This window comes from Entelurus aequoreus, linkage group LG23 (assembly GCF_033978785.1).
Source record: "Entelurus aequoreus isolate RoL-2023_Sb linkage group LG23, RoL_Eaeq_v1.1, whole genome shotgun sequence".
NCBI lineage: Eukaryota > Metazoa > Chordata > Actinopteri > Syngnathiformes > Syngnathidae > Entelurus > Entelurus aequoreus.
The window spans coordinates 13,596,482-13,668,570 of NC_084753.1; the positions used below are offsets into that span (position 1 = coordinate 13,596,482).

The 72,089-nt window shown below is 38.4% G+C and overlaps 5 protein-coding genes and 1 long non-coding RNA gene across 6 annotated transcripts in view; 2 read left to right on the top strand and 4 right to left on the bottom strand.

Moving 5' to 3' along the window:
- rbm25b (RNA binding motif protein 25b) overlaps positions 1–2,662 on the bottom strand; it is a 38,975-nt gene extending 36,313 nt beyond the window's left edge. Inside the window, exons 1-2 of the mRNA XM_062034658.1 lie at positions 2,505–2,662; positions 1,951–2,051 (exon numbers count right to left, since the gene is read on the bottom strand). Coding sequence (XP_061890642.1) covers positions 1,951–2,029 — 79 coding nt within the window. The 5' untranslated portion in view covers positions 2,030–2,051; positions 2,505–2,662. The remainder of the gene's footprint in view (positions 1–1,950; positions 2,052–2,504) is intronic.
- Positions 2,663–6,490: 3,828 nt separating this feature from the next.
- On the top strand, positions 6,491–13,334 carry hsp90ab1 (heat shock protein 90, alpha (cytosolic), class B member 1). Its single transcript, XM_062034659.1, has 12 exons — positions 6,491–6,636; positions 8,227–8,370; positions 8,432–8,638; positions 10,284–10,443; positions 10,521–10,654; positions 10,727–11,038; positions 11,103–11,268; positions 11,342–11,532; positions 11,597–11,744; positions 11,817–12,085; positions 12,384–12,717; positions 12,780–13,334. Exons 2-12 carry the CDS (start codon positions 8,227–8,229, stop codon positions 12,896–12,898), a joined length of 2,184 nt encoding a protein of 727 aa, XP_061890643.1. The 5' UTR covers positions 6,491–6,636; the 3' UTR covers positions 12,899–13,334.
- A 5,774-nt stretch (positions 13,335–19,108) lies between these two features.
- On the bottom strand, positions 19,109–27,582 carry slc35b2 (solute carrier family 35 member B2). The gene is given in 5 exon segments (XM_062034880.1): positions 19,109–20,515; positions 20,518–20,917; positions 22,247–22,401; positions 22,473–22,663; positions 27,321–27,582. Coding segments are annotated over 5 exon segments (1,272 nt in total). The 5' UTR covers positions 27,341–27,582; the 3' UTR covers positions 19,109–20,009.
- A 4,228-nt stretch (positions 27,583–31,810) lies between these two features.
- nfkbie (nuclear factor of kappa light polypeptide gene enhancer in B-cells inhibitor, epsilon) lies at positions 31,811–59,492 on the bottom strand. The gene is made up of 6 exons (XM_062034927.1): positions 58,836–59,492; positions 46,632–46,734; positions 41,801–42,011; positions 41,550–41,638; positions 35,898–36,146; positions 31,811–32,369 (listed from the first exon to the last, which is right to left on the bottom strand). Exons 1-6 carry the CDS (start codon positions 59,132–59,134, stop codon positions 32,301–32,303), a joined length of 1,020 nt encoding a protein of 339 aa, XP_061890911.1. The 5' UTR covers positions 59,135–59,492; the 3' UTR covers positions 31,811–32,300.
- An 8,228-nt stretch (positions 59,493–67,720) lies between these two features.
- The window catches only part of LOC133640454 (uncharacterized), a 10,773-nt gene continuing 6,404 nt past the window's right edge, over positions 67,721–72,089 (bottom strand). Inside the window, exons 2-3 of the long non-coding RNA XR_009824154.1 lie at positions 68,831–68,924; positions 67,721–68,725 (exon numbers count right to left, since the gene is read on the bottom strand). This is a non-coding gene — a long non-coding RNA (uncharacterized LOC133640454). The remainder of the gene's footprint in view (positions 68,726–68,830; positions 68,925–72,089) is intronic.
- The window catches only part of LOC133640453 (uncharacterized), a 6,380-nt gene continuing 2,492 nt past the window's right edge, over positions 68,202–72,089 (top strand). Inside the window, exon 1 of the mRNA XM_062033891.1 lies at positions 68,202–68,750. Coding sequence (XP_061889875.1) covers positions 68,227–68,750 — 524 coding nt within the window. The 5' untranslated portion in view covers positions 68,202–68,226. The remainder of the gene's footprint in view (positions 68,751–72,089) is intronic.

The following is a 72,089-nucleotide window of genomic DNA, read 5'->3' on the forward strand; positions in this document are numbered from 1 at the left end:
CTATCCTTTCCAGTATTTTATTGGAAAAAAACAACATACTGGCGCCATGTTCTTTCAAATTGCCAAATAAAACAAGGAAAATGTTACAAAAATGCACACTTTTGACACCCCTGCTATAGATAATAAAAAATTAAATCTGATAAATCTATCTATAAAAAGCAGAGCCTGATGACGCATGCGCGTTTATCACAACTCTCTCGCTCTCTGTCTCTCCCCCTCCCTCACGAATGCTGCTGCGCGCACAACTTGTTTTGTTTTTAACCTTCTTAACCCTGAACGTATATTGAAAATACAAGCAACCCTAACTCAAAATGCCGGACATTTAAGGCGTTTGGGGGGCACCGCCCGGACGGGCCCGCAAGGGAGGACGTGTCCGGTGAAAAGAAGACGTATGGTCAGGACCTAGCCCGGTCACTGCTAGCAGCGAACGGTTTCACCGGACATGTCCTCTTTTGATAGCTAACGGGCTACGGTAGACTGACCATGCGTCCTCTTTTCGCCGGACGTGTCCTCTTTTGCTGGGCTGTCGGGGCGGAGTTTCTTGGATGCCTCAATTGTCCGGCATTTTGAGTATTGTTAACACAACGTGCAGTACGCTACTTAATATGTCCGTGTGGAAACTAGTTCGGTACACCTCCGCACCAAACCCAAACCCCCGTACCGAAACGGTTCGATACAAATACAAAGCGCTTTGAGTACCTTGAAGGTAGAAAAGCGCTATACAAGTATAACCCATTTATCATTTATTTAAATACACGTACCGTTACACCCGTATTATTTTGATTATTGTTTCTCAGCTGTTTGTAGATGTTGCAGTTTATAAATAAAGGTTAAAAAAATAAATAAATAAAGTTGCCTCAGTGCATGCACATAGCATAGATCCAACGAATCGATGACTACATTAATCGCCAACAATTTTTATAATCGATTTTAATCAATTAGTTGTTGCAGCCCTAAGTGAAGTGAAGTGAATTACATTTATATAGCGCTTTTTCTCAAGTGACTCAAAGCGCTTTACATTGTGAAACCCAATATCTAAGTTACATTTAAACCAATGTGGGTGGCACTGGGAACAGGTGGGTAAAGTGTCTTGCCCAAGGACACAACGGCAGTGACTAGGATGGCGGAAGCGGGGATCGAACCTGCAACCCTCAAGTTGCTGGCACGGCCACTCTACCAACCGAGCTATACCGTCCCATTTAGTTGTTGCAGCCCTAATATCGTTTTATCAGCCCAGCCCCTAGTTCAGTGGTTCTTAACCTTGTTGGAGGTACCGAACCCCACCAGTTTCATATGCGCATTCACCGAACCTTTTAGTGAAAAATAATGTTTTCTTCCAAATTCAAGACAATGTTATATGTTTTTGGTAACACTTTAGTATGGGGAACATATTCTAAGTAACAAAGACTTAATTTAGAGTTATTTGGTTAGGGTTAGGGCCAGGCTTAGGGTTATAATAAGGCCATTCCAAATAAGGCATTAATAAGTACTTAATGACTAGTTAAGAGCCAATATGTTACTAATTTGCATGTTAATAAGCAACTAATTAATGGTGAATATGTTCCCCCTACTAAAGTGTTACCATGTTTTTATACTGGTGCACAAAATGAACCGTGCATAAACATCACCTTGTTCAAACAACAAAACCAACACAGTGCATAAACTCACAACAAATTACACACCTGCAAATCAGTGTGACTTCTGCTGTTGCCGTATCCGTAATACGCCGATAGGGAGAAGTTTTTATTTACACGATGAGTCGGGTGTGTCTTGACCTCCGCCGAACCCCTGAGCCCGACTCACCGAACCCCTAGGGTTCGATCGAACCCAGGTTAAGAACCACTGCCCTAGTTTCTTGAATCACATAATGATTGTGAATGATAGACAAAGTTCCAAAAAAGTGAAGTTCCCCTTTAAAAATGAGAGGAAATGAATGAGAGAGGTTCTTACCTGGAGGGAAGCCATGATACTGAGGTGGTAACCCAGGAGGGGGCAACAGTGGCCGGTTTAAGTGAGGGGGGAATGACATCCTGGGTGTGAGTCGAACCAGCCTAATGTGGAAATAAGTTGGGTCATTGACTTTTAATGCATGTTACAACTTCTAAACACAGACGATAACCTTTATGTCAACAATTACAGTGAATACTTATCTATGTAATGTGTAACGTCAGTAAGGTTAGCTAACGTGACGTGCTAATAGTTGTGAATTGTACTAAGGAAATAGACCAGTAGCGGGAGTGTTAAAAGTATATTCATTCAGTGTCATTTCACTTTTTTTTAAAATATAGCAAAAGAGCCTGCGTGTTGCTTTTTAATAGGTTGTTCCTTACTAACTTATTCGTGACAACTAAAAGGCCAAGCTAGCAGCTAACGCTACCATTCATAACCACGCCGTATAGCCGGTAATGCTAAATGCTAAGCTAATACATGCTACAGCTACGAAGTGGCAAACAGTTGAGTCTAATAAACGTAGGTAAAAGTTAAGACCGTGTGAGTATACATACCCCGAAACAAATGTTGTTAGAGCGTATATACAACGTCCAACTGGATAGTTTTCGGTGCGGACTCCTTTCTAATGCACCGGTAGTTGGATGAGCAACAATGGCTACTAGCTAGTCGTCACGGGCCCGCACAGCGCCTCCTTGGAGCGGGAGTGGGGGTGCGCTTGGTGTTAGATTCACGGTGTGCCCGGCGAGCGGAGATGGGCAGACAGCGGACTAAACCAACACACGCTTAAAGGCCATAAAAGTACAGTATATTCATCGGTACTCAGTGGTGTGGAGTCGGTTTACATTATTTAAGAAAAAAACACGTTTTCTAATCTTTCCTGTGATAAAATGGCAACCAAGGTATAAAAGTACAGTATATTCATTGGTACTCAGTGGTGTGGAGTCGGTGTACATTATTTAAGAGAAAACCACGTTTTCTAATCTTTCCTGTGATAAAATGGCAACCAAGGTAATCAGAAAGGCCAACCAACGAATGAGATTTCTCTACAGAATCTCTTTGGTCAACAAAAGCACCTTGAAGATTCTAGCTGGAACTCTCGTTCAACCCTTTTTCGATTACGCTTGCACCTCCTGGTACCCTAGCACCTCCAAAACCCTCAAATCTAGACTCCAAACATCCCAGAACAAGCTAGTCAGGTTACATTTAGACCTCCACCCCTCAGCTGACGAGGTGCTTAAAAAATTGAGCGCGCTCCACCCAAACAAGGCCACCAGCCTTGACAATATCCCCTCCAAATTCCTCAGGGACTCTACCTCCACCATTGCCCCTATCATCACGCACATAATAAACCTCTCAATTTCTCAAGGCGAAGTACCAAAAGATTTTAAGATAGCAAGAGTAACTCCCCTCTTTAAAAAAGGAAGCAAATTTGAACCTGGCAACTACCGACCTGTTCTCAGCTCCATTTAGAAAGTAATGGAAAACATAGTTTATGAACAGGTCGATAGTTACCTTTCCACTAATAAACTCATTTACAAATTCCTATCCGGCTTCAGAACTAACCACTCCACTGACACATGCCTTCTCTATCTGACCGACCACATCAAACATGAGGTGGACGCAGGCAAATACTGCGGCATGGTCATGCTGGACCTTCAGAAGGCCTTTGACACCGTTAACCATGTTATACTGTTGGATAAGCTCAGAGCAATCGGATTTGATAAAACCTCATCGAGCTGGATGCAATCTTACTTGGAGCGGAGGAAACAGGTGGTAGAGGTGAATGGCACCGTGTCCCCCCCCTCTCTCAGTAAGCTGTGGAGTCCCGCAAGGCAGTATATTAGGGCCTTTACTGTTCCTAATATACATAAACGACATGTCATCAGCATGCGACTGTGAATTGTTTTTGTTCGCGGATGACTCGGCCCTGCTGGTATCCGACAAGGACAAGTCACAGGTGGAGAAAACCCTCAGTGCTGAACTCTGTAGAATTTGCACCTGGCTCGCTGACAACAAGCTATCCATACACTTGGGTAAAACGGAATCCATCCTATTTGGGTCCCACATCAACCTTAAGAAAGTCAATGACTTCACTATAAAAGTGGGTGACATTGTTATCACTAGGAAAGATGAGGTCACCTACCTAGGTTCCATTCTAGAGGCTAATCTTTCCTGTGATAAAATGGCAATCAAGGTAATCAAAAAGGTCAACCAACGAACATGATTTCTCTACAGAATCTCCTCTCTGGTCAACAAAAGCACCATGAAGATTCTAGCGGGAACTCTCGTTCAACCCTTTTTCGATTACGCATGCACCTCCTGGTACCGTAGCACCTCCAAAACCCTCAAATCTAGACTCCAAACATCCCAGAACAAGCTAGTCAGGTTACTTTTAGATCTCCACCCCAGATCACACCTCACTCCTACCCACTTCTCCAAAGTGGGCTGGCTCAGGGTGGAGGACAGAGTAAAACAACTTGCACTGAGCCTAGTCTAAAAAATCCGCTACACCTCCCTGGTACCGAAGTACATGTCAAACTACTTCCATAACGTAAATGACCGCCATAACCACAACACCAGGGGGAGCTCAACTAACCATGTTAAAAATCCAGATTCCGATCTAACAAAGGTCTTAACTCATTCTCCTTCCATGCCACATCAATATGGAATGCACTCCCAACAGGTGTAAAAGAAAGGGCATATCTATCCTCCTTCAAAACCCACTAAAAGAACACCTCCAGGCAACTTCAACCCTTGACTAACACCCTTCCCCTCCACATCCCACCTCCCCGGATTGTAAATAACCAAATGTAAATAATCAAATGTACCTACTTGTTATTATGCTTTCTGAACTCACTATGTCCACTACTTGCTGTACATATCCTACCAAGTCAGTCCTACACTGTTTCAATGTCCATGTATCTGATGATGCAATTGTTGATGACTGAAGTGCTGATATCAACCAAACCCTCCTCAACCCACCCCCCAGATTGTAAATAATGTAAATAATTCAATGTATATACTCTGATGATGAACTTGTGTGATGACTGTATTATGATGATAGTATATATTTGTACCATGAATTGATTTACGTGGACCCTGACTTAAACAAGTTGAAAAACTTATTCGGGTGTTACCATTACGGAAAGTTTTTGATTGATTGATTGAGACTTTTATTAGTAGGTTGCACAGTGAAGTACATATTCCGTACAGACTCATCCGCTCATCTCGGCGTCCTGAACTGAGTCTATACTGTGCAATCTACTTATAAAAGTTTCAATCAATCAATCAATCAATCAAACCAATGGATAAAATCGTCAACCATAGTAGGTTGCAATTTCATCAGTTGCTTTCGCAAAAAGCTGCGTTCTCGTTGCCTTGGAAGTCGGCACACTCGAATTGTAAGCGTTGTCAAACCTGCCAAAATGGGTGCCCAAACAAAGGCCTTTGTTGGATGCTTTAACAGTTAACTTAACATTATTGTCTTTAAGAACATAAACGAAAAATAACATGATTTTTTTTAAAAATGTCACATGTACGTACATCTGTAATAATTAAAAAAAATAAACACACATTTTGATTCCACTAGGAAATTCAGATTTTTGTGTATAACCTTTGAACGGAACATTAGAGTTGTTTAATGTTAAGTATTGTCTCTCATTGACCAATCAAAATATGTAAATATATATTAATATATTTACTAAATACACACACACACACGTATATAAATATAAAATCATAACTACACAATATATAAATATATAAATATATATATATATATATATATATATATATATATATATATATATATATATATATATATATATATATATATATATATATATATATATATATATATATATCACTGTCACATATATGTGTGTAATATTGCAACTTATAGCGCATGGTGACACGTCAGCACCTTTGTTCTTAATGTTAAGTTGACCCAACAAAGATAACATCAATCGTTTCGTTTGTAATATTTTTTACGAAAAAAAGGTTGCCATGGTGTTTGTAGACAGCTGTGCAGTCAGGGCTGCAGTTGACAAGCATGTGACGTCACACAAGGCGGGTTTTCTTTTCTTTTTTTTTTTATCCCAGAAAGTGCTAGAACAAACGAAGCACACCCGTTTCAATTTTGCATATCCTTCCACTAGAAAAAAAGTTCCCGGTGTGTTTTGTCAGTTTACTGCACTATAAACGACGTCATTGAAATTTTTAAAAGTGGTTTTATTGTGATGATCAAAATAGTTTTAATTCGACAAAGGGGTGTTGAAAATATGAAGTAATAGCGCGTCACCTTTATATCGGTTCTGAAGTGGCATTCACCCGGATGCCACAAGATGGCAGCAACGCACTCTGGCACTTATAATTAAATTTACTTGTATAACATAAAATCATAATCTTGCAATGTACACATACTCTGTATGTATTTACATATGCTATCCTTGTTTTAGCAAAGTGATTTTAGGGACATTTTGTCGTTTATAAGACGTCCATGCTAATAAACTCGACAGTAGCTACACGGTGCACCGCGGAGGGATATGACTTGCACATCGAAACGCGTGTGTATAAAGATTCCGGTCTAATAAAAGGAAGTCCCTTTCCTTTTTCCTGCGTCAGAGAGCAGAGGGGACACTTATTTGGTTGCATTTTATTCAAGAAAAAGTCAACACAACAATCAAGGTAGGTAAAAAAAAATCATACTGTTGGTATTTATCTAAATATTGAAACATTTTGACCACTGATGTGTGATATCCCTGAGTCACGACAATACGGCCAGCCTAATTTGTCTGCTTGTGCTCGGTCACAAAGTGTCGTATTTTAATACTATGTCGTGTTATGTTCATTAATAAAATGCTACAACGTCGATCCTTGTCGGGCGCATCACTGCAGAGAGAGAGGGCCTTTTAGGTGGAGCCGTAGTTGCATAAAAAGCAGGTGTCATCAAAGGCTTTGGTCGTTGTTATTTGACTAACCCTATCGATTTCACCATTCGCATATACAACGGACATTTCTAGGACTTGCATCAATTTTCATAAATTCTGACAGAACACCCGACTTCACAACATGTCAGGATTACGTATAGCTGTGTACCTCCTCCCACTTACATTAAATAAACGTTTGACTATCCGGGTGAAAATGTGTTTTAATCATGACTTGAATGACCGGTGTGGTGCTATTGTCGCAATATTTGGTGTTTAGATAGTGAGGCCTTTTAAGCGGCTTTGCGAGAGTTTGCTTTACCGTGTCGCTAATGAGAATTCGGTGTATGATAGTACTAATAGCAATAGCTGTATTTTGTCCAAGTGTTTGCGATGTTTATAATATGCCCTTGCGGTTTGTAAACCACGTGTTTGCTGCGGCCATTGTCTGCATGCGGACGCCATATTGGTTAACGGTTACTTCCGCCATCTGGAGGAGCGCGATGACGACGCTCCAAATATCACAAAACGTAGATTTTCTACCCGTCTAGACGCTCCAATCTTGTTTTCCAATTCGATGTGTTCCACGTCAGTAGGTAGTTCGAATCCGTTTCGAATCTAGTTGTGACCGCAGTCTAAACGGCAAGGCGACCTGTTTTCGTCTCTTTACGTCATCTTTGGTCGAGCTACGGCATTCGTGTTCGCAGGAAAAGACGCGGTTGTCTTATTTTGGTTTATCAATATTCAATAGTGCACAAATAATAAGATATATTATATGTAATTTACGAAGATATACTTTGATTCCTCAGAAATTGCGATTGTTGAAGTACCGCAAATTACGTTTATGCTGTGGCGTATTTGCATAAGCTTTAAGTTTTTGATAGGTTATTTGACGTCCGTGTGGACTGCTACTTAAAAGCCATATAAAGATTAGAACCCTCTCAAATATTACTCAATTTATGTATTACACATTCATACATATTTGTTTTCATGTAAAAAAAAACAAAAAACCCTCACTTGTAAGGTGTGGCAGCTTTTATTTTGCGTAGTAGCAGCGCCTTCCTTGTTCTTTTACAGAATCCGCTCAACTGCATGCAAGTGATGTAGAGTGCGCGTTTGTATTTGAGTCTGACAACAATCACTTTTTGCTTGTAATCTAAACGGTCAACTGGGGAAAAAAAACAGATTTGCCACTTTGGCCTGCATTGTAAAGCAGTCTTGGTTAACTTCTGCCACCTGTAGGAGTGTAATGGCGACCTCAAATGTCGCAAAACACAACAATTTTTTATGACTGAGTGGCCGCTCAAAGTTTGTACTTTTATTTTATTAACGTGTCTTGATCATTGTACAGATGCCTGAAGAAATGCACCAAGAGGAGGAGGCTGAGACCTTTGCCTTCCAGGCAGAGATCGCTCAGCTGATGTCCCTGATCATCAACACTTTCTACTCCAACAAAGAGATCTTCCTCAGGGAATTGATCTCCAATGCCTCTGATGTAAGCCTGCAAAACTTTTACTGTGAAGTGAGCAAAAAACAATCCCCTCGCTTTTTTTTAGGCATTGGACAAAATTCGCTACGAAAGCCTGACCGATCCCACCAAGCTCGACAGCGGCAAGGATCTGAAAATTGAAATAATTCCCAACATAGCCGACCGCACACTCACTCTCATCGACACTGGAATTGGCATGACCAAAGCCGACCTGATCAACAACCTGGGAACCATCGCCAAGTCTGGCACCAAGGCCTTCATGGAGGCCTTGCAGGTAAGAGTTGATTGGTTAGATTATACTTAGGTATTGTAGAACTGCAATGATTAACTCTCTTTGATTAATCGTTTTGAGTGTAATTTTAAGAATTTATCAAATCCGGAAAGCATGGAGTGTCTGGAACTTTAAATACACGGATATGGTTTCTGCACGGCCGCTGCAATTGAGCACACAAGTGCTGTTTTCTGTAGCGACAAACAGCTGAGTTAATTTTTTTTTATTAATGCACACCTGTTTAAATGTGTGACTTGAATATTTGAGGAAAAGGGGAAGGAAAGTTATGAAACATTTTTCTTAAAATGCGCATTGAGACTACAGTGTTTTATTCAATGTATTATAGGGACATAATCAGTGTTAATGGTGACTGCAGTAAAACTTGATAGTGTTAACATTTTAAATATCGAAAAATAGTGATAACTGCGCTTCGGTAAACTCACAGACTGACTGGTGCTAGCTTAAATGCTAAAATGAAAATAAGACTCTTAACTTCTTTAAAAAAACAACATAACCCAATATAAACATTTTTGTATGAGCAACTAAGCTATTCAGTTGTTTCACATTGAACCTACCTCTTAAAACGGAGTGATCAAGGATTAGCAGACGGATGTTGTCACGGAGCGTTCAAGGGCCGCTGGACTGAGTAGGACAACAATTATCAGTGAAGCATAAGAAACAGAAAATATGCCATATAGTGAGTTTTGTAACAAGTGTTTCTAATTTACTAACGACTTAGTCATAAGATTTCAGTGTGTGCATGCAAGTACTTTTTGAGCAGATTTAGCAATGCTATAATGACCGCGATAGGAAATGTTCATATAGTTAAAAGTCCTCTTAAATATCTTTGTAGTATAATTTGAGGCCCTCTTAAATAGCATGTGTAAATTCAACCCCTTTATTTTCATTAATTTTGTAAGGGGTTGATGGTTTAAGAAGCAACGTTATCTTTGGTCTAGAGATTTTTACATTTAAACAAATTGGTGTTAGCCAGAGATGCAGAAGGTATTATGCTAATTTTGAATATAATGGTGTCCCATGAAGCAGTCATCCACTTTGTAATATTTTTACAGGCCTGAATACAACGATTGGTGTTTACGGCTGGTACGCGCGGAGAGCGAATGCTCACATACAAAAACTGTCTAAAAGGAGCAATGAACAACATGTTGTTATATAATATATATTGTATAATCGCTAACGCAGACTGTTAAGCTATTAGCGAACACTCAAAGCTAATTAATGCATGTTCATGTGGTACGTACGTGTATGTCATTATGTCCTAGAATCTGCAAGAAAGCGGGATATAATTTGTAAAAATACATCGTAAATGTATTACCTAATGTTAAATCTGTTACTGTTGTAACTCAAGTTTTTGAGTGGTCTTAATTCATTGATGTCATCTTCAGTATCCTGCGTTTAACTGCATGCAGTCATTCGGATCAATACTAGTATCAGTTTATTTGTATAGCCCTTAATCACAAGTGTCTCAAAAGGGCTTTTCAAACTACAATGTCATCTAAGGGGGATTTTCTTCTAGGTTCAGACAGGTCATGATATAAAAAAAAAAAAGGCCCGCATGCTTGTCAATGGACAAACATCAGTGTCCTTTCCTACTTCCTCATGATCATTTTTACTATGTCTGTCACAGGCTGGAGCTGACATCTCCATGATCGGCCAGTTTGGTGTGGGTTTCTACTCCGCTTACCTCGTCGCTGAGAAAGTGGTGGTCATCACCAAACACAACGACGACGAGCAGTACGCCTGGGAGTCCTCTGCCGGCGGCTCCTTCACAGTCAAGGTTGACAGCGGTACGTGTTGCTGGCCTGCGGGTTTTAAGTTTGGAAGTCTGTCGGAACGTGGTGTTAGTCGTTGCATAACTCCGCAGGAGAGCCAATGGGCCGTGGAACCAAGATCGTCCTGCATTTGAAGGAGGACCAGACTGAGTACGTTGAGGAGAAGCGGGTGAAGGAAATCGTCAAGAAGCACTCTCAGTTCATCGGCTACCCCATCACCCTCTTTGTAAGCATCGATCTCTGCTGCTCTTCTTGTCCCCGTCAAGCGAAGCTGTACTTAGTCTGCTCCATGCTTCAGGTGGAGAAGGAGCGCGACAAGGAGATCAGCGACGACGAGGCAGAGGAGGACAAGCCTGAGAAGGAGGAAAAGGAGGAAACCGAGGAAGACGACAAGCCCAAGATCGAAGACGTCGGCTCAGAGGACGAAGAAGACTCCAAAGACAAGGACAAGAAGAAGAAAAAGAAGATCAAGGAGAAGTACATCGACCAGGAGGAGCTGAACAAGACCAAGCCCATCTGGACCAGGAACCCCGACGACATCACAAATGAGGAGTACGGCGAGTTCTACAAGAGTCTCACCAACGACTGGGAGGACCACCTTGCTGTGAAGGTAACAATATTTTGGACCTAAACAGCTTGATGCAATTTCTTGAACCTGTCTTTCCTTCCTGCAGCACTTCTCCGTGGAAGGCCAGCTGGAGTTCCGCGCCTTGCTCTTCATTCCTCGCCGAGCACCCTTTGATCTCTTTGAAAACAAGAAGAAGAAGAACAACATCAAGCTGTACGTCAGGAGAGTCTTCATCATGGACAACTGCGAAGAGCTCATCCCAGAGTACCTGAGTGCGTTTGGGACCGAAGTGCGACTGAACCACTACCCAGCGTATCAGGTCCTAATGAGATGTTTTACTTTCAGACTTTGTTCGCGGGGTGGTGGACTCTGAGGATCTGCCCCTCAACATCTCCAGAGAGATGCTCCAACAAAGCAAGATCCTGAAAGTCATCCGCAAGAACATAGTCAAGAAGTGTCTGGAGCTTTTCGCAGAGCTGGCGGAGGACAAGGAGAATTACAAGAAGTTCTATGAAGGCTTCTCCAAGAACATCAAGGTATCATAAAATCTAGTTAGAATGCATTTGAGGCAACATTTTAATCAACTGTTGTCCCATGCAGCTTGGCATCCATGAGGATTCTCAAAACCGCAAGAAGCTGTCAGAGTTGCTCCGTTACCACAGCTCCCAGTCTGGAGACGAGACCACCTCCCTCACAGAGTACCTCACCCGTATGAAGGACAACCAGAAGTCCATCTATTACATCACTGGTCAGTCCTCATCTTGGATTTGTTGATCTAAAAAGAAATGCTCCTTACCTTGAAACCTGTTACTCCTCCCAGGTGAGAGCAAGGATCAGGTGGCCAACTCGGCCTTCGTGGAGCGTGTCCGCAAGCGCGGCTTTGAGGTCCTGTACATGACGGAGCCCATCGACGAGTACTGTGTGCAGCAGCTGAAGGAGTTTGACGGCAAGAGCCTTGTCTCGGTCACCAAGGAGGGCCTGGAGCTCCCTGAAGACGAGGAGGAGAAGAAAAAGATGGAGGAGGACAAGGCCAAGTTTGAGAACCTGTGCAAGCTCATGAAGGAGATCCTGGACAAGAAAGTGGAGAAGGTTGGTTCTTGACTTTCTGACTTTTAAAGAAGTTTCTCAAACTCTATCTGACTGTCTTGTTGCGAACAGGTGCCTAGTTGAACATATATCTTGGTGAGTCAAGTGTTTTTGTTTGCAAATGGAATGTCAGAGTCCAGAATGCGACCTAACATTGCCTGGTTTTTATGGTGAACATCTTGGCTTTGACAGGAACAAGAAGCATTAATCGTTTAACTTTGCATGATTGTGTTGAACTTACTGATTAGTGCGTCTTCTGCTGTGTGAAACATCGCTTGTCCTAAAAAGTTGTGGTTTTTAGGTGACCGTTTCCAACCGCCTGGTGTCGTCGCCGTGCTGCATCGTAACCAGCACCTACGGCTGGACTGCAAACATGGAGAGGATCATGAAGGCCCAGGCCCTCAGGGACAACTCCACCATGGGCTACATGATGGCCAAGAAGCACCTGGAGATCAACCCGGACCACCCCATCATGGAGACTCTGCGCAAGAAGGCCGATGCAGACAAGAACGACAAGGCCGTGAAGGACCTGGTCATCCTGCTGTTTGAGACCGCCCTGCTGTCCTCCGGCTTCTCCCTGGACGACCCACAGACTCACTCCAACCGCATCTACAGAATGATCAAACTCGGGCTTGGTAAGACCATGAAACTTTTTACCCTCCAAAGGCGCATTGATCCGACTGATGTTGTTCCTAAGGTATCGACGATGATGAGGCGCCCATCGAGGAGACCACAACGACAGCGGTCCCAGATGAGATTCCACCACTAGAAGGCGACGGCGAGGATGATGCTTCACGCATGGAAGAAGTTGATTAAACAAACCCCCAGAATTCCATCACTTGGCCTCATGTTTTCAACCGTTCCTCCTTTAAACTGCAGTAACTTTAAAATAGTCATCCATGTTGTTTGGTGGACCACTGTTGCTCTTGTTGGAGCATTTATCTGCAAGACCCCCCCCCCCCCCCCTTTTTTTTTCTAAAAAAAAAAAAGAAAAACAGTTTTGGTTTTTGCTGTAAAAGTTACCGGTGGCAGCACATTTATCAAGTTACCCCATTGCACTGAGTTTTAAATGTCGGACGTGAACATCAGAGAGATGCTACATTCCATTACCAGGTCCGGTGAAGGTTAGAGTGGGTTCTGCTCATCTGCACGCTGCATGGAGAGTGAGACAGAGTGGACTGACTGTAAGATTCCTTTGCCTGACTCCAGGCTTTCTGTATTGTTTTGCAAAAATAAAAGATGCAATACCTGAGACTTCGTGCCTATGTTCCTCTGCAACATAGTGTCAGTCACAGTGCACATGCAGTTCGTAATTTTACCACTAGGTTGGGCACTTTCACTTTAAAAAAAACCGAAGTTTTACAAAATAATTATTTTCTATACATGTGACCAGACGGTTTTACAAATGCATGTAAGATTATATATTTTCTCGGGAAATTGTGTATTTTTACAGCACTTGAGTGGGTGAAGATGACAATTTAAGCGTGGGAGCATGTCTATCGTGAACACTCATTCTAGTCATTGATTGTACGCCTAAGGAAACTGCGTGTCATCAAGAAACTACACAATGCCCTCTAAATGTCTTCGCAACTATTTACAGAGCATAATACCAATGTTTTTACTCATTTAAATGTCAAGGGCTATTGCAACTTCCAGTGAGACACATTCAGTCACATTGTTGACTGGCCATTAAATGTTTCAATGAGCGTCAAGTCAATTTATAACATTCAAACACATGCAACTAGCTAGGAAAATTGTTTTGCATATTCTATGTATTTAAACTATATTTTAGAATCTGTCAAACCATAGCTTCATACAAATTGTTAAAATAAAGTTGACACTAAAACATCTTAAAAACTTTTACAACTATTTTGAAGGTTAGTTACGAACAAAGGCCTACTGAAATTGATTTTTTTTTTTTATTTAAACGGGGATAGCAGATCCATTCTATGTGTCATACTTGATCATTTCGCGATATTGCCATATTTTTGCTGAAAGGATTTAGTAGAGAACATCGATAAAATAAGCCTTGCCTGTACCGGAAGTAGCGTGACGTCGCAGGTTGAAGGGCTCCTCACATTTCCCCACAGTTTACAATGCAGCGAGAGCGATTCGGACCGAGAAAGCGACGATTACCCCATTAATTTGAGCGAGGATGAAAGATTTGTGGATGAGGAACGTGAGTGAAGGACTAGAGTGCAGTGCAGGACGTATCTTTTTTCACTCTGACCGTAACATAGGTACAAAGGTTCATTGGATTCCACACTTTCTCCTTTTTCTATTGTGGATCACGGATTTGTATTTTAAACCACTATATATATATATATACTATATCCTCTTGAAAATGAGAGTCGAGAACGCGAAATGGACATTTACAGTGACTTTTATCTCCACGACAATACATCGGCGAAACACTTTAGCTATGGAGCTAACGTGATAGCATCGGGCTTAAATGCAGATAGAAACAAAAGAAATAAACCCCCGACTGGAAGGATAGACAGAAAATCAACAATACTATTAAACCATGGACATGTAACTACACGGTTAATGCTTTCCAGCCTGGCGAAGTTTAACAATGCTGATGCTAACGACGCCATTGAAGCTAACTTAGCTATGGGACCTCGACAGAGCTATGCTAAAAACATTAGCTCTGCACCTACGCCAGCCCTCATCTGCTCATCAACACCCGTGCTCACCTGCGTTCCAGCGATCGACGGCGCGACGAAGGACTTCACCCGATCACCGATGCGGTCGGCGGCCCGGAGACGGAGGAAGTCAAGGTGAGGACAGCGGTGCAGCGGCGGGGTTGTAGCTTTCGACGACACCCCGGCCGCCATCAGAGTCGGCAAGAAACATATATTTCCCCAAAGTTACGTACGTGACATGCACATAGCGCAGGGGTGGGCAATTAATTTTTACCGGGGGCTGCATGAGCAACCCGAGCACTGCTGGAGGGCCACATCGACAATATTTCAATTAAATTTTGCTCAATATTATTTTTGATATATACCGTAAGATACATAATTATAATAATAATTAATAATAATAGTAATACTTCAACATAGTGTGTGTAACAGCATTCCATGACTAATATAAATAAATTATCATTAATAATAAATGACAGTAAAATAAGCACACGTATGACTGAGGAGTCATAGTGTAACTTTGTGTGGTGTTTGAGTTGTCCGACTTTTTGTTGGCCATAAACGCACCAGTGGTTTAGTGCTATGCGTGTTGGTGACAGATGACAAGTTGGTTTTGGCCTGGTTTGTACGGCAGAAAATGACTAGTTTTTCGAGATAGAATTGTTTTACTTATGTTTTTGGTGTGGTTATGTCCGAATATAAACAGTTTTGCTCAATAAAGTGATCGATATAATTCCTGGCCTCGAAGCATCTCGATAGACGTTACAATAATTGAACGGTGTTCAATTGAACGGTGTTGACGAACACCGTTAGGGCCGCTTGTTGTCACTGTCACTCAAAGTTGCATTGCAAAATTACATAGAATAAATATGTTTATTTTGTTTAGAATTCAGATGGGATTTGATTTGGTGCGCGGCATATATTTGCTGCGCGCAGCAGACGCTTGAGCAGTGCGCAATTGCGCAGGCACGCACCTTAGAGGGAACGTTGCATGGCAGTCCATGTCTTGTTGGAAACACGCCATTCTTCATCAACTTTTCTCTTTTTAGCGTCTCGGGTGTAAACCGTGCATCACTTGTCGCTGCATGTGCACCTTCACTCGCAGGTTACACACGGACACACGCCCATAAATAATACTTTTCAAAATAAAAGCAGCACAGTTGTATTGCGCGCACGACATAGATGTTTTTTCAACTTTATTTTGTAATTAATTATTGCAGCTGTTCACATTCACTCACAATCACGCACACGCATACGTCCACACGGAAGTAATACAAATAACGATTTTCAAAACAAAAGCAGCACCGTTGTATTGCACACTCGACATAGATACTTTGTAAAATTTATTTTGTAATTTATAATTGGCCTCACGCGGGCCGGACAGGGACGCACAAAGGGCCGGATGCGGCCCGCGGGCCGCAGAATGCCCAGGTCAAGCCATCAAATGTTTGGAAGCCAAAGCGGTTCGACATATAGTTACACATACATGATATAGTATATTACATATATATATAGCACATATTTATATATAGCATTACATACATACATACATATATATATAGATCATAGCAGAGTATAGTATGTCAGTACAGACATACGATAGTAGAGTGATATAGACAGTACAGATGAGTGAGTATAGTATGTCATGACTTAGTAGTGATATAGTATATACATACATATATATATACATACATACATATATATATATACATACATATATATATACATACATACATACATACATATATACATACATACATACATACATACATACATATATACATACATACATACATACATATATATATATATACATACATACATATATACATACATACATATATATATATATATATATATATATATATATATATATATATATATACATATATATATATACATACATACATACATACATACATACATACATACATACATACATACATACATACATACATACATACATACATACATACATACATATATATATATATAATATATATATATATGTATATATATATATATATATATATATATATATATATATATATATATATATATATATAAAAATATATACATACATATAAATATATATATATATATACATACATATACCGTTCAAAAGTTTGGGGTCACCCAAACAATTTTGTGGAATAGCCTTCATTTCTAAGAACAAGAATAGACTGTCAAGTTTCAGATGAAAGTTCTCTTTTTCTGGCCATTTTGAGCGTTTAATTGACCCCACAAATGTGATGTTCCAAAAACTCAATCTGAACTGTTTTCAGATGTGTGAACATGATTGCACAAAGGTTTTCTAATCATCAATTAGCCTTCTGAGCCAATGAGCAAACACATTGTACCATTAGAACACTGTAGTGATAGTTGCTGGAAATGGGCCTCTATACACCTATGTAGATATTGCACCAAAAACCAGACATTTGCAGCTAGAATAGTCATTTACCACATTAGCAATGTATAGAGTGTATTTCTTTAAAGTTAAGACTAGTTTAAAGTTATCTTCATTGAAAAGTACAGGGCTTTTCCTTCAAAAATAAGGACATTTCAATGTGACCCCAAACTTTTGAACGGTAGTGTATATATAAGTAAATATATATATATATATATATATATATATATATATATATATATATATATATATATATATATATATATAAATATATATATATATATATATATATATATATATATTAACTACTGTATAATACTGTACAAGTGTGTTGCAATGTGGCAGGAAATTTCCCGACCGGGCCGCTTTATGATTGACAGTTCCCACTCACGACAGTCAAAGAAACATGCCTGTGGAGTGAATCATAAAATGACACATTGAGGTTTAAAGCACAGATGTGTCAGTCACTCTCTTGGCAGGAATGTGCTACTATACTACTACAACAAATATGAAAGAACAATAGTATTCACAGTGTAACTCAAAGTACAGTAAATGTTACATTGACTGTGATCATCTACAAACCCCAAAACCAGTAAAGTTGGCACGTTGTGTAAATCGTAAATAAAAACAGAATACAATGATTTGCTATCTTCAAGGTAAGATTTCATCCAGTTTGTGGCTGCGCTGTCAAAACCGATTGCCCTCAACTTGTTTAACGGTATTGAGTGGTTAACTGTGTCGAAGGCCTTTTAGAGTAAATATTTTTTTCCTTAATGTTTTCACTTCAGGATTCTGAAATCAATTTTTTCTCTCCTCATAACATGACTTTATATTTTGGAAAACTTTTTTCCCATAATACTATGACTTTTATCCTACTCCTGCTGGTATTTAATTTTTCAAATATTTCTAATTTTTGTCAAGTAAGTTTTTCTCGTAACATAACATTTTCCCAATTCTAATTTTCCCAAAACATTTACCTAATTATTTTCTCCTATAATATTCAAACTTTGTACTTCTATAATTACATAAAAGTCCTACATTTGGTTCTTGTAAAATTACATATTTTCTTATTGACTGTATCCTCTTTACAATGAAATTTTTTACAATGTCAGCTTTTGTCGTATAATTTTTTTCTCCTCGTATCATGATCTCATCCCTTCATTTTGACTTTATCGTAATATTATAACTTTTCCCAACCTAATTCCCCCCCTCAAAAATAATTGCAACTTCAATTCTTTCCCCTTATAGTACAACTTAAAAATATATTTTTTACATGATAGTGCAACTTTTTTGCTTCTGAAATGACTTTTCTCCTCACAATATTAAGACTTGAATTTTGGAAAATTACAAAACCTTTCTTGTAAGACTACAAAGTATTTCCTTTCTATGACTCTATCCTATTTAAAATAACATTAAATTGGTGAATATCGATTTGCTGCGGTAGAATTTTTCAAATATTTGACCTTTTTTTCCTTGTATTATGATTTTAACTCTATATTTTGACTTTATTCTTGTAATATAACTTTTCTCGACCTAGTTTCCCAAAAAATGGTACTTTTTTTCCCATTACATTTCAACTTCATGCTTCTGAAATTATTTTTTTCTCTCCTCATAACATGACTTTCTCTCCTAATATTGTCTTTATTAATACTATACTTTTTTTTCTTCTACTTTTGCAGTTTTAAAATTTTCCAAATATTTAAACTTTTCTTTAGTGATTTAGTTCTCATATTCCGGTAACTTTTTCCTATCCTTATTTTCCAAAAAATAAACCAATTTAAAAATTTTTTTCCTTACTTCAACTTCATGCCTCTAAAATTGTGAAAAATTCCAACATTTTCTCTTGTAAGACAAAATATTTTGAGCTGTGATTAACCTTTGACCTCACATGCCATCCCAAATCCACACATATCGATACAGTAAACCCAAGAATCAACATTCTATTAAAATAGGAAGGCAGATAGTGAGACATGAAGCTTTTTAAGTTAATAAGTATTTTATTATGAATTCTGTCACCATTTTAAATGACATTGACACTGCATTTCCTTTCATGAGTTGTGGGTCCTTCCACACACACACGTCATTCATCACAAACATTATTAATATGAAGCAGTCAAACACGCACACACACAACTCCTGACAATATTATTTTGGTCACCAGGTGGCGCGTACAAACTGTTTTTGTGCCCCAATATTAAAGTACACAATATAGTGAGATCAAAATACAAGAACAAAACATGATTTCGTGGTTTGGGAAGATCTCGATCTGAATGTTCTGAACTGCTGTTTCCATTAGAGTATTGGATACAGAGCACAATTTTGAATAACATTTTGTTCTTCTTCACACCACAAACTAGTTGAACATGAATCAACAGCGCCTCTTCTGGCCCCAGCCAAGTAGTGCATTCGCTTGATTTTCATACCCCATCCCTAATTTGTAGTCCTGGAAAGTGATCATCTTTTTAAAATGCAAACATTAGTGGAGTTCTTGTATTGGAGCTTGTTAGAAGTTTGTTATTTAAAAGTGTTAAAGATCCCTTGCACACCCCGACGTGCGGACACTGTGACACAACGACGAATATTGTGTGACCGTTTTGTTGAAGTCTTCAGTGTTAAATGGGCCAACAACAATAAAAACACCCGCAGTAACTCCACTTGGCCACATGTGGTGTTTTGGTAAGAAGAACATGAGGCAGGTCGTGAAACAGAACCCTCTGAGGCACCTGGGGTCCAAATAAAATCCCTTTCAGTACCTAATAAAAGAAAACATAAAACGATGAATGTGAAGTGAACCCTTCAAAATAAAAGCAAAAAAATCGACCCAGAAAAAGCACCACGAAAAAGCGCGGTTTCAGTCCCCAGTTCAGTGCGAGTGCTACGCGTTCTGCGCCGGCGGCAGTGGCGTCGCCCGCCGGCCCGACTTCATGCGGTTGCGGGCGTACACTCGCAGAAAGAGAGCGAGGAAAACGATGGCGATGCCGAAGCCGCCAACAATGGCGACGGCGTGGCCGTACAGGAAGCACGAGAGGAGGATGGCGATGGCCTGGCGCAGGGTCATGATGATGGTGAAGACGGCGGCGCCGAAGCGGTTGATGGTGTAGAAGATGAAGAGCTGGCCGCACGCCGAACACACTGAGAGCAGCACGGCGTGGAAGGCGAACTCCGAGTGGCGCGCCATGAAGGCCAGCGAGTCGAAGAAGGCACCCTGCTCCAGCAGCGAGCCCACGGTGAAGAGGCAGGAGAACAGGTTGACGCCGAACATCATCTGCACCGACGACATCTTGTACTTGAACAGGTTGTCCTGCCAGTTGGACGTGAAGCTGTCGAAGACGATGTAGCCGCCCAGGATGAGCACGCCGCTGAAGGTGGTGACGGTGGACGGAACATGCTGACGCCCAGCGATATCAGCGCCGCCGTCAGGTACTCCCAGTACTCGTAGCGTTTCCTGGAGATGATCTTGCCCATCAGCATGACGGGGATGACCTTGGAGGCCTTGGCCAGGACCTGCGTGGGGAAGCTGATGTACTTGAGCGCCTCGTACTGGCACCAGCTGCTCAAGATGTTGGAGAGCGAGGCGAAGGAGTACTTGTACATGGGAGCGCCGTGGCGAGGCTGCTTGAACAAGACGCACCACAGGCCCGACACGGTCAGGGCCAGGATGCGGTTCATGAAGACCAGGAACTGGGAGTCCTTGAATCTCTCGCCGGGCTCGTCTGTGGACGTGGCGCCGTAGGACCGCGTCATGACCCGCTCTTGCAGGACCCCCCATGTCAGGTACGACACCTGGCGGGCCGAGACATCGATGGTAGACGTTGTAAATGACCATCCAGGTTTATCGTGAGGTTAGATGCACGGCTGGGAACTACACTTAAATTAACTAATTCAGAGTAGGCCTTGGTTAGTTTTTGCCTCATGTGACTGAAGCATTAAGGAGTGGGACTATCCAGGGCAAGTTGCAGTGTGCTTAAACAACCACCAGGTAGCATCTGTGAGCAGATAATACTGTATCATCTTTTTCTTTCTTAGTCTTAACAGGATGGTAGTGTATTCTTCACTCACGCTTTAAGTGAGGGATGGGGCATAAACTAACCTAGACCCACTGTATATTTTTTTATATGCACACTATGGGTAGAAAAGATACTGTATGAGCACATGGCCATGACATATGCAAATTAATGTTGTCCTCATCAGGTATTAGGGATGGGCGACATGGCCTAAAATCTATATTAATATTAATATAGCTGTATATATATATATTTACATATATCTATAGATCTATATATACGGTATGTATGTATATATCTATATATAGATATATATAGTGTTGATACTGATAATTAAAATGTTCAATATCATTCAATGATTACATTTTCTCATCACAGATGTAATCAAACTAAAACACAGGATGATGCTGTAAAAATACAAAATACATTTTTAAATTATTTTCTACCATTGACTCTGATTTAAATCCTTTTGTTTTTTCCAATTAAAGCCCCTAGTTTGTAAACAATAACTAAAACGACAAAAAAGTATATGATAACGCCCAGAGAAATCTGGTTTCCAATCGCATAATGTAGATGTTTTAATCCGATCGTTCAAAAGCCAAACTTGACCAGATTAAGGTGTTTCCATGTGTTGTACATACTGTAGGGATTTGAACCGATACAGTAATAATTACAGGTTACCCGAGAATCAATACAGGTACTCAGTCCACCCTGATTGCTGCTTGAGTGATCGTTAATGCGAGTCAGTGTTTAGTCTGCAACTGGACGTAACATCACATGCAACAAAGGTATCGAAATTTGACACAGTTTGATTTTATGTGATTTGATAACCGGTAATACTGACGGGATTTCGGTTGGTGCCTATTAAAGTATCGAATTCGGTACCCATTCCTAGTTATTTTGAGCCGAATTATTTGACAAATCAGACAAATTTAGTGCATGGAAACTTACTGATTGTTTGAGGTAAGCAAACTGCCAGGGATATCACGCTTAGCTAACTCAAACATTCAACAGCCCTGCCTGGGTCTGTGCAAACAGGATGCGACCATAAAAGGATTACCTACTGTCGCTTTAAGTTTGCTTGTGGATTTACCAGGAGGATCCTCACCTGAAGTCCAGCAGCACAAAAGATCAGCTGGAAGGTCTGCTTCAGTGACGAGCCTGAATCCCCCTCGCTCCTGGAGGTGACGGACGCGTCATCCAACAGTCCCGCCTCGGCGCCAAACACGCAGGTCTTGATGGCGGGATAGAAGACGCCGCTACCTGAGAAGACGTCAACAACAAACAGAATGAGGCGTGGACTAAAAAAGTGCAACAGACGCGGTGGGCCACACCTGTCTCCAAGTAGTTGGCGCGTTTGAAGTATCTAACGAGCAGGTAACCGGGGATGATGATGGTGGAGTAGCCCAGCAGGTTGACGAGGAAGCGAAGGAACCACACTTCTCGCCAGCCGTCCAGAAGCGAAGGCACTTCTTCGGCGGCGACGGCCCCAGGGAGGAGAAGCAACACCAGGGCAGGCCAAACCCTAAGAGGCAATCACACATCAAACATATTGTGAAGTAGATGCAGCCTATAATGCATTGCTTCATATCAATAATAGTGGGGAAACAAACGTATCTGGGCTTGCTTTTAACGACATATATAGTCCAATAAGGATATTATGCAACATAATAAACTCAACTATGAAGATTATAGTGAAATAACATGGACAAATACGTCCCTTAGTACTTCCTGCAACCAAAATGAATGGCCAACAAAACACGCAAAACGTTGGACAATCAGCTTTAAAAAACACAGAATTCAATAATGTCCATTGAGTCGATAAAGGTTTGAAACCCATGATGAGCAAAGTAAAAACAAAAATACAGGGTGCAACTCTATTCATCTGTTCTACCAGAAAAGTATTGTAAAATATGTGTTTGATTGACATTGTATCTGTTTGTCTGACCCTGCTATGTACTGCAGCTACATAAAGTAACTTGTTGTGTCCCGACACCATTTTTTCACTTCCGACATGATACCAATATTGGAGCCTTCGGTATTGGTTGATACGATAACAGCACGAATCACAGTACATGTGGGGAATGTCAAAAAAAGCTTGATCAAGTTAAGTTAAACCAGTCAAACAGAGAACAATGGCAGGTATGAAAAACCTATCTGGAATGCTGTCTTTAAGTTGAAGTGGAATAGTAATTATTTATTTGTTTACTTTGCAACACCTAGTGTCACAATAATTTTTTAAGTTAAACTCAAGACATGGTAATTTGAATGATGCAGACGCGTTTGTTACTGGATACTTTCTAATGTGCTCTGGCCTTGCATCTGTAAATAATATGAAACTATAATTATTTGATACTTGTTTATATTTACAAATGTGCTGTTTTAGACTGCAATACTGTTCAATTCGGGACATTTATTACATATGTCCAGCTTGAACGCGCTTGTGTGCTTAGCTGTTGCGTAGCTGCTAGCTCCTAGTAGCCTTTAGCCTACCATGTTTACCTTTTGTAAATGACTTCACCAAAATACAAGAAAATACCAAAATTGTGTGCTTATTGGAGGAGATTTGGACGTTAACTGGCTATGCAGAACTGTTTGTATCTGACATTTTACAGGCGAACATTCAATACTTGTTTTTATGCTGTTATTGGAGCTAATATCGGATCGGCACAACCCTAAAGTAACCAAAATATTAGTTCTTACTACAATGCATCACTATAAATTCTTGTTTCACATACTGACGTGTTTAAATGCTTACAAAGTATTGATCATTGTCTCTGAGCTGCTCCACCCTTCTGCCCCCACCTTCAGGTCAGCTGAGCTACCTGGAGGTACTGGAATCGAAGCGCAAGCTCAGAGGGAACAGGGCCTCAAACTCTACGGACGATCTGCCTCTTTATGTGCGACAGGCCTCTTCTTTGACCACTTTTGTCCCATCTTAAAACCCACTTTTACTTACTGGCTTTTAACCCAGTATAAGACTTTAAACTCTTTTATTTTGAGCTGCCTTTGATTTAACTCATTGTATGTAAGACTTTTTTTTTCTTCTGATATTTTTCATATAGTAATACTAAAATTAATAATACATTTTACTTTTGTTTTACATCATGTTTTAGTGTTTATGCCTTTGCTTTTCTATATTCTTACTTATTTGTGGTGTACAGCCCGTTGTTTTTCATCTGTGGTAGTTATTAAAGGGCTTGATGAACAAAGTTGGTATGGGAAATTAAGACAATAAGTACACTGTCAAAAGCCTTTTTGAAAAATCAATAAAAACCCATTTACAAAAACACACATTGTTCATTAATTTAAAAAAACATGAGTATTTATTGTATTATCAATCGCAACTTTAAATATAATTTAAAAGAACAGGCGGAAAAAAATTAATAACAGCTAAGTAAAATAATAATAGTAACAACAAATTAAAATAATAATATGAAAAAAAATCTATAACATTCAGTTTTTCCATTTAAATTTCTTTGAATTCCGTTTTTTTAATCTTTTACACTTATTTTACCACCATTGGGTGTGCTTTTTGTGACTTTAATTAAATGTTTGTAATTCTGACATTTATTGGTGTAATACATCTTTGGACAATTTTGACCATTATTTTAAGTCAAAGCACAATCATTTTGTAAATGAATCAACACGTGTTTTAAGGAAACATGATGCTTGTGTAAGGTACTTTTTGAAACCTTTATTTTGTTAGCGCAGTCAGACCGGATGTTTTTCACAGCGCTGTTACTGTGAAGGGGGGAGGAAATGTTCTGCTGTTCTGAGGTTGACGAGTAAGGAGATGACTTGAGGCTGCTTAAAAAAAAGAAAGAAAAGAGAGCCATCCAAGTTGGGACTGCTGTCCTGTTTATTCATTGATCAGTGATGTTGTTAACAACAACACAAGCAGATGAGGTGTGTTACGGGCGTATGGATTGTTCTTGCTAGTTTGAGCTTTTTAGTTTAGTCGCTTGTTTATTAGTTCAGGATGTGTTTCGGGGATGAATGAGTGGTCCCGGACATACTATTTTCCCAAACAATTGTTTCTTCTCCTCACGACAGCGTTTCACTCACATTTTTGTCAATTTCCGTGATATTCTGCGTTTAACAGCGGATTCCGTTTTATTGGCCAACTTCGTCCGCAGTGATGCCTTACTTTTTGTGCGGAGTTCAGTGATTATTGATCAGGTTTGCAACCACGATGTCAAATAAAAAGTAGCAACCATGGTGAGATCCCAAACATCGATGTGGTCCTTACTCATCCATTTCACAGTTACAAGCTCAGGAATTTGCATGCACGATAATCGTTTTTTCCCCCCGGTTATAATGTTCATGATCGTGAGAAGAAAAAATCGAGTTAAACAGGTTTGATGCCCGCCATTGCCCTCCTAGCACATCTGTGGCGAAACCCAAGCTTGCTCCTCTTGAAATAGGAAGGTGTGCTGTCTTGCCTTCGTGGCAGAAGGGATTTTGGATCCCAATTCAAGGTGCGACCCCAGTGGCAAGAGAGGCCCGTGTGCCCGACTTAGACAGAGAGGGTCTTTGTGCAAGTGCCTGGACTGCAGCAAAAACCTAGACCTGAACAAGCAGTTGACTGCATGCAGGAATGCTGTGCGCGCGCGCACACACACAAAACCACATAGAGGGAAGCTTGTGAAGGGTTCCTATTTGGAAATATGGAAGAGCAACATCGTTAACAATCACGACGATTATCCGTCTTAGGAAAAGTGGAGTAGTGGAGAGCTCCACAACATAGATACCCACATGATCGTGTCATTACGGCAGTGTTTTTCAACCACTGTGCCGCGGCACACTAGTGTACCGTGAGATATTGTTCGGTGTGCCGTGGGAGATTACCGTATTTTTCGGACTATAAATCGCAGTTTTTTTTCATAGTTTGGCCAGGGGTGCGACTTATACTCAGGAGCATCTTATGTGTGAAATTATCAACACATTACCGTAAAATATCAAACAATATTATTTAGCTCATTCACGTAAGAGACCAGACGTATAAGATTTCATGGGATTTAGCAATTAAGAGTGACAGATTGTTTGGTAAACGTATAGCATGTTCTATATGTTATAGTTATTTGAATGACTCTTACCATAATATGTTACGTTAACATACCAGGCAGGTTCTCAGTTGGTTATTTATGCCTCATATAACATACACTTATTCAGCCTGTTGTTCACTATTCTTTATTTATTTTAAATTTCCTTTCAAATGTCTATTGTTGGTGTTGGGTTTTATCACATAAATTTCCCCCAAAAATGCGACTTATACTCCAGTGCGACTCATATATGTTTTTTTCCTTCTTTATTATGCATTTTCGGCCGGTGCGACTTACACTCCGGAGCGACTTATACTCCGAAAAATACGGTATGTAATTTCACCTAATTGGGTTAAAAATATTTTTTGCAAACCAGTAATTATAATCCGTAAATGTGCCGTTGTTGAGTGTCTGTACTGTCCGGAGCTCGGCATATCAGTAGGTGGCAGCAGGTAGTTAATTGCTTTGTAGATGTCGGGAACGACGACGATGGTTTGCAGGTAAAAAGGTATCTAACGCTTAAACCAAAAACCAACAAAAGGCGAGTGCCGATAAGAAAAGGCTTTGAAGCTCAGGGAAGGCTATGCAAAACGAAGCTAAAACTGAACTGGCTACAAAGTAAACAAAAACAGAATGCTGGACGACAGCAAAGACTTACAGCGTGTGGAGCAGACGGCGTCCACAAAGTACATCCGTACATTCCATGACAATCAACACCAAAATAGGAGCGTAAGACAACAACTAAAACACTACACACAGAAAAACACAATAAAACTCAAAATAAGTCATGGAGTGATGTGACAGGTCGTGACAGTACACCTACTTTGAGACAAGAGCTATAGTGATGCATGCTTGGTTATGTTTGAATTCATAACCAACAATTGCGAGAACGACTTTTTACTGTCAATATCGGCTGCTGAGTCTCATTCTTTAATGTTTTCTGCTGGTGGTGTGCCTCGGGATTTTTTCAAAGAAAACAAATGTGCCTTGGCTCAGAAAAGGTTGAAAAACACTGCATTACGGAATACATTAACAAGTCAAAATGACAGGGGACAGAATTAGCCGTCTGAAAAGACAAGCTAAATGAATAAAAGGGAATGTATAGATAGTTAGTACTTCATTTAAAGACATATTTACCTCCATGAAAAAGGGGACATTTTCCCCTCCTGTGGCCCGACACCTGGCGCAGCGCAAACGCCAAAACACTCAGAAGCGTCGGCCGAAGCCAAACATAAAAAGTGGCTCCGTCGGGGAAGACGGAGATAAAAAAACAAGACCAAAGTCGGCTTTTCTCCGTGACAAACCGCCGTTAGCTTGTTAGCTTCAACTTATTATTGCGCTCCCAAAAGCCGATGTGTTGACTGGAGCAGGAAGAGGAGCCCTCTCAGTCTCTCGTGCTTTCCCAGCACCGGGACGCCGACGACAGTGGAGCACAGTGAGCGTAGCGCCCCCTGTCGCTCCGGAGGACTCGTCGCATCATTGTCAAGCCTGACGTCACGAAGTTGGCAGCAATTTAAAATAACATAATATGGCTTTGAATCTTTGGGGACCACAGGATTCGATTCGATTCTTGGGGGTAACGATTCAGAATCGATCCTAGATTCAAAAAGTCTATCGATTCAAAACCAATACTTTTAAATAACGTTGGGTGCCAGTTCTATGATTGACTAAATTCCTCCATAAAATAGATAAAACAGCTTTGATAAATTTTGGTATTACTTGAAAGAAAACTGGTTTTATTTGATAAAATTCTACCCATACATTTAATAAAGTCAAATACAAATAAGGCAACAAGAATCTATTTTCTAAAGTAAATCTGTACAGCAGATATGATCATCTACATCAGGGGTCCCCAAACTACGGCCCGCGGGCAGGATATGGCCCCCCAGCGTCCAAAATCCGGCCCGCGGCAAGTCCCAAGTTAAAAAAAATAAATATATAAATATATATTTTTTGTATTATTTTTTTTTTTAAATTTATCCTTACTAGTCAATTTTCTACCGTCTCCTAGCCACTCAGGCAAATCATATTGTCTAAAAATGCATTTTACCATCGATAACGTGACATGCAGCAAGTGCGCTCTTTAAGTCAATTAGTGCGCGAGGAATATATATGTATGAATACATATATATGTGTATCTATATATATATATATATATATATATATATATATATATATATATATATATATATATATATATATATATATATATATATATATATTTATACAAATATATATATATATATATATATTTATATAAATATATATATATATATATATATATATATATATTTATATAAATATATATAAATATATATATATATATATATATATATATATATATATATATATATATACACACACATATAGACACATATACATATATACACATATACATATATATATATACATGTATACATATATATATACATATATACACATATACATATATATATACATGGACATATACATATACATATATACACACACATATACATATACATATATACACACACACATTTACATATAATATGTATTTATATATATATATACAAACATAAATATATAAAATATATATAAAGATATAAAGATATATATATATCAGTGGCGTGCCGTCACTAGAGGCAGGGGAGGCACGGCCTCACCTGCCATCATGGAAAGAAAAAAAAAAGTAAAAAGAAAAAAAATTAATTAAATTGTTGTATGTATCCAGTGATTATACTAAAGTTATTTTCCATTTAACTTCACCAGTTTTAGATTATTTTTATTTTTATTTTCACATTTGCCGTTGAAATACTGAGAAGAGACGGTGATCAGCAGCCAGTTGAGGCACGTCATTGATTTGTGCCCACACCCAAACCCTCCACGTGCAAGACCGAATCCACCCAAAAAAAGTCAACAAGAAGCCAAAAAGTGCAAAAACAACAATGCTCGCGCGGCGCGCCGGAGGAGCCGTGAACAGGGACACAACATTAGGTACACCTGCAGACGGCAGCGCGGATTTCATATTTAATTCATTCACAACTCTTCCAACATGAACACCACTGCTCCCGCACTTATAAGTAAAGGTAAGACCATAATAACGTTTTTTTAAATTAAATGTGCTTTTTTTGTGTGCATGCTACAGTTTGTAAGTGTAAAGTTAAAGTAAAGTACCAATGATTGTCACACACACACTAGGTGTGGTTAAATGTGTCCTCTGCATTTGACCCATCCCCTTGTTCACCCCCTGGGAGGTGAGGGGAGCAGTGGGCAGCAGCGGCGCCGTGCCTGGGAATAATTTTTGGTGATTTAACCCCCAATTCCAACCCTTGATGCTGAGTGCCAAGCAGGGAAGAATGCTGGTATGAGCTTTTAAACACAACCCGTTAACTGCTGCCAATCACATGGTGAATAAGATACTCTTTAGGGTTCATATGTTTGTAAATCTGACTGTGATGAAGTCTGTGCCTCACCAGACATGAACCTCACCGCACGCCACTATATATATATATATATATATATATATATATATATATATATATATATATATATATATATATACACTACCGTTCAAAAGTTTGGGGTCACATTGAAATGTCCTTATTTTCAATGAAGATAACTTTAAACTAGTCTTAACTTTAAAGAAATACACTCTATATATTGCTAATGTGGTAAATGACTATTCTAGCTGCAAATGTCTGGTTTTTGGTGCAATATCTACATAGGTGTATAGAGGCCAATTTCCAGCAACTATCACTCCAGTGTTCTAATGGTACAATGTGTTTGCTCATTGGCTCAGAAGGCTAATTGATGATTAGAAAACCCTTGTGCAATCATGATCACACATCTGAAAACAGTTTAGCTATATATATAGTGCAGCCCCCAGCCAAATTGTTTTACCCCAATGCGGCCCCGGAGTCAAAATGTTTGGGGACCCCTGATCTACAAACCAACAAAAATATTTTGTAAATTTTTTTTTTCCTCAATTAAGAATCACTATAATTAAAAATTGCGATTCATTTAAAATATATATTTTTTGACACCCTAAGATACAATACCTATTGTGTTTGTTTTCTGTTAATAATGCGTTATTTTCTATGGAGGGAAATTACTGCCAAAACTCCACAAACACACCATTTTTTAAAAACTTTTTTTGCAAGTAAAAAAAAAACAAATTTCTGCAAGTAAAATATAATTTTTTTTCATTCAAAACAAGATTTGCAAATCAAAAAGACTCGATTCAAAATACATTTTCGATTTAACTCGATCCTCGTAATGTATAATTTGTTGTATAAATTATAATAAAACCTTTATAAACTAGGTTACAAAAGCTGCTAATGTACGACTTATACACGCAGTGTTAGTCTAAAAAATAAACATTATTTACAAAAATTACAAATGGTTATCTAATCAAAGAGAATGTTTGTATAATATATATATATATATAAATATATATATATATATATATATATATATATATATATATTTATATATATATATATATATATATATATATATATATATATATATATATATATATATATATATATATATATATATATATATATATATAAAGACATACAAATACAATACACAAAAATAAACAATAAAAGCAACAGTAATAATAATACTGATATCAATAATAGTTAAAATTTAAAGTTAAAGTACCAATGATTGTCACACACACACTATAGGTGTGGTGAAATTAACCTCTGCATTTGACCTATCCCATTGTTCACCCCCTGGGAGGTGAGGAGAGTAGTGAGCAGCAGCAGTTGTCTAATGATTTTCATTCAAGAATTGATTCTAAAAAATTACGCTTTTGCTTTTAATCGGTTCTCGAAAATTATGAATTAATCTAGAATCGGAATAAATAAAAATCGTGATTTGGATGTTACTTTTTTTAGCACCCCTAATTCACTGTATATGATTTTTAACCACTATTGCAGCCAATTAAAATACTGTTCAATTGTTCTTAAATAGTGGGGCAGGGCGGGGGGTGACCTCAAGCGTTGTGTTTTATCAGTATCATGCTTTAAACCCTGCTTCAATAAGCTGTGTACTACAAAACTTGCTCATTGTAGCCATTAATACTAACTTCATTTCAATAAATAAAAAAAAATCAGCAATTTGTATTATTCATTTTCGTTTTGTAAGTTAGTGTTTTATATATTGTGCTCCTGAGGTAATGTTGCTAATCAATTTTAATTTATTATTGACTGACGTGAGGTTTTTTTTCAGTATGAAATGGTTCAAGTCGGTCAAAAAGTGTTTAGTTTAAATAGGTCTGAGTTTTTTTCCATTTCAGCCAAATTGATGCACTTTAAATTTCTTCTGTTACAGACCAAAACAATGTTAATAAAGTTATTCTTTGTTGTAAGTTGATCATATTTATTTACTGTTAATAAGGATGCACTGTAATGCAGAGGTGTACTTATAACAATTGTATAGACAAATGATGCTATTTATAGTCGGGGCGCCAAATGTTTTTTTTGTTTTCCCAGAAAATAATTAAGAAGCACTGGGTTATTGTGACCTATGTAATTACAAATGACTTGTCTCGTTTCGTTCTTCCTGGATCAAAGTTTCGTGTGCAGGACTTTCAGACAACAAAATAACATTTTCACACACGGGACATAGCGTGATCAGCTCAAAATCCATTTTTATTACAAAATAAATGAGCATAAAATCGCTTTTAACATCTAAACAGGCCAGTGCAATAAACCCAAAAAGCGGAAATCTAAACGCCACGCATTTTAACATCATATATTATAAATCTATAATGAGTGGCGTGATAGCGACAGTGGAAAAGCTGCACTTTTAATAAAGCAGCCCAACAAAACTTAGGACTGAAACGGGAAACTTGAGTGGCAGCAAAACTGTCGATGAGAAAGAGGTAGACGTGTGAAAGGTTTGAATCAAGACCGTGACAGGAAGGAGCATGCAGGGTGTCAGACATGTTGCTTTTTCAGTGTTCAGGTGGAGGATGATGGTGAAGCAGAAATCTACCTAGCTTTGTCCTGCGACATAACGTTTAGGTGAAGCTTTATAAATACACCGTTCAATCAGAAATAGTACAAACAGCTGCTGGCGGTGTAATCCTCGGACTCGTCTTGAAGGAGTCTGCGGTGCAGCTCAAAAGTTCACGCTGACCACCGACCTCCCCGATATCTGAACGTCGTCAAATGGAAATAAGGCCAGAATCTGAAAGACACAACAGAGTGTTACCTCAACAAAGTACTGTGTTTATTAGCTCGGCGACAGACTACTTTTTCTCTTCTGATATAATACCGGTCAATATTGATCCGATATGATATCAGCAGAAAAAAGACACATCTTTATTGCGATATAACCGTCTGGAATGGACTTATATTGTCTTTAAGTAGAAGTAAAGTGGTAATAGTTTTTTGGTGACACTTAGTGGCCATTGAGTCAAGGTCACAAGGCAATATGAATGATGCGGACACGTTTGTTACTGGGTACTTTCTAATATGTTTCTGCCTTGGAGACTTTGTGATCTAAGTACAGTGGAACCTCGATTGACGAACCCCTCTTTTATGGACTAGTAGTTTGAGCCAAGTTTTACGAACTATTTGAACGAGCAAGTTATACGGACTATTAGTTCGAGCCAAGTTTTACAAACTATTAGTTCGAGTCAAATTTGACAAACTATTAGTTCGAGCTAAGTTTTACGAACTATTAGTTAGAGCCAAGTATTACGAACCATTAGTTTGAGCCAAGTTTTACGAACTATTAGTTCGAGCCAAATTTTACAGACTATTAGTTTGAGCCAAGATTTACAGACTATTAGTTCAAGCCAAGTTTTACAAACTATTAGTTTGAGCCAGGTTTTACAGACTATTAGTTCGAGCCAGGTTTTACAGACTATTAGTTCGAGCCAGGTTTTACAGACTATTAGTTCGAGCCGAGCCAAGTTTTACGAACTATTAGTTCGAGCCAGGTTTTACAAACTATTAGTTCGAGACAAGTTTTACAAGCTATTAGTTAGAGCAAAGTTTTACAAGCTAATTGTTAGAGCTAAGTTTTACGAACTATTAGTTTGAGGCAAGTTTTACGAACTATTAGTTCGAGCCAAATTTTACAGACTATTAGTTTGAGCCAAGATTTACAGACTATTAGTTCAAGCCAAGTTTTACAAACTATTAGTTTGAGCCAGGTTTTACAGACTATTAGTTCGAGCCAGGTTTTACAGACTATTAGTTCGAGCCGAGCCAAGTTTTACGAACTATTAGTTCGAGCCAGGTTTTACAAACTATTAGTTCGAGACAAGTTTTACAAGCTATTAGTTAGAGCAAAGTTTTACAAGCTAATTGTTAGAGCTAAGTTTTACAAACTATTAGTTTGAGGCAAGTTTTACAAACTATGAGTTCGAGACAAGTTTTACTAACTATTAGTTTGAGACAAGTTTTACAAACTATGAGTTGGAGACACATTTTACGAACTATTAGTTCGAGTCAAATTTGACAAACTATGAGTTTGAGCCAAATTTGACAAACTATTAGTTCGAGCAAAGTTTTACGAACTATTAGTTCGAGCCAAGTTTTACGAACTATTAGTTTGAGCCAAGTTTTCCAAACTATTAATTCGAGCAAAGTTTTACGAACTATTGGCTCAAGGCAAGTTTTACGAACTATTAGTTCGTCCCAAGTTTTACCCACTATTATTTCGAACCAAGTTTTACAAACTATTAGTCTGTACCCCGCCTTCCGCCCGAATGCAGCAGAGATTGGCTCCAGCACCCCCCGTGACCCCAAAAGGGACAAGCGGTAGAAAATGGATGGATGGATATTCTGAGGCAAGTTTTACAGACTATTAGTTCGAGCCAAGTTTGACAAACTATTGGTTTGAGCCAAGTTTTACGGACTATTAGTTTGAGCCAAGTTTTACAGACTATTAGTTCGAGCCAAGTTTTACAAACTATTAGTTCGAGCCAAGTTTTACGGACTATCAGTTCGAGCCAAGTACGTCTCTGTGTACGAATGATTCATTCATTGATTTTGTGTCCCGCTGACAGCCATTTTGCGCTTACTCGTATTGAAGAGATTGAGAAAGCAGGCTTCATACCACAGAAAATTTTTAACTCTGATGAGACTGGAATTTTCTGGAAAAAGATGCAAAGGCAGACTTATTTCACAGCGGAGGAGAAGACACTACGTCTCGTTCGGCTGAGGTTCCACTGTAATATGCAACTATAATTATTTGATACTTGCTTATATTGACAAACGTTTTAGACTACTATATTGTTTAATTAGGGACACTTATTACATATGTCTAGCTTGTGTGCTATTGTGTGCTTAGCTGTTGCGTAGCTGCTAGCTCCTAGCCCAGCAAGCACAAGACATTAAAACAACGTTAAGAACTTGTTGAATTATAAGTCTTGATGTTGAGCAACTCAAACCTAACGTTGAAACAACATGCTTTTTGACGTTTATTCAATGTTGGGTTCTGATGTTGATTTGACCATTGAATTTTGCTCATTTTTCAACCAATATTCTACAACACAAATACAACGTTGAAACAACATGCTTTGTGACAACGTTTACTCAATGTCAGGTAGTGACGTTGATTTGACCATTGAATTTTGGTCATTTCCCAACCAACAACGTGGATCCAACGTAAGACATCAACAATGTCTCAATTTATAAATACAACTATTTTGCAACGTCGTTTCAAAGTCAGTTTTAAAGGACATGTACGTATATAATCAACATTGTATAAATGTCTTGTGCCTGCTGGGAGTTTGAGTTTGAGTTTATTTCGAACATGCAAGCATACAACATTATACATCACAATTTCCAGTTTCTCTTTTCAACATGTTTGAAAAGGAGTAGGAAGAAGCAGAGCTTATTTAATCCTACCCCCTTTTCTTTTACATAACAGTTGCTAAGACTTTTTGTTCACTTCCTGTTCTCAATTTATTCACAATATACTCCATAAGTAATCACAATAAAAGTAAATAAATAAATAATAATTGGTGAAGTAAGTTACATTTCATATGATGAGATAAGTAAGATTATTTTGAGAGTGAAAAATGGATTAATTAAATAAATTCAATATTCTTCTTCTTTGTACTTTGTAAACACTTTAAGTTTAAAGAGTTTCTTGAAGTGGATCATATTAGTACATTGTTTGATTGCTTTGCTTAATCCATTCCATAATTTAATTCCACATACTGATATACTGAAGGTCTTAAGTGTTGTACGTGCATACAAATGTTTTAAATTACATTTCTCTCTAAGATTATATTTCTCCTCTTTTTTTGAGAAGAATTGTTGTATATTCTTGGGTAGCAGGCTATAGTTTGCTTTGTGTATAATTTTAGCTGTTTGCAAATTCACTATGTCGTGGAGTTTCAGTATCTTCGATTCAATAAATAAAGGATTTGTATGTTCTCTATATCCAACATTATGTATTATTCTAACTGATCTTTTTTGTAACACCGTTAATGAATGAAGTGTACTTTTGTAATTATTATTATAGCCTAGCATATTTACCTTCTGTGAATGACTTGATCAAATTAGAGTACAAAAAAAGATGTGTGCTTATTGGAGGATATTCCAATGTTAACAGGCAGTCCAGTCCAATTAAACTGCTTGTATCGTATCTTATATCGGCCATTTTGGATGCAAGCCGACATAATCTGATGCTCGTTTTTCTTGCTGATATCGGACCGATATCGCTACCACATCCCTGTCTGCTATCAATGCTTACATCATCGTTGCCATCGGCCAGGTCCAAGGCCGTCTCGTCCTCCATGTTCCGCAGCATGGTGTCGGCGCCCGACTGGCACAGGAGGTGTGCGATGGCCGCGTCCTGCCTGCCCACGGCCAGGTGCAGCGGCGTGCAGCCGTTGTACATGGCGGCGTCCACGTTGGCTCCTCTGCTCAGCAGCAGCTTCACCAATGCGGCGTCGTGCAGCTCGACGGCGAGGTGGAGAGGCGTTTTGCCGCTGGTTCCTTCCTGCGATGGGAGTTTGAACATGGAGGTGATTGGCTTTTTGGCTCATTATCTTCGCCAGGGAGATTTTGCTCCCGTTGGTATATTTGGCATCAAAATTATTTAAAAAGTGCAAAACTTTACGAGAGATCAGGCGTATCATAACGTTTAAAAATGAAAGGATGGAAAGTCACTTTGAGATTCTTCATATTTGTGTATGCTAAGCAGTTAAAAATAGTTAACTATACACAATACAGTCCATTTAAATAAAAAATGAAATACAATTCAAAAATGTTTGTTAGCCAATTAATTTTTGTAAATTTAAAATTCTTAAAAATATTCCTGATAATCCAAATACGATAATCCAAATATTTATTTAAAAATGTAGTCACACATATGATGCATCACTTTGTTTTTAACCAACAGTTGTATTAAATTAACAAGTAATTATTAAATGGGAATTTTCCCCTTTAATCAAAATCATATCTCAGTGATAATATGTAGCTCGCATTGGTATCAGTATTGCATAAGGGCATCAAGGGCCACCCCCGGCCCAATTGGGGCTCCAAGCAGGATTGCATCGGGAGGCCCCCGGTCCTAAAAGACTGGCTTGTTGTGTTATTTCTTGATTTATCTTTTTTTTTTTTTTTTTTTAGAACTCATTTGTATCAAATAAACAATCACTAGAAACAGTAATAAGATAAGCTTTACAATAGAATAATTCAAATGTACACATCCAATTTACTGTATACTCTAGTTCAGTGTTTCTTAACCATAGGGCTGGGGCCCATTGTTGGGTTGCGAGCGGCCCTCCAAAATATGTTTTTCTTAGCTGTGGTCCGTATGGGCCGCAGCGGTACTCAGTTGTAATACACCTTTCCATCACTTGTGGCAGTAATGACAATAAAAAACAAAAAAGAAGTCTGGAGCTAAAGTCATAGAGAAGTTTCTTAAGCGCAAAAATTATAACTAAAGTGGTGAAGCTGTATTTTCATTTGCACTTTGATTTGATCTGTTTTATTTTAATCATTTTCTTATGATTAATTTAGTTAAAATGTATTAATTTTAGAACTGCATAATTGTAAGTGTATTTTTCATCACTGTTTATGAGTCCCTTTGTATACAGTATATTCAATTATTATTATTATTTTTGTAATCAGCCTGACCTAAGCATTGATAATAATCTTTGTGATTAACACATGCTTTAATTATTTAAATCATTTTCAATACACTTTAAATCAAGAGTAATATTACCATCTCAGTGTTAATATCTGAGTGGGCCTCTCTATGGTGGACAAGATGGGCCCAGAGGTAAAAAAAAAGTTTCAGAAGCCCTGCTCTAGTTGTCAACATTCCATGTGTATAGACAGTGACATCGCTATTTTTGAATTTATCCTCGCCTAAAAATGTTGTGGCACAATAAAAATTATGCAAATATTCTATACATATATATTAACAATTCTGAAAAAATAACAAATAAAATAATAAATGAAGAATAAAATGTAATGTAAATGTCCCTCGACACATTGCGCCTCAAATATTGCAGCTTCACTACATCGCATATATTTTTTTAATAAAAATTTGTTTGGACTAAATATTTGAATATATTATATGTATTAAAGGAAACGCGGGACACTCAATGCTAACAACACAGCTAATGGTTGTAGCTGTGAATCGCAAGCTGACCAAGTTTTCAAGAACAACTTATGCCAGTGGTTTCAGCACATGGAAGCCCAGTTCAAACTTAGAGGAATTACTCAGGATGTGACAAAGTATGGTAGTTGTAGTGGCCTGGTGACTGCCATAGCAGTGACGCTTGGAGGATCCTCGGGCTACCAGTAAGTACTGTAAACTACAGTAGAACATACTCAAGGCTACTAAATTGGGTGAAACGAATGTACATGTGATTACCGTAAATTCAGGACTAGCCGCTACTTTTTTCCCTACGCTTTGGACCCTGCGGCTTATAAAACGGTGCGGTTAATTTATGGATTTTTCTTCGCTGACGGTCGTAATGCAAATAGTTAAAAAAAAAACAAGCAAAGATATTGAAGAGATGTGTTATTGTTTGTGCTATGTTGCCACCTTTTGGACGAGTTCACTCATTGTAGGTGCTGCAGTGCTCTTCTTTTTAGAGCGTTGAACGGGGAAGTACAAGTGCTGTTGCATCTTCTAATCGTCCATAGCGTTTCTACTCGAAAGGAGTCTTCATTCATCACTCCAAGCAGCGTTTGTAACTTTAACAACATAACTAAAACTGTTCTTACTTACTAAAACATTCAATGTGTGATGTCTGTAGGAGCGTTTCCATGCATATTTGTATGTGCTATTGTAATGTAATCAAGGAAGCGTTGTTAGCATGAACTAATATGCTAACACGCTCACGAGTGACTGTGTTAGTATTATTAATTTACAATGGCAGTATCTTTATTATTGTTTCAGTTTCACAAATCCTCAGTAAAATCACAAAAACGTTGTGAAGTGAAGTGAATTACATTTATATAGCGCTTTTTCTCAAGTGACTCAAAGCGCTTTACATTGTGAAACCCAATATCTAAGTTACATTTAAACCAGTGTGGGTGGCACTGGGAGCAGGTGGGTAAAGTGTCTTGCCCAAGGACACAACGGCAGTGACTAGGATGGCGGAAGCGGGGATCGAACCTGCAACCCTCAAGTTGCTGGCACGGCCGCTCTACCAACCGAGCTATACCGTAAAAACGTTAACCTGGAGTTATTGAGTCTGTTTAGCTGATTGGAGAGTCCCTGACGATGACTTCTGTTTTGTTTGATCAGCCGTTTGGAAACAAAGTATGCAAATAAACATTTACAAAATCTTTTTGGTAAATAACTAATTTCACAACGTATATATCTGCGGCTTATAGTCCTATGTGGCTAACATATATACTTTTTTTCCTCAAATTTAGTGGGTGCGGCTTATAGGGCGCGCTATAGTCCGGAAAATATGGTGTTATTTCATGTTTAGAGGGCTCTACCTACATTAAAAAAAACATTTAGAAAGTCGTAAACAGTTTTGTTATGCTCCAACTATGAAAATATTTGATTTATTAATAAAAATCCTACTTCGCAAACATTTGTTTACCACGGTCAGGCTTGGGACCAATCAGCCGCAATAAACGAGAGACTACAATAAAAATTAGCACAAGGTAAGAATGTGAAGGTAAAATATTGTACCTGGGATGTTTGCACCTGAACTGCCTTACAGATCCACATCAGAACATCCAAAATCTGCTATGTTCCATTTGACTCTGGCTCATTTTTTGTTTTTTTAGCCGCTGTGGCTCCAGTCCAGTCAGGTGTGCCGCACATGAGGCAGATTTGGCAATTTGCATATGAAAACATCTCGCAAGCGAACCGCTCACAACTGCAAATCGGTTACCATCGGTCACTTGAAAGGCACCTATGATGAATTTCGTCTTTTCTGACATCAATGTTACAATGCACGCTTGTTAAACAATGCCAAAGCGTCAAATCCAAAATGGTTCAGGCATTTTTGGTGTGAGCTTGCATGCATGTTTCTGTTCGCGGGGCTTTTGCAGTCCGGCTACATCGTGACGTCACCGCGAGGTGGATGTGCTTGTTTGGACATTAGGTAAAGCTGTCCGCAAGAAGGTATGATAAAGTATTATGTTCCTCTAATCCTGGCATGTGCAAAATGCAATAGCATTAACTCTTCTAAAAGCAGCTGTTTTTCATGCAGTCTGACTCAATCAGCAAGTGTGCAGGTGTACCTAATGTTGTGACCGAGTGAATCTTTAGTACTTTCAACCCAATCTAGAAAAAAAAATAGCGTTTATGACTTCAAAATATACATTTAAACAGTGTACATTTTCAAATGAAAATTATGATACTTTTGGCATGGGTGGAGCATGGTTTCATTTGCAATCTTGGAATGCCTCCAAAACAAAGAATGAGTTTTGGTAGTTTTCACCTCTATAACCAGTACATTATTTAGATTTTTTTTCAAAGAACTAGAAAATACAATTTCGGTAGAAATTTCGTGTGAATGCTGAAGAGCCAAAGCCGAACTGAAATGCTTAAAGTCAGCACGCTGGCCAAATAGCATTGAGTAACAAAAAATATACGCAAAATTAGCTAAAGATATAATTCTAACGGTATTATGCTAGCAATAGCATGTTTTCCGGTTAGCATTATGAAATACCAAAATAAATGACACTGGTGTGTAAACCTGCTAAATTAGCTAAAAAAGCCAGCATGCTAAAATAATAACTGTACCATGCGTCAAGTACTAAAATATATTAATCTGTGATGTATAACTAAAATTTTTTAAATTTTTATTCCAACATTAGCATACATCAAGTACCCAATGTGACTCTAGCACAGTGGTTCTTAACCTGGGTTCGATCGAACCTTAGGGGTTCGGTGAGTCGGCCTCAGGGGTTCAGCGGAGCCTCCGCCACGGAGGTAAAGACACATCCGACTTATCGTGTAAATGAAAACTTCTCCCTATCAGCGTATTATGGATACCCCCAAACAATGTTCCCTCTAATTTTCCATCTGATTTGCAGGTTGTTTGATTGATCGATTGAAACTTTTACTAGCAGATTGCAAAGGAAGAGAATACGTTATATGAAACAGTACAGTTTACAAAGTACAGTACATATTCCGTACAATTGACCACTAAATGGTAACACCCGAATAAGTTTTTCAACTTGTTTAAGTCGAGGTCCACGTTAATCAATTCATGGTAATGTGTGTAAGGTGTGTAATTTGTTGTGAGTTTATGCACTGTGTTGGTTTTGTTCTTTGAACAAAGTGATGTTCATGCACGGTTCATTTTGTGCACCAGTAAAAAAACAAAACTTTTTCTTGAATTTGAAAAAAAAAAGACATTTAATTTTTCACTAAAGAAGGGTTCGGTGAATGCGCATATGAAACTTGTGGGGTTCGGTACCTCCAACAAGGTTAAGAACCACTGCTGTAGCATGTACCTATAAAATTAGGTAACAAAATACTTGACGCTCAGGTGTATACCTGCAAAATTTCCCCCCCAAAAGCTTTCATCCATTGGAATCCTAAAGATTGTGCCACCGGCCGTTAAAATGTTTTGCTACGGGCCGCAAATGGACACGCCTGATCTAGATTGCGGACCACAAGGAAGTGTTTTAAAATATAGGTATAATACAATCATCATAGTTCCCCTTTAAGAGGCGTTGCGAAACATCATATCTCTACCGCGTGTCGGACAGGGAGGCCCTGAATGCAGCACATTTAGACATAGACAGTAAAACTGTTATCTCTTGCACTTCTGCATCAAAACTACAAACTGCTGTGCTCTGACAGCGATGACGAGAGAGGCCAGCGATCTTCCTTTTGATTAAACTGACAGAGCCACGGTTCCAGTGGAGCCACAGTTTAAAAAAAAGATCTTATCAGAATGAGACTAACCTGGACATTCAGGTCGGCGCCCTTTTTCATCAACAGCTTCATTATCTGGTGTTGCCTGCTGAGAGCAGCGAGGTGAAGACAGGCGAGACCTGCAGGTAGAAATGTGTGGTTTAAGACGTGGGACAGACATGTACAGCAAGTGGTTTTCCACAACAACATTCAAACTGACACCAGAAGAATAACAGACAAAAATAACAAACATGGTCGCTGAAGCAAAGCAGCGCACCCTCTTTTTTTTTTTTGTACCTCACCTCTCCAGTTTTGGGTTTCCAGGACCAACTCCAGTTTGCTGGGGGAAACCTCACCGGTCATCTCCGTGGCGCACATGGTCAGGCCGTGGTGGCAGGCGACGTGGAGCGCCGTGTTTCCTTCGTGGTCCTGCAGCTCAAGGCTGACCTTTTTGGCAACCAGGCTCTTCACGACTTCTGTCAGGTTCAGGTAGGTGGCCAGATGCAAAGGGCTCTGTGGAAACACCGATCAGGCTCAATTCCACTTGCTAACATTTGACCGACAAAGCTCAACAACAGTAAAACAACTAGTACGTCCATTTGGAATGCAGACGTTTTTTAAAGGAGAAAAGTGCCTGTTAGAGTACCAGTAGTGTGAAAAAACAAGTTGCCTCTATATTGAAGCTATAATCATATATATCTTATTTATGACACCAAAAGACTTCCAAAGTTTGCGGAAATCTCACAGAGATTCCCTAACCATTTTGAGAGATAATGAGGAATCCAGTCACGTGATCGTGTGACGTCGCGCTAGGAACCACAGATCCCTTCCCCATCAACAACAAAGATAATCAAGCTGACATAGTGAGAGCCAACAACGATTACTTTGGGAAAAATGTATGATCCAGAACTTTATATTTTAGAGCCCAAACACAAAGAGGATGAGCAGTAAGTTTTAGAAAGCGGACTGTTACCCGGATGGAGCTTTATTGTGACACGAGCATCCGCAGCATTGCTATTTGTTAAACATAAAAACTAACCATTATAAAACAAACACTTACTGTAATATTTCCACTCTTGCGGGGACGACCGACGGTACTCTCACATTATTCTGTTTAGATGAAGAATCAATCACAATCCTCACGAAGGGTTAAAAAAAGTAGCTGCAACTAGCGTCATTTTGTTTCTTTTTCGCCACCTCGGGGACGTGAAAGTCTACCAGCCTGTCGGTCCATGGTCACATTTGTTGACTCGCAGGTGAGAGATGCATGAATTATCATCCAGAATTTACTTTTAGCAAGTTGGAGACGAAGCAGAAGCAGCCGCAGGCTCAAAGTGTCAACAATAGCAGCGTAAGCTAGCATTATCTCACTGCTATGAATGCACCGTTCAAATAGTCTGTCTGTGTTGGCGCTTATAATAACAATATCACTCAAATTTGGTTAATTTTCAGGTCACGACATTTAAATGGAGTATTGTTGGCGCTTTCTGGATGTTTTTAGAGAGAGTATAATGAGCGCAACAGAGGACCCTCCATCTGTTGACTCAATTGTTAGCCATTTACAATTTTGAATGCATTAAAAAAGCCAAGCATATGTGTTTTGACTTACAGAAAAAGATTGTGAATGATAAACAGCACATCTCTTTCCAATTTTTGCATATTTCCAGTATGACTGATCTGATAATAGAAAAGCAGAAGTGTTACTACAGTGATGTAGAATCTAAGGAAATTACAGAAAATATTCGGAGCTGAATATCCAAAATGGCTGACTGAATTTGTGGCATTTTAAACATAATTTTCACATACTTTACGGATTGCAAATACAATTGGATATGGTTTAATGGATACAATGAAACACAATTAAGCATACAAGGTCAACTTGCTCTTCCACTCTACTGCTACTTAAAGTCACACACAACTTTAATCCATATTGAGTCTTTCACCTATCTGTTTAAGCATCTAAAGCACAAGAGCGGGGGTGTCCAAACTACGGCCCGCGGGCCAAATCTAATAAGTAATCTTACCCACAGGGAGATTGCATTAATCTTAACAGCGTGACGATTTTGATAGTGCTATTATGTTGAGATCTAATGGACTGCGTGAGTAGTTCAGCTCAATGACCTTTAATAATGCCCTGACTGAAATAATGTGTAGCATTTACCTATTTGACCAATGCAAACAACCTTCTCTAGTCATGTTGCAAAAAAATAAAAAATTCCAACTTACACAAAAAGTCAACACATAGTCACACATAATACAACCTGCTCATTGAACATTGTGAAAAACGTCCAAACACCAAAATAAATTCACAACTATACCCATTTAAATACATTACAAAGGATGATGGAAAAAATGCAAAACACTCTCCATACTTATCCATGTTTGGCGCATTTTAACTGCTTGATATTTCTGATTGATTACAGAGGGACAAGCGGTAGAAAATGGATGAATGGAAGAAAGGTTGTCACAGAAGTAAACAAAGTAAAAGCCGAACTTTCATATACTCTTCAAATCCAATTATATTCATTATTATTATATAGTAGTATAATACTATATACATATTATACATATATATTATACATACATAGATACATACATGTATATACATATATTTTATACATATAATATACATATATATGCGTATATACACTACCGTTCAAAAGTTTGGGGTCACCCAAACAATTTTGTGGAATAGCCTTCATTTCTAAGAACAAGAATAGACTGTCGAGTTTCAGATGAAAGTTATCTTTTTCTGGCCATTTTGAGCGTTTAATTGACCCCACAAATGTGATGCTCCAGAAACTCAATCTGCTCAAAGGAAGGTCAGTTTTGTAGCTTCTGTAACGAGCTAAACTGTTTTCAGATGTGTGAACATGATTGCACAAGGGTTTTCTAATCATCAATTAGCCTTCTGAGCCATTGAGCAAACACATTGTACCATTAGAACACTGGAGTGATAGTTGCTGGAAATGGGCCTCTATACACCTATGTAGATATTGCACCAAAAACCAGACATTTGCAGCTAGAATAGTCATTTACCACATTAGCAATGTAAAGAGTGTATTTCTTTAAAGTTAAGACTAGTTGAAAGTTATCTTCATTGAAAAGTACAGTGCTTTTCCTTCAAAAATAAGGGCATTTCAATGTGACCCCAAACTTTTAAACGGTAGTGTATATATATATACATATACACGTGTATATATACACGTGTGTATATATATATACATATACACACGTGTGTATATATATATACATATACATGTGTATACATACACATATACATATATGTGTATATATATACACATATTTGTGTATATATATATGTACACACACACACACACACACACACACACACACACACACACACACACACACACACACACACACACACACACACACACACACACACACACACACACACACACACACACACACACACACACACACACACACACACACACACAGTACAAAAGTTTGGACACACCTTCTCATACAACGCGTTTTCTTTATTTTCATGACTATTTACATTGTAGATTGTCACTGAAGGCATCAAAACTATGAATGTGGAGTTATGTACTTAACAAAAAAAGGTGAAATAACTGAAAACATGTTTTAAATTCTAGTTTCTTCAAAATAGCCACCCTTTGCTCTGATTACTGCTTTGCACACTCTTGGCATTCTCTCGATGAGCTTCAAGAGGTAGTCACCTGAAATGGTTTTCACTTCACAGGTGTGCCTTATCAGGGTTGATTAGTGGAATTTATTGCTTTATCAATGGGGTTGTGACCATCAGTTGTGTTGTGAATGAGAAGGTGTGTCCAAACTTTTGGTCTGTACTGTATGTGTATATAGTTACTTTACATTTACAGTTACTTTACATGCAGTCAGCTTTTGGCCATCGATCAAATTTTTTCAGCCCAATGCAGCCCCCAAGTCCAAAAGTTTGGACACCCCTGCACTAAAGCTCTGTTTATCAACCTGTGGCCAAGAGGAAAAGAGTGATGACGACCATAGAACCAAAACTGGAAACTTGTGTCTCCGGCCTGGCTGCTCAGGTCAAATCAGCAATTAGTTGATAAGTTAAGCAATACTTTTTTGAACGGATCTTTACCACAGATGTGTGTCCCAGTGATTAAATGCTAGTGATTGTACTGACATAAAATATTCCCTCCAAAAGGATACACACTTTAGGGAGACACAGTTACATTTACATAGTCCTTGTTACACTCATGCAGGACGTGCATGAATTCCAGGAGGTTGCTTAGGCTGCTGTCCCCGTGACCCGACCTCGGATAAGCGGAAGATGATGGATGGACAAAAGACTGGATTTAGCAAAGACTGAACTGACTAGTAAACACACTATAAACTATACACTCCTGCCACCTAACGTCTTGGACTTGCAACTGTAATCGCAACCTAATGTCATACTTGAAAATAAATAGGCAATAAAACAAGATATAAAAACTGGACAGCAGTTGTCATAGTCAGCCCATTTTTAAATGCTGCAAATGAGATTCTATCATCAAAAACTATATTAGTCACACAAAAGTACTGAAAATTGGTAACTGTATCGATTCCCAGGTATCGGGAATTAGTACCGCATCGGTTCAAATGTAAAAGGTACCCATTTTACAAAGCGGTGCAACATACTAACTGATCGGAGGTGAAGTTCAAGTGTTGAAGCGTAAAATGCCCTGGAATGACTACTAAAAGAAAACTAAGCAAGCAAAGTGGAATGGGTAAGAGAAGAGGACTAAGTGAGTCACTGCTGACTCTTTGCTTCTTCTAAGGTTTCCACTCACAAATTGTGTCACTTCGCTCCATTTTCACTTTGGCCTCGACGACCGGCAAGAACCTGATCCTGAACATATTTCACGACGATAACATTTCACTCCTTAGCTCCCCGCGCGCTTCTATTTCTACAGGAGGAAGAGCACGGGAGTTTCCACTGAAAGCCACTATAGTGAGCCAACACTGGAACCACCTACAGCCGCGTTCCAAAGAGGCTGCATATGAAAAGAGGAACAATGGTTGTCTGGAAGTACACACACAAAAAAACCTACTTCCACAATCTACATGCTAACACAGCAGCGACACAGTGGAAGCTTCTAGTCTTGTTGTGACACAACCTACCTGGTACAAATTGTTCTGGATGTCCAGGACTTCTTTGGGGAATATCTGGATCAACTGTTGTGCAATTAAATCTTCCTCATGGATGATGGCCAAGTGCAGAATTCTACACACACACACACACACACACACCAACACACACACCCACACAAGTATTTTTAATAGTGGCATACACATGTAAAATGCAGAATGAAAGAAGTACTAAATACTGTACTCACTGTTCTTACAAAATAGTTAAAACTACCAATACTAGAAGAGACCTTTAAATGCGCCAAAATAAAATTGAGCACTAAAAACAGAGAAACCTCAAACCCCATGGAGGAAGTTGTAGCAAATTAAACATTGCATTGTTGTGTACAACAGACAGGAAATGGAACCAAGCATTATAGCTTAATTTAGACTGCAACACACATTTGTGAAAAAAGTTCAGCTTCACGACGTCTGAAGTTGAATTGTTGCGTGCTACATTTCCTTTACAACTTAATTCCATTTTATTTTATTTAAATAGCGAATGTTTAAAAGGGCTGTCAAAGTTAACGCGATAACAACAAGTTCATGAGTTTTCTTTAACAGCACTATTTTCTCAACCACATGATCAAAGTGCGTCCTGTGTGACCCTCAGTCCACACCGTAGCAGTGGAAAGGCCGCTTGCAAAGTTTGTGAGGGTTGCACAAATTCAACGATATACGATATAAATCCAGGGTGTCCAAACCACGGGCCGCAAGGAATCGGGCTGCAAGGAAATTTCAATTCATTGGAAAAGTCCATTCATGTGCTGCTGCTGCTATATAATTGATATTGTTACCCTGCCAGCCTGTGTTTGTTTGATTATAACTGTGATGAAAATGTAATCATTTGTTGATCTTGAAAATGTTAAGTATCAATATCAGCATCAGTCTAATCCAGTGGTTCTTAACCTGAGTTCGATTGAACCCTAGGGGTTCGGTGAGTCGGCCTCAGGGGTTCGGCGGAGGTCGAGACACACCCGACTCATCGTGAAAATACAAAATTTTCCCTATCGGCGTATTACGGATACGGCAACAGCTGATTGATTTGCAGGTGTGTAATTTGTTGCGAGTTTATGCACTGTGTTGGTTTTGTTCTTTGAACAAGGTGATGTTCATGCACGGTTCATTTTGTGCACCAGTAAAAAAAAACATGGTAACACTTTAGTATGGGGAACATATTCACCATTAATTAGTTGCTTATTAACATGCAAATTAGTAACATATTGTCTCTTAACTAGTCATTATTAAGTTCTTATTAATGCCTTATTCGGCATGGCCTTATTAAAACCCTAACCCTCTAACCCTGACCCTAACCCTAACCAAATAATTCTAAATTAAGTCTTTGTTACTTAGAATATGTTCCCCTAGTGTCCAAATAACTCTAAATTAAATCTTTGTTACTTAGAATATGTTCCCCATACTACAGTGTTACCAAAAACATATAACTTTGTCTTGAATTTGAAAAAAAAAAAAACATTTTATTTTTCACTAAAGAAGGGTTTGGTGAATGCGAATATATGAAACTAATGGGGTTCGGTACCTCCAACAAGGTTAAGAACCACTGGTCTAATCAATACTGCCACTGGAACTACTTGGTATTGGATGTAATCAATATCAATAAAAAAAACGCGTTTGATAAAAATGCCAATATTTATTTTCTTCTTCTTTGTTGGACGAAAGCGGAAGTTGCGAAGCAAGGTTGGTTGCATGAACAAAAGCACTCGCTCTTTGGTAACCGAGCAACGCAGGAAGTGATCACTGATCGCAGTGAGTGACACGCTAACAGCCAATCAGGTTACAGTATCAACTATCTCGTTTGGTTTCGCCATCTTGTCGTCTGGTGATGGATTCTTTGCACGGAGTGAGAAGAGAAAGTACAAATGAAAAAATTGTGGATAAAACAGGAAAAGTCACTTTGACAGTATGGTAGTTTTATTTGGATTTCTTTCAAAAGGACAGACCAATGTGGTCTGTAAATTATTCAAGGCGGCGGGGACAACCAAGGGCCGTAATACCACACCACTTTAGCCGTGCTTACCCTTTAGAGCACAGTTGTAACTACCTGGCACTAAACCTGCGGACAATAGTTCTCAGGTTTCTCTATGTTTACATTTTCACACTTTGCATTATTTTCTTACCTTTCATTAAGCATTTCTTACATATTCCTTATTTTTGTTTTTGTTAAGTGTTCAATGTAATTAAAAAATGTTGTGTATATTGATTCTATTCCATGCTTGTGTTGACATTTTCTTTCTGGCTGAGGGGATTATAATTAGATTTAAATAAAGAAAATTTCATTTAATATAGTTTTCTCCTGCTCCTTATTTTCCAAAAATATCAGTAATAATCAATATTGACCGATATTAAATGGTATCGAGATACAGTTTTCAGCCATATAGCCCAGCCCGAGCAATGCGCTCTTTTTATTTTCATTTTTATGTTTTTTTAACTTGTGTTTTAATGCGTCTCCTCCCCGAGCAGTACCATGTGGCAGCTCAGCAGACAGCAAACGGAAACAAAAAGAGGTCAGACGCTCTACAACGCTTGTGTAATTCTGCGATGACACTGATCGCTGCGACGTCAATCGAGGCAGACTGGCGACATGGCAGCAACGACGGACACCACAAGGGCCATGTGTGTGTGTGTGTGTGTGTGTATGTACAGTATGTGTTTGTTTGTGTGCTTTTCATTGAGTCAAACTGAAAAGTGCAGTGCGGCCAAATGACGTTCAAACAGGTTACGAGGAACCCTTCCTTTTGCACGGTGTCTACAGCAAACAAGAGAAAATTGCTTGTTAATAAGCGCTACAGAACGAGTACTGCGGGCTATCCTGATGAACAAGTTCTTGGATGAAAAACAAGCCACGCCGCCCTTTTACAGCGTCTACTTTGTCTGCACCGCGTGGGGAAGTCCAGGCCTGTCTTTTTCACTTCTGTTTTCTCAGTGAAAAGCCTCACAGCAATCTGCCTGCAGACATGACAACGCCAAAGTTCACTAAATACATGAAATCCCCTTTCAAAACCAGCCTCACGGACGAACTTGAACCGCCTTTAATTGAATGTTCTTTCGGGCATGTGTGGTTTGAGCAGCTATGAATCTGCTGGTAAATGCATTATTCTGCCTAAAGTTCAATACATCTCTCTGCAGAGTGTGTTTTGTATCCATGATAAAAGTAGACATAAATTCCATGCAAATGCACCACCTAGTGAGCAGTAAAGCAGGGGTGTCCAAAGTGCGGCCCGTGTAACGGCCATATTAATATTTCAGTAATCTCATGTCTAAAACCACAACTTAAGTCTAACACTTTGTGTGTGCAGCTTTGTCTTCACTACATTGGCCTGTTTTTTGTCCTAAAATGAGACACTTTTATGGCCTGTCCATTTTTAGAGCCCATTCAGGATGTCTCCAAACCCCCACTCTCTCCAAGGACAAAGACTGGTATGATGTTGGTTGATCACTAAATTATTGTCGTATTTGTCTTTTCAGTCAAATGTTACTCTCCAAATGGGTTTCTTTTATGATTGATGTTAACTGCCAACCCAGTGCTTAACCAAAACATTGCTATCCACAATCAGATAGAGCTTGTATTCGCCCATCGTCTTCTCTCTCCCCCTCCCAGGAGACCGCAAGTGGTGCCCCAACTCCTCCTTATATTCAAAAAAGTTATAAAGTTGTTGAAGAGGTCTTTGTCTCTCTCTCGCTTTTGCTCTTCTCTTTTCCGCAGCAAAAACCCTCTCTCCTTCGTAATCTGATGTTATTTGAGTACTCAAATAAATACTTAAAAATGATCTTAAAATTTCTCTGGACATATTTGTGTTGAATATGAAAAATTCCAAAACACCCATAGCTTAATGTTATATGTGTATATGTATATATATGCATATGTATGTACATGTGCATGTGTGTGGATATATTTATATATTTATATATATATATATATATTAGGGCTGCAACTAACGATTAATTTGATAATTGATTAATCTGTCGATTATTACTTCGATTAATCGATTAATAATCGTATAAAAGAGACAAACTACATTTCTATCCTTTCCAGTATTTTATTGAGAAAAAAACAGCATACTGGCACCATTTTTATTTTTGATTATTGTTTCTCAGCTGTTTGTACATGTTGCAGTTTATAAATAAAGGTTTTAAAAAATAAATAAAATAAAAAAATAATTACAAAAAATGTCCTCTGCGCATGCGCATAGCATAGATCCAACGAATCGATGACTAAATTAATCGGCAACTATTTTTATAATCGATTTTAATCTATTTAATCGATTAGTTGTTGCAGCTCTAATATATATAAAGAGATACATATCTTCTTTTTTTATAATATTTATATTACCAAATGATTGTGTATGCACCTTAGGGGATCTGCTCCAATTTTGTTGTTCTTTGAACCGGTTCACTGTAATGATGACAGTAAAACTCTATTCTATTCTAATTTTTAACGGTCCGCGCAAACAGTTAAAAAAAATAAAAATAAAATAAATAAAAAATTCTAATATTAGCAAGCTAGCTTTTTTTTGCTAATTTTGCAGGGATACACCGCATCGTCAAATATTTTGTTACTTGACGAATGATACCCGTTTAAAGATGTAACAATAAACGCTGTACTGATAAACCGTGGTTCAACCCCCGACGGTTAGTTTTGCCGTTTTAAATGATCATAAAACCATGACCGATAACACCAAAATTAAAGGACCGGCAATACTGCTCATTTACTGGAGAAGCTAGCTAGCTTAAATGCGTACATTAACGTCTTTCTCCATAAAGAAACGATATACCCCAATATAAACTTATATCAATCAATCAATCAATGTTTATTTATATAGCCCTAAATCACAAAAGTCTCAAAGGGCTGCACAAGCCACAACGACATCCTCGGCACAGAGCCCACACAAGGGACGTCGATGTGAATGACTATGAGAAACCTTGGAGAGGACCGCATATGTGGGTAACCCCCCCTCTAAGTACAGTCCCTAGTGGATCCACATAACAGTGAGAGTCCAGTCCATAGTGGGGCCAGCAGGAGACCATCCCGAGCGGAGACAGGTCAGTAGCGCAGAGACGTCCCCAACCGATGCACAGGCGAGCGGTCCACCCCGGGTCCCAACTCTGGACAGCCAGCATCTCATCCATGGTCACCGGAACCGGAATAACCCGGCGAGGGGGCAAAGGAGAAAAGAAAACGGCAGATCAACTGGTCTAAAAAAGGGGGGTCTATTTAAAGGCTAGAGTATACAAATGAGTTTTAAGATGGGACTTAAATGCTTCTACTGAGGTAGCATCTCTAACTTTTACCGGGAGGGCATTCCAGAGTACTGGAGCCCGAACAGAAAACGCTCTATAGCCCGCAGACTTTTTTTTGGCTCTGGGAATCACTAATAAGCCAGAGTTCTTTGAACGCAGATTTCTTGCCGGGACATATGGTACAATACAGTCAGCAAGATAGGATGGAGCTAGACCGTATAGTATTTTATACGTAAGTAGTAAAACCTTAAAGTCACATCTTAAGTGCACAGGAAGCCAGTGCAGGTGAGCCAGTATAGGCGTAATATGATCAAACTTTCTTGTTCTTGTCAAGAGTCTAGCAGCCGCATTTTGTACCAACTGTAATCTTTTAATGCTAGACATAGGGAGACCCGAAATATATATAAGCAGAAATATACCCGAAATATATATAAGCAGATTGCTGTCTGACAAACTAAACTATTCAATTGTGTACATTAAACATACAGACTGTGCTCTTTTAGACAACGCGATCGCTCGAAGGAATAATGACAACAGGAAGTGAACTTTCATGACGATATATTAGCCGGAAGTCATACGGCCAAAAACAAGTTTTTTAACACTCTTAAGAAAAAAAAAAACGTTACTCATTAAAACGGAAGAAGATACAAATATTTAAACATTCAAATAAAAATGGCTCCCAATCGTCAATCTATTTTATAAAATGTTTTAAAAAATTTAAAAAACTGGTTCAAAGATTTCATTGTGCGTACAAGTACTTTTTGATCACATTCAAAAATACTGTGATAATAATGATAACCGTGATAATTTTGGTCACAAAAACCTTGATACGAAATGTTCATACTCTTACCTCCCTTGTTAGTATGCTAGCGTTTTTCTTTAGCTAACTTTGTAGGTGTACACTTCAGTTATATTTTAGTGCTTAATGCCTGCTAATGTTACTATGCTAGTCTTTGAAATATTTGTTTCAAGTACACACAGGGTGATATATTTTGGTACCTTACAGTTAGCATTTTTTAGTTAATTTGACAGGTATACACCTCAGTGTCAAATATAGTTTGGTATTTCATTAATGCTTGCGGTAAGAATGCTACCGTTAAGATGTTAGCATAGTACTGCTAGCATGCTAGCTTTTTTTTTTTTTTAGCTCATTTTGGTCATATTTTTTGTTACTTAAAGCTATCTGGCCAGCGTGCTAATAACTGTTTCATTCGGATTTGGATCTTCAGCATTCACAACAAATTGCATTTCTAGTTCTTTGTAACCAAAGTCTATTTTGTACTGGTTTTCAAGGTGAAAACTACCAAGATGGCCCCGGCATCCATTGATTTGTCAGGCTGTGGCCCTCAGCGGAAAAAGTTTGGCCACCACACAGTGAAGGTTTGTCGAGTTGACAGCACGTCACTAAACGAGCCAAATTATAAGACAGAAATATATAATTTTCTAAGCATCATAATTAGCATTCACTCGTAATTACCAACGGTGGCTTTTTTTTTAATAGCAATTGTTGTATTATTATGAAGAGGAAGTAACAGTTAAGTTTTCTCTCACACCTTAAACCTGTTTTCCACATGTTTTGAAGGTAGAGTATTCCCTCGACTGACGTGGTTAAGTTCCAGGACCTCCCACTGTGGCGGGTGAATTAATGAATTATTATATTTATTTTAAATCAAATCAAATCAACTTTATTTATAAAGCACATTTAAAATTGACCACAGGGGTAGCCAACGTGCTGTACAATGGGCAGGTTAAAAGATAATTCGAGAACCGAGCAAACAAAACACAACACAAACAGAGCACGATAAAAAATAAATAACTAAAATAAATAGAACATAAAACAGGAAGAGAGGAGGCCTGTCTAACACTCAGAGGTAGGTTGTTCCAGAGCTTGGGAGCAGGAGCGGCGAAAGCTCTGTCACCTCTAAGCTTCAGCCTTGTGTCAGTGACCATCAGTAGCAGCTGATCGGCTGATTTTAGGGATCGGGTGGGGCAGTAAGGCTGAAGGAGGTCGGAGAGATATGTTGGAGCGAGGTTGTTTAGACATTTAAAAACAAATAGAAGGAGTTGAAAATTGATTCGCTTTTATAGGAACAATATTTATCCTTTCGTGAACAGTGTTTGCAGAAATATGAAATATGATTGTGTTTAAAGCACAGAGAGTTACAGTAGCTTTTATATGCATTTAACGTCTTTCTAGAACTTGTGCGAAGTTGGCCCCTGCTATCATTGCAAATATTAAAACAACACTGCCATTCCTTTGTGCGGCAAACATTTTTTGTTTGTGCCGTAACAGTTAAGTTATTCTGAATTACATTTTCTGACAATGTCATCCAGCACCACCACTCGTCAAAATCTTCCCGAACCCGTCCCATTTGTTTGTGCTGCAAAATGTTGTTAACTATTGAGTTTTTTTTGTTATTAACGTTTTATTGTTATAACCAACCCTCCCACCTTGTCAAAATCTCCCCAAATTCCCCTAACGTTTGTGCTGAAAAATATTTTGTCTAACTATTATAGCTTTTATGTTATGAGGCTAGTTACACGATAACAACATAAAAACTACAATGAACACACAAAATTTGCTGTGCAAACCAGCACAAACTTTAAAACAAAAATTTTTGAATAGTTTGGGATAATTTTGACATGGTTGGGTGGGGCTTAAGATTAATAACACGTTAATTACATAAAAAATTTAATCGCGAATGATAAAACTATATTAGTTAGATAATACAATTTTGCTGCATAAACGTAGCACAGACGTTTGGGACAAGTTAGGGGGGATTTTGACAAGGTGCGGGGTAGGGCTGGGCGATATATCGAGTTTGTAAGATATATCGATACATTTTGAAACAAGATATGAATTAAGAAAATGTCGTAATATCGATATAATTTATTTCACGTTAAAATCACCAAACGCCGCTTATTTGTTGTGTTCCTTGTTCTCTAAACCCCTCCCCTTCCTCCTTCCAAGACGTGCTTGCACGTATAAGAACATCCATGATTGGTTGGTTGTTTACTATGATGAGTCACGATTGGTTAGGGACAGGCCAATCAGAGGCAAGATAGGGCGGGTCATCGAACCAGGAAGGGAAATCACAAAGTGCCTGCTTGCAGATGTATTTTTTTTTATCTGAGTTTGATACATTTTGTATTATGCGCACAGCTATGTTATTTATTTTACGTAGAAATAATATTTTTCTATTTTATTTATGTTATGTAATTCTGTACTACTTAAACAGTTAATTTCATGTGCTGTTAATACCCATCTTGACTAACTGGGTTCATAAAAGTGCCACTGACTGTTTACAGTACAGTTGTCATTCACTTCAATTTCACTGAATATCGCTCAAAAATGAATATCTTTATATGTATACTTTCACCGAAAAATATATCGAGATATATATTGAATATCGAGTTTAAGTAAAAATATATCGAGATATACTTTTTCGTCCATGTCGCCCAGCCTTTGTTGGGGGGAGGGGGGTTATGAATCATAAAGTGTTAACATAAAAACTATAAAACATTATTAACATCATAACTATAAGAGGGGGGGGAAAAAAAGTTTGCAGACCAAACTAGCACAAACAAATGGGGACAAGTTTGAGGAGATTTTGACAAAGTTGGGTGGCTGGTTATGAATAATAAAACGTTAACATAAAAACTATAAAATGGTAATAACATTAAAACTATAATTGACCAAAAAAAACATTACACAAATGTAGCACGAACAATTGGGACAAGGTGGGGGGTAGGGGGGACCGAATGATGTCACTAGTCAGAAAATTTATTTTAGAATAACTTCAAAACTGCAACGGCACAAACAATTTTTACAGCACAAACGATTGGAATTTTAATTGTAATATTTGCTATGATAAGGGGGGGCCAACTTCACATGGGTCTTCATAAGCCCTCCCCGCTGCTTTCACACACACACACTGATATTGGAGTAAGGCTGTCCCGATACAATATAGATATCGGGCCAATATCGGCAAAAAAAACAAGTATCAGATGATATCGGCTTGCATGTAAAATGTCAAATCAAATGATTATAAAGTTTTTTGGTATAAGTGAAAATGACATTACCGTATTTTTCTGACTATAAGTCGCAGTTTTTTTCATAGTTTGGCCGGGGTGCGACTTATACTGAGGAGGGACTTGTGTGAAATTATTAACACATTACCGTAAAATATCAAATAATATTATTTAGCTCATTCACGTAAGAGACTAGACGTATAAGATTTTATGGGATTTAGCGATTAGGAGTGACAGTTTGTTTGGTAAACGTATAGCATGTTCTATATGTTATAGTTATTTGAATGACTCTTACCATAATATGTTACGTTAACATACCAGGCACGTTCTCAGTTGGTTATTTATGCCTCATATAACGTACACTTATTCAGCCTGTTCTTCACTATTCTTTATTTATTTTAAATTGCCTTTCAAATGTCTATTCTTGGTGTTGGGTTTTATCAAATACATTTCCCCCAAAAATGCGACTTATACTCCAGTGCGATTTATATATGTTTTTTTCCTTCTTTATTATGCATTTTCGGCCGGTGCAACTTATACTCCGGAGCGACTTATACTCCGAAAAATACGGTAAATAAAATCAAAATTGTAAAAAAAAAAAAAAAGAATCGCTGCGATTCCGATGTGACTAAATTTTTTTTCGGCATCCTTACTAAAAAGGATATAAATTAATCTATTCTGGATTTGCTGCATTCTTAGTAGAAAAGTGCACGGCAAGATGATATGATTTTATCGTGTTTTTTATCAACTACAGTATACTTGCATCAGTGCACAAGAAGGATTCATTCTAACAACAGATACTGTATGCTAAGTAGTTGTACTAGATCGGGGGTGAAGCCGAACCAAAATGCTAACAGTTAGCATGCTGGCCAAATAACAAAAAATGATGATCAAAATGAGCTAGACAAAGCCAACCTGCTAACAGTACTATGATAACAAGTTAGTATCAGTGAAAAAAACAAAATATATGACGTTAGCATGCTGGCCAAATAACAAAAAATGAAGAGAAAAATGAGCTAGACAAAGCCAGCATGCTAACAGTACTATGATAAGTTAGCATTAGCGGAAAAACAAAAATATATGACGTTAGCATGCTGGCCAAATAACAAAAAATGATGAGAAAAATTAGCTAGACAAAGCCAGCATGCTAACAGTACTATGAAAGCAAGTTAGCATTAGTGGAAAACAATTTGATTACAACAATTAGCTGAACAATTTAGCAGACTAATGTTAGCATGCTAAAAGTACCAAAACATATCACTCTGGTATGTGTACCTGAGGTTTTTTTTAATGCTAGCCTGCTAATGTTAGCATGCATCAAGCACTAAAACAGTGGTTCTTAACCTGGGTTCGATCGAACCCTAGGGGTTCGGTGAGTCGGGCTCAGGGGTTCGGCGGAGGTAAAAACACACCCGACTCATCGTGTAAATAAAAACTTCTCCCTATCGGCGTATTACGCATACGGCAAAAGCAGAAGTCAGACTGATTTGCAGGTGTGTAATTTGTTGCGAGTTTATGCACTGTGTTGGTTTTGTTGTTTGAACAAGGTGATGTTCATGCACGGTTCATTTTGTGCACCAGTAAAAAAACATGGTAACACTTTAGTAAAGGGAACATATTCACCATTAATTAGTTGCTTATTAACATGCAAATTAGTAACATATTGGCTCTTAACTAGTCATTATTAAGTACTTATTAATGCCTTATTCGGCATGGCCTTATTATAACCCTAACCCTCTAACCCTGACCCTAACCCTAACCTCCCCTAGTGTCCAAAAAACTCTAATTTAAGTCTTCGTTACTTAGAATATGTTCCCCATACTAAAGTGTTACCAAAAACATATAACTTTCTCTTGAATTTGAAATTATTATTATTATTTTTTTCCACTAAAGAAGGGTTCGGTGAATGCGCATTTGAAACTGGTGGGGTTCTGTACCTCCAACAAGGTTAAAAACCACTGTACCAAAATATGACTGCGGTGTATAAAATACAAAATTAGCTGGGGGAGGGGGGTGGGGAGGGGACTAGCATATTAGCGTTAGCATGCTAACAGGTATTATTCACTGAGGTGTGTACCTGCAAAATTAGCAAAACAAAAGATAGCATTAGAATGCTAACAATCGTACCGTGGGCCGGTGACAAATGAGCTTTGGGCCGCACTTAGGACACTTCTGTACTAGATACATCAAACAGCCTGCATGTTTGGCATCTCTATCCTCCTTCAAAACCGCAATAAAAGAACACCTCCAGGCAACTTCAACCCTAAACTAACACCCTCCCCGGATTGTAAATAATCAAATGTAAATAATCAAATGTAGATACTTTTTTTAATGCTTTCTGATCTCTCTCTCTATGTCCACTACTTGCTGTACATATCCTACCAAGTCAGACCTACACTGTTTCAATGTCCATTTCTCTGTTCTCAATTGTTGATGACTGGAGTGATAACAACCAAACCTAACCCCCCCCCCACCCTCACATTGCACACCCCGGATTGTAAATAATGTAAATAATTCAATGTATATACTCTGATGATTATCTTGTGTGATGACTGTATTATGATGATAGTATATATCTGTATCATGAATCAATTTAAGTGGACCCCGACTTAAACAAGTTGAAAAACGTATTCGGGTGTTACCATTTAGTGGTCAATTGTACAGAATATGTACTATACTGTGCAATCTACTAATACAAGTCTCAATCAATCAATCAATCAGTCATCTTTTAGTTCGGTGTTTGATCTTGTTTACCCATTTTAACTGTTGTTTTTTTTCCTAGTTTAGATGTTTGTTTTTTTAGTGCCATAAATGGCCCCCAAGCCGCACTTTTGACTCCCCCCCCCCCCCCCCGGTGTACACGTTTGGTCCTCCAAAAGAGTTAACAAACAGAATGAAAAAACCTACGTGTCTCCATCTTCGGTAATAGACGTGATTAAGTTCTCCTCCGGTTCTGAGAGTCCGGAGCTCGGTGCCGCTGGCTCCAGTGTGCAGCCCTCAACTATGTCTGACAGGCTCTCCACCGTCAGCGATGCCGAGCCGTAGGCCGAGTCCAAGCGCTCCTCCGCGGGGTGGAGCTTGTCCCTGGGCCCGCTGAGCTCGGTCCTCGGATCCTCCGACTTGAGCATGGAGCGATAGGAGTCGATGCCCGAGTCCACGCGGCTATCCTCGGGGAAGTCGTCTTTGCGACAGTCGCCGCTCGCCATGCTGCTGGTGGCGGGTATCCCCTCACTTGTTCCCCGGGTGGTGTTAACGGCTGGAGGCGGGGGTCACCGCCGGAGACCGGGACTCCGAGGACAGCCTGAAGACCGTCAGGCTGGCGCCTTTCATGCCCAAAAGACGACTACTGTGACGTGCTAGCGGCTCCTTTCAAACTTTCTACACACGCTGCTGCCGCGCTCATTACGAACAAGAAGCGGTTGGGTTAGTTGTCGAGGTATCCGGTAACGGCAGCACTTCCTCCGGGCGGGGAGCGTACGAGCAATGAAAGAAGAGGAAGAGGACGACATGTGAAGAGCGGAGCTGTTTTTGTCAGGCGGGGAATCCCCGGTCATCTTGGACCAGTTGTGTGGATCGAGACATACATCGATCAAAGTGATACCAAGGGTCAAATCAGTATCGGGCCGATACCAGCATTAAATATCGATATTTATCTTTTTTTTTTGTTGTGTTCTATTTTCATAGTTATTTTATTCACTTTCAAGGACAATAGATGGAATAAATGGAATTGGGGGTTAAATCACCAAAACTATACCCGAGCGCGGCCACCGGGGGTGGAACAAGGGGAAAGGTCAAATGCAGAGGGTAATTTCACCACACCTAGTGTGTGTGTGACTGTCATTGGTACTTTAACTTTTTTTTTTAGTACAAAATAATGGTTTTGCTTTCGTTTTCTTTGTTTGCTAAATTATTTCACAAACAGTCACACATTTCCAGGAATTTACCCATTCATAAGAAATGGGAAGTTTATACTAGTCATACTACTCGTATAGGCTATCTGCCCAAAATGTTTCCACTGGGGCTACAAAATGCAGTTTTGGTATAAATGTACCGTATTTTTCGGACTATAAGTCACAGTTTTTTTCATAATTTGGTGCGACTTATACTCAGGAGCAACTTATGTGTGAAATTATTAACACATTACCGTAAAATATCAATGAATAATATTTAGCTCATTCACGTAAGAGACTAGACGTATAAGATTTCATGGGATTTAGCGATTAGGAGTGACAGATTGTTTGGTAAACGTATAGCATGTTCTATATGTTATAGTTATTTGAATGACTCTTACCATAATATGTTACGTTAACATACCAGGCACCTTCTCAGTTGGTTATTTATGCGTCATATAACGTACACTTATTCAGCATGTTGTTCACTATTCTTTATTTATTTCAAATTGCCTTTCAAATGTCTATTCTTGGTGTTGGGTTTTATCAAATAAATTTCCCCCAAAAATGCGACTTATACTCCAGTGCGACTTACCGGTATATATGTTTTTTTTCTTCTTTATTATGCATTTTCGGCCGGTGCGACTTTTACTCCGGAGCGACTTATACTCCGGAAAATACGGTAGTTTGCATGCTGAAGAGCCAAAGCCAAACTGAAATGCTAACAGTTAGTATGCTGGTCAGAAAGCGTCAAAAATATGAGAAAAATGAACCAACAAAGCTTGCATGCTAACAGTACTATGCTAACGTGCTAACAATGGCATGCTTATGAGGTTATGAGGTTTTTTCTTCCTTGACCTCAGTCTGGACCCCCTCTCCAGGGGCCCAGGCTCAGACTGAATATTATTTTTCTCATGCAATAAAATAACGTGCTAATGGCATGCTTATAGTCAGCATTAGTCATTATTTTTTTTAAAGAACTACAAAATGTAATTTTGGTAGAAATGTAGTATGCATGCTGAAGAGCCAAAGCCGAACTGAAACGCTAACAGTTAGCATTTTGAGCAGAAAGAGTCAAAATTATGAGAAAAATGAACCAAAAAAGCTTGCATGCTAACAGTATTATGCTAACAATGGCATGTTTATAGTCAGCATTAGTCAAATATAAAAATGTGACACTAAGGTAGCGAAACAAATATAGCATGCTAATGTTAGCTTGCCAAAATGCTAACTGTAACATTTGCATACTTGCCAACCTTGAGACCTTCGAATTTGGGAGATTTGGGGGGTGGGGGGGTTGAGGGGGGGGGGGGGGTGTTGAGGTGGGCGGGGGTGTTGAGGTGGGCGGGGTTGGGTGGTAGCGGGGGTGTATATTGTAGCCCGGAAGAGTTAAGGATGCAAGGGATTCTGGGTATTTGTTCTGTTGTGTTTATGTTGTGTTACGGTGCGGATGTTCTCCCAAAATGTGTTTGTCATTCTTGTTTGGTGTGGGCTCACAGTGTGCCGCATATTTGTAACAGTGTTAAAGTTGTTTATACGGCCACCCTCAGTGTGACCTGTATGGCTGTTGATCAAGCATGTCTTGCAGTCACTTTCGTGTGTATGCAGAAAGCCGCATACAACATGTGACTGGGTCATGCTGTTTGTATGGTGAAAAAGCGGACACTAAAGGCAGTGCCATCACGGCACGCTCTTTATATTGTTGTCCGGGTGAAAATCGGGAGAAATTCGGGAGAATGGTTGCCCCGGGAGATTTTCGGGAGGGGCACTGAAATTCGTGAGTCTCCCGGAAAAATCGGGAGGGTTGGCAAGTATGAGTTACATTTGTCAAGTACCAAAATATATTACTCTTGAGCTGCCAGTGTATCTAAAAAATGTGTTTAAAATGCTAGCATGCCAACGTTAACTTGCATCAAGTACCACAATATGACTAAGGTGTACATCTACACAATTAGATTTAAAATAAAACACAGCTGGTGTTAGCATGCCAACAGGTATCTTTGTCATGTAACGAAATATTTGACGCTGAGGTGTACACCTGCAATATTAGCCAAAACTTTAGCATGCTAACGATTGTGCCACAGGCCGTTAAAAAATTAGTTATGGGCCGCAAAATGGTCCCCAGGCCTTATTTTGGACAACACTGAGCTTCCTGGTTTTCCCACTTTTTCCAGTTTTCCTCCCAATAAAAAAAAGTTTGGGCAACCCTGCTGTATGCAAACTTTATACTTTCAATGTAGAATATACTTCTAACATGGCGCCAAGTATCAAAATCCATTTTAAAAGTTAAACATACAAAATTTGCCGAAATGCTAGCATAAATCCTTAACATAATCACAGGAAAAGTTAGCGTACTCCTAAGTTTGCACCAAGTATCAAAAGCCATTTTTTTTTGTTTGTTTAAACGTTAGCATGTTAACACTTAGCCCGTTGTCTTTTTTTTTAGCTAATTTTGCAGGTATACACCTCAGTCATATATTTTGGTATTCACGCATGTCAACTGCATGCTAACATTTAGCATGTTATCTTTTTTACTTGCTAATTTTGCATTTTTATTTAATACGCATGTTAACTGTTAGCATTGGTTGATTGAGACTTTTATTAGTAGGTTGCACAGTGAAGTACATATTCCGTACAATTGACCACTAAAAGGTAACACCCGAATAAGTTTTTCAACTTGTTTAAGTCGGGGTCCACGGTTGATTCATGATACAGATATATACTATCATCATAATACAGTCATCACACAAGATAATCACATGAATTATTTACATTATTTACAAAGCATGCCAGCTTTTATTTAGCTAATTCTATATTTTGGTACTTGACACGTTAACAGTTAGCATGTTATCTTTTTAAACTCATTTATAAAGTATACACTTCAGCCATATATTTTGTTACTTGACGCACGCTACTTGTTAGCATGCAAATCCCAAAAGGCTAAGGAACATCAACTTTTTCTTCCACTTGCTTCCTGTTCCAGCCTAGAAATGCTTATTGTGGTTTGGCCTTTAGAGGGCTCACTTACAGCCACGCTAAAACAACAACATATTTGACTGCGAGTGTGCCAAGAGCCACCATCTGTTTTCATCCCGTTATGCTTACTTGTGTATTTTTATGCCAAAAGTCCATCCAGTCTTCATACTGTAGGTGAGACTCTACACACATGAATACATACATTATGATATTCTTGTTAATGCATTGCATACGTTTTTTCAGGATTCTTACGATATGTTGGCATTTCTGCCATATGGTAAAATTTTATAGGGCAAGGTGAGGGGGGGGGGCATTCATATATTTGTGTTCAACCCTAATCTATAGCCCAAATTTTTTCCACAGAGGGCCACAGACTAACAAATCAAAGGATGCGGGGGCCATTTTGTAGTTTTCATCTTCAAAACAAGTACAATGTCAGGTTCAAACACTGATGACATCTATTAAACAGACAAAGAAGCAACGAATTAAACAGACAGAATTCAATTTAGCTCAATTGAGGATAAATGTCTGGGCTGTACTCTTTGTACAGTCTTCCACCACGCTCTGACGAAAGATTGTACGCCTCCTCTTTTATTTGGACTTTCCCTGATTACATGGCAACAGCTGTTTCTAAAGGAACGGGGGTCGTAAACAGCCACTGCCTTTGGTCACAAAAGTTCAAAGAAAAGGTGCCTGGAGGGGGGTCAGGTCCTGCTTCCTCTCCGCTTTGTAGATCTCGGGTCAAGACAAAATCTTCCTGTGGATTACAGTACATCAAAGAAACCGACACCTTCATGTCGCTTCCCATCCTACACAGTGGAGTTTCACAAGCCTTTTGAATGGTAAGATCAAAGACAGCTTTTGTCTGCTCGCCGGGAACTCACGGCAACACAAAGATTTGTGTTAACTTAGATACAATTATTCTGACACAATATATAGATTATTTTCAAAGAACTAGAAAATGCTATTTCTGTAGACATTTTGTGTAAATGCTGAAGAGCCAAAGTCAAACTGAAATGCTAAAAGTTAGCATGCTGGCCAGATAGTCAAGTAACGAAAAATATGAGCTCAGTACTCTAGTACAATACTATCTATGAGCAAAATTAGCCAAAAAAGCTAGCATGCTTACAGTACTATGATAACATGCTAACAATAGGATGCTTACAGTTAGCATTAGTAAAATACCAAAATATATGACACTGAGGTAGGTGTTTTCCGGCCAAATTAGCTAAAAAAAAGCTGACATGCTAATGTTAGCATGCTAAAATGTTAACTGGAACGTGTGTCAAGTAACAAAATACATTATTCTGAGGTGTGTACCAGAAAAAAATGTTTAAAATACTAGCATGCTAATGTTACCAAAATGTTTTAGGTGTATACCTACAAAATTAGCTAAAACAAAATAAGAAACTAGCATACTAACGTTAGCATGCTAACAGGTATCATTCGACAGTGGCCGTGCCAGCAACCTGAGGGTTCCTAGTTCGATCCCCAGCTTCTACCAACTTAGTCACGTCCGTTGTGTCCTTGAGCAAGACACTTCACCCTTGCTCCTGATGGGCCATGGTTAGGGCCTTGCATGGCAGCTCCCGCTGTCAGTGTGTGAATGGGTGAATGTGGAAATAGTGTCAAAGCGCTTTGAGTACCTTGAAGGTTGAAAAGTATAAACCATTTACCATTTTGGTTCGGGACCCTATGGGACTGTGTGACAACGGGTGGCACTTTCGTGACTTCTGCGGTGCTTTTTTGTGAACTTCTGGATCTGCCTCCACGGGAGCCTTTTGGCCATGGAGACCAGCTGCTGGTTCTCTGCCACACCAGAGTCCGTTTGGAGAGACTGGAGAAGATGCGGATGAAGAGACAGGGCTGCGGAGCTAGCGCCGAGTGCCGGGACGGACAAGCTTCACAGTGTCTTGGCTGAATGAACGTGTATCCGACGCATCCTCGCGGACTGGACACACGCCGAGAGTTGGTGGGCGGCCGAGGGTGGAGTCAGCTCTCTTGGTTGCTTTGTTGGGTCTGCTCCTGTCTCTGGCCATGCTCCCCACCACCCCAGCAGACGATGGTGTAGAACACCGCAGAGGCCACCACAGTGTGTGTGGGTGTTGAAATGATGTTTTTGTTTGGTTGCTTGTCTATGCATGGTGCAATCGTGTGTGCGCAATATATATTAATGGTTAATTGTTTTTTGTTTTTCTTGTTGTTTTACTTAGTAGCTGTATGTAGAAATGGCTCTGCTGGAGTGGCAGCAGGTTGCATCAGCTCTGCTCTTTTAATGTCCTTTGTGTTCTTTGATGTTTCCCTCTTAGACACATGTTTATGTGAGCTATGGCTATGAGTTTTTTTTCCTTGGCCTCTGGCCCAGGCTTAGACTGAATATTTTTATTTTTTATTTTTTTACTCCAGACTCCAGTTTCCGCCCATTTGTTCCTATTTTTCTGTTTTCAAGAAATATTGCTTGAACGTTTCTGTCTTGACGCTGCGACGTTGTCCTTGGTCCAACAATATGCTTGCCATGTTGTTTGTACTTGGTCCACATTTCAGATGGTCAACAATCAGTATCTTTTGCAACACTCCGTGATCATTTACCTTCTTGAAGAAGTGGGATAATCCTCTCATTTGTTTCAATTGACATCACTCATGTTGGAGCCATGATTTATGTCAATATACCTGCTGCAACAGCTCTCCAAAATGTGAACCATCATGTAATTTGGACTTTATCTCATAATTTTGACTTTCTTATCTCATAGTTTATTAATTTATCTTATAATTTTGACTTTTCATCACACAATTTTGATTTTTTATCTCATAATTTTGACTTTTTATCTCATTTCAATTTCTTCTCTCATAATTATGACTTTTAAATAATGTGACTTTTTATCCTACCTTATAATTTTGACTTTTTATCTCCTAATTATAACCATCTCATAATTTCAACTTTTTATTTAGTGATGTGACTTTATTTCATAATTTTGACTTTTACTTCATATTTCTGACTTTTTATTTCGTATAACAATTTATCTCCTAATTACGACTTGTTATCTCATTATGTGACTCTTTATCTAACTCATAATTGTATCTCCTAATTATGACTGTGTCATAATTTTCACTTTTAAATTTCATAAATATGACTTTTTTAATCTCCTAATTATGACTCTCGTGAATTTGACCATCTCATAATTTTGACTAGTTATCTCCTAAGATTAACTCACAATTTCGATTTTGTTTTATAATTTAACATTTTTATTTCATAATTATGACTATCTCATAATGTCGACTTTCTTCTTATGTCAACTTTCCACAGTGGTGTGCCGTTAGGGCCAGCAAGGCCTTCTCTGCTGGCCTAACATAACATAACCAGAAATCATGATCATAATTAAAGATAAAAGTAATTTTTAATTTACTTTCCCTAAATATCTAAAAGTACTCATATTCACTTCATGTCATATTATGCTCCTTCCAGTGCTGTTGTTTTTAGGTTATAGAGTTTGTATCCAAACAGAATTCAGCTAGTACCAAATCTGCTGGAGGCCTTCAGAATCAACAATGCGGGCGTCTGTGCGCTATAAGTGAACGGACACAAACATTCTACAGACTGTTGCAATAGCCAATCAGATCACAAGTTGTTGTCAGTAAGGCCTTCTAGATGGCCCAAGGCAGATATATATTGTGATGTTATGAGCTAGGTAACATAAGAACTCCATTACCCAGCATGCCACAGTACTGAAGAGCATGCGCAGTAGCCCCGTTTAGGTTGAATGTAGCCTTGCCGGCAGCTGGATGTTTTTGATGAGCACGCTGTGGAGTAAACTTTAAGAACCAACACGCCTCGTCTGCATCTTTTATGATTAGACAAGACAACACATGTATTTGCAAGGCCATTTTCAAGAAGGATATTTAAAGAGAAACTACATCTTGTGAGACCATGTCGGCCAACCCCGGAAGCTCGAATGGGTTCTACTAATTGTGAGTTCAGATATTTTATTTAGTTACTGTTTTTTGCAGTTTTAATTTTGACAGTACCACATAAGATATGTTTTAATTGCTAAAGCGGGTTTAGTGATTTTTAAATACGCCAGAAAATAACCCATTTTGTCCAATGTTAATGTGGTGATTCAATGCCCAGTAGTGCGTAAATGTGTTTCCGTATACCGTATTTTTCGGACTATAAGTCGCAGTTTTTTTCATAGTTTGGCCGGGGGTGCGACTTATACTCAGGAGCGACTTATGTGTGAAATTATTAACACATTACCGTAAAATATCAAATAATATTATTTAGCTCATTCACATAAGAGACTAGACGTATAAGATTTCATGGGATTTAGCGATTAGGAGTGACAGATTGTTTGGTAAACGTATAGCATGTTCTATAAGGGGCGGCATGGCGTAGTGGGTAGAGCGCCCGTGTCAGAAACATGAGGGTTGCAGGTTCGCTCCCCGCCTCTTACCATGCCGTTGTGTCCTTGGGCAGGACACTTCACCCTTGCCCCTGGTGCCACTCACACCGGTGAATGAATGTTGAATGAATGATAGGTGGTGGTCGGAGGGGCCGTAGGCGCAAATTGGCAGCCACGCTTCCGTCAGTCTTCCCCAGGGCAGCTGTGGCTACGAAAGTAGCTTACCACCACCAGGTGTGAATGAATGATGGGTTTTTAACATGTAAAGCGCCTTTGAGTACTTAGAAAAGCGCTATATAAATCCCAGGTATTATTATTATTATTATTATTATATGTTATAGTTATTTGAATGACTCTTACCATAATATGTTACGTTAACATACCAGGCACGTTCTCAGTTGGTTATTTATGCGTCATATAACGTACACTTATTCAGCCTGTTGTTCACTATTCTTTATTTATTTTAAATTGCCTTTCAAATGTCTATTCTTGGTGTTGGGTTTTATCAAATAAATTTCCCCCAAAAAATGCGATTTATACTCCAGTGCGACTTATATATGTTTTTTTCCTTCTGTATTATGCATTTTTGTCCGGGTCGACTTATACTCCGGAAAATACGGTAGTATTTCTCCAGCAATGGTCATGTGGTGACATAAATGATGGTATTTTGAGAGGTAATCATTGAAGTCGGACGTCACTGAAGGCCTAGGTGGGAAACGCACGGACCGCCACTGACTTTCCATGACTTTTTCCTCATAATTTCGACATTTAATCTCATAATTACGACTTGCCATTGGGGTATTTGTGAGTGGCAGAAACGGGCTCTCATATAGTTTTCAAATACCAGGTGACTAATTTTAATTGCCAGTAATGGCCTTCAATAAACAAATGACAGACTGAATGACTGCGGAAGAAAAAGTAGTTCTCACTCAAGTGTTTCGTTTAGTCAAGATATCAACGACTTATTTACTTTGCACTGTGCTCATGTTCATGGTCTCAATTAAGGTATCGATATTTTGATGTGAAAATTGGGGCATGACAATCTGGTATCGGTGGTGCCGACATTTCCGTATCGATCCGCACATCACTCGTTGCTGCCACGGCGGCGCGCACATGTCCTCCTCTTTGTCTGCCTTCCCGGCGTCACTTGGCTGCCATGGACACAACCCGCGGGCCGTCTTTGTCGTTTCCGAGCATCCCCTGAAGCGCTCATCGCTCTCTCTCTCTCTCTCTCTCTCTCTCTCTCTCTCTCTCGGCGTGTTTACTTACCCGCGCCACGGCGCTCCACTTCCCGCCGTGCCCACCTGGAACCTGCAGGATGTGTCTGGCTGCAGGGCTGCTTTGTTGGAGATGATGCGCAGATGGTCTCTCCGTGTGTTTAGGTTTATGTGGAGCTGCACTCCTCCTTCCTCACCCTCATTGTCATCGTCGTCCCATCCCGAGTGGAGCTCCATGCCCGGGCTTCTTGGGTCAACATGTGCCCAGCATCAGCTGCCAGTGACGGCAGCACCGCCAGCATCGCCCCTGAAGAAGACTTGGACAACAATGCCAGGGCTGAGGTGAGCTGTAGTATCTAATTCTTTACAATGATGTCATTATCATGCCGTGGTTTGATCACATGAGAATGTTGAGAACTTACTGTGACTGTTTTAAGGACACAAGAACAAAAAAAATACAATCATTCCTTTTGTCACATCATCAGAATCCATGAAATCTTCATCCCCGCTGGTCACCTATAGCAGAATTGAACCGTAATAATAAGAATAACAATAAAAGATGTATATTTCAAGTGTGGCTTTTATGTAACATAGCAGGTCTTATGTCAGAACTTCATAGTGATTGTAAGATTTGTCATTTATTAGCATCTTTCTTTTCTTCAGAGGATATTTGATGAAAAAACATACAATTTGTTTGAAATATATACACACACATTAATATATACATATATATACCTATGTATATGAATCATATGTATATGATCATATATGTATATGAATCATATATGTATATGATCATATATATTCATACATACATAAATGTATGTATGAATATATAAATATATGTATATATGTAAATACATGTATACAATATACATATATATGTATATCTAAACATATTTATATATACATATGTATACACACATATATGTATATAATATAAATGAGTATTCTATACATATATGTATGTGTGCATACATATATGCATATACATATATGTATATAAATATATATTTATATATGTACACATAAATGTATATATACATATATGTAAATACATTTATATAATATACACACATATATACCTGGATGTATATAATGTACATATATGTATATATACATATATTTATACACATATGTATATACACGCATACACATGTGTATAAATATAACATATACGTGTATATATAGACACACATATATGTGTATATATACATATATGTATATATACACATATATGTATATATTTTATGTATATGTATATATATACATATTTGTATATACACACATATATGTATATATTTTATGTATATACACATGTGTATACATACATATACACATATATGTATATATACACATATATGTGTATATTTTATGTATATACATACATATACACATACATAAAAATATATATATCCATATACAAACATACGAGTTTACATATACATATACGTTATACGTATATATGTATATATTTATATACATATACATCTATGTATATATATATATGTGTATTTACATGTGTATATATGTGTATATGTATATTTTTTATAATAATTAATGTAAACACAAACAAGCATTTTCATTCATTTGCCTGCTAATCATTTTCAGTACGGTATGTATTTTCAATTTGGCATATACTTACAATAATTAATGTGAACACACATGAATGTACATTTTCACTTATTTGCATGTTTCAGACAAACATTTTTACTACACATTTACAATACTGTATACAATGTCTGCTGGAAAAGGTGATACAATTTATTATTTATGACACACATTATTGAATGCTTTATTATTTTGTAACATTAGTAAAGTTTTGTCCGATAATCTTACTTTCTGCTGCAAAGGTGTGTATTTTTTTTTACCTAGAAACTTGCAATGACCGTAAATTCTGCAGATTTTCCCATGGGGAGCACGTAATTGCAACATCAATAAATCCATATTTCCTCCATCTATCTACATCAATGTCTTTTCTGTGTCCTTACATTTGTATGTAATATTTTCCTATCTGTCGGCTTTTGTGGTTGCACGAAAACCCTTTCCTCCTCTCTGTAGGTCCAATGATGATCATTGGAATGTTGACAAATGTGTTATTATATATATTTACAATATTTGATGTACATTTTTTAAATCTACTTACAGTAACTAATGTGAACATATATGTACGTGCATTTTCATGTATTCGCCTATTTCAAACATTTGTACTATATATTGACAATATTTAATGTAAACATACAATTTCTGCTAGAAAATGGTGACAATTTAGGATTTTTCATTGATTGGCATGTGTCAAACACACATTTTTACTACATATTTACAATATTTGATGAAAACATTTTGATGGTTACAGTAATTATTGCAAACATGCGCGCATGTTTTCATTTATTCGCCTATTTCAAACATACTGTATATTTGTACTATTAATTTACATTGATACCATTTATAATTTCTTAAATTTGTTGTACATTTTCATTGGTTTCAAATATACACATTTACTATATATTTACAATATTTGATGTAAATATATAAATTCTGCTAGAAATGGTGATACAATTGATAATTTTTTACACATTTTGTGTATTTTCATTTACATGTTTCAAACATACTATACATATTTACAATATTTGAGGAAAACATGCAAGTCAGCTACATTTTTTTTTCAATTTTTACAAAATATGTTGGGCATTTGTGAGTATAGGCTGTAACCTACTCTATTACTAATACAAGCACTTCTGGCAGGACAACAAAAGGTACTATATATGTATTCTATCATGTATTATTGGATGCTTTATTTATTATATTGTAACATTAGTAAAGTTTAGTCCGTTAATCTTACTTTCTGCTGCAAAGGTGTGTATTTCTTTTACCTAGAAACTTGCAATGACCGTAAATTCTGCAGATTTTCCCATGGGGAGCACGTAATTGCAACATCAATAAATCCATATTTCCTCCATTTATCTCAGGGGTCACCAACCTTTTTGAAACCAAGGGCTACTTCTTGGGTACTGATTAATGCGAAGGGCTACCAGTTAGATACACACTTAAATAAATTGCCAGAAGTAGCCAATTTGCTCAATTTACCTTTAACTCTGTTATTATTAATAATTAATGATATTTATCTTTGTGGAAACACTGATCATCTTAATGATTTCTCACAATAAATATATATAGAAACAGATAAATATCAAAATGCAACACTTTATTTTTATATTTTCTCTAAGTGCACATTTTTCAAATTGAACATTTTCAAATGATCACTTCTAAGACAGTCTTGTGAAATCACAATATCCCATTTTAACTAGCTAGCCACTAACATTTTTTAACAAATCATGAATTACTTTGCACCATGTTTGTACAAATAATAACTCATGTAAAATACAAAAGTAAACTCTCAATTTTTTAAATCATGTCACACTTTGAACTGGACACCAAATCTGTTATCTGTTTCTTTGTCAGTTAGTGGGAAGCCTGGCATTGCATGCTGTTAACTAGTGTGTTGTACTCTGGTGTGTAACTTGACACTGCAACTCTGAGTGAGTCTTGCAGATGTGCATCAGTGAGGCGTGTTCTGTGTTTGTTCTTGATGAAGTTCATGTCAGAAAAGGCTGATTCACAAAGATAAGATTTTTCCTCATTATTTGCGGAACCTTCTTAATCTTTTGGACATATTTTCAC

Excerpts from the sequence above, each read along its gene's own strand:
- hsp90ab1 (XM_062034659.1), top strand. The coding sequence starts at position 8,227 with ATGCCTGAAGAAATGCACCAAGAGGAGGAGGCTGAGACCTTTGCCTTC. Across the intron at positions 8,371-8,431 it reads TGATCTCCAATGCCTCTGAT|GCATTGGACAAAATTCGCTA; the intron begins GTAAGCCTGCAA and ends GCTTTTTTTTAG. Across the intron at positions 10,655-10,726 it reads GCTACCCCATCACCCTCTTT|GTGGAGAAGGAGCGCGACAA; the intron begins GTAAGCATCGAT and ends TCCATGCTTCAG.
- nfkbie (XM_062034927.1), bottom strand. The coding sequence starts at position 59,134 with ATGGCGAGCGGCGACTGTCGCAAAGACGACTTCCCCGAGGATAGCCGC. Across the intron at positions 41,639-41,800 it reads GGAAACCCAAAACTGGAGAG|GTCTCGCCTGTCTTCACCTC; the intron begins GTGAGGTACAAA and ends TTCTACCTGCAG. Across the intron at positions 36,147-41,549 it reads GCGCCGACCTGAATGTCCAG|GAAGGAACCAGCGGCAAAAC; the intron begins GTTAGTCTCATT and ends CTCCCATCGCAG.